The sequence below is a fragment of the Durio zibethinus genome, chromosome 2 (assembly GCF_047325235.1).
Source record: "Durio zibethinus cultivar Kanyao isolate XHJ-2024 chromosome 2, ASM4732523v1, whole genome shotgun sequence".
Classification (NCBI taxonomy): Eukaryota; Viridiplantae; Streptophyta; class Magnoliopsida; order Malvales; family Malvaceae; genus Durio; species Durio zibethinus.
Genome location: NC_143163.1, coordinates 38657825 through 38709166, shown reverse-complemented (window position 1 = coordinate 38709166; position 51342 = coordinate 38657825). Strand labels below are relative to the sequence as shown.

The 51342-nt window shown below is 33.6% G+C and overlaps 8 protein-coding genes and 3 pseudogenes across 27 annotated transcripts; 3 read left to right on the top strand and 8 right to left on the bottom strand.

Moving 5' to 3' along the window:
- Window positions 1–5107: 5107 nt before the first annotated feature.
- Window positions 5108–8061, bottom strand: LOC111318328 (uncharacterized). Of its 2 annotated transcripts, XM_022921102.2 has the most exons (5): window positions 7977–8061; window positions 7013–7522; window positions 6856–6925; window positions 6282–6322; window positions 5108–6191 (listed from the first exon to the last, which is right to left on the bottom strand). In XM_022921102.2, the coding sequence occupies exons 2-5, from the start codon at window positions 7175–7177 to the stop codon at window positions 5340–5342; spliced, it is 1128 nt and encodes a 375-aa protein (XP_022776837.1). In that variant the 5' UTR covers window positions 7178–7522; window positions 7977–8061; the 3' UTR covers window positions 5108–5339. The 2 variants fall into 2 exon arrangements, with proteins under 2 accessions (XP_022776837.1, XP_022776836.1); XM_022921101.2 differs by having other exon boundaries at window positions 6856–7522.
- A 1964-nt stretch (window positions 8062–10025) lies between these two features.
- On the bottom strand, window positions 10026–12039 carry LOC111318326 (uncharacterized). Its single transcript, XM_089756328.1, has 6 exons — window positions 11542–12039; window positions 11363–11458; window positions 11051–11241; window positions 10719–10813; window positions 10545–10616; window positions 10026–10446 (listed from the first exon to the last, which is right to left on the bottom strand). Exons 2-6 carry the CDS (start codon window positions 11393–11395, stop codon window positions 10406–10408), a joined length of 432 nt encoding a protein of 143 aa, XP_089612454.1. The 5' UTR covers window positions 11396–11458; window positions 11542–12039; the 3' UTR covers window positions 10026–10405.
- An 80-nt stretch (window positions 12040–12119) lies between these two features.
- LOC111318324 (RNA-binding KH domain-containing protein RCF3-like) lies at window positions 12120–15927 on the top strand. Of its 12 annotated transcripts, none has more exons than XM_022921098.2 (8): window positions 12120–12314; window positions 12541–13200; window positions 13640–14002; window positions 14101–14355; window positions 14468–14734; window positions 14981–15030; window positions 15130–15197; window positions 15287–15927. In XM_022921098.2, exons 2-7 carry the CDS (start codon window positions 12562–12564, stop codon window positions 15173–15175), a joined length of 1620 nt encoding a protein of 539 aa, XP_022776833.1. In that variant the 5' UTR covers window positions 12120–12314; window positions 12541–12561; the 3' UTR covers window positions 15176–15197; window positions 15287–15927. The 12 variants fall into 12 exon arrangements, 7 of the variants coding, with proteins under 7 accessions (XP_022776833.1, XP_022776830.1, XP_089612417.1 ...); XM_022921095.2 differs by having other exon boundaries at window positions 12156–12334; XR_016334634.1 differs by having other exon boundaries at window positions 12173–12314; window positions 14981–15048; window positions 15279–15927.
- Window positions 15928–16237: 310 nt separating this feature from the next.
- On the bottom strand, window positions 16238–18044 carry LOC111318327 (uncharacterized). 2 transcript variants are annotated; one of them, XM_022921100.2, is made up of 7 exons: window positions 17949–18044; window positions 17416–17611; window positions 17267–17329; window positions 17125–17172; window positions 16939–16992; window positions 16726–16786; window positions 16238–16535 (listed from the first exon to the last, which is right to left on the bottom strand). In XM_022921100.2, exons 2-7 carry the CDS (start codon window positions 17590–17592, stop codon window positions 16438–16440), a joined length of 501 nt encoding a protein of 166 aa, XP_022776835.1. In that variant the 5' UTR covers window positions 17593–17611; window positions 17949–18044; the 3' UTR covers window positions 16238–16437. The 2 variants fall into 2 exon arrangements, with proteins under 2 accessions (XP_022776835.1, XP_089612450.1); XM_089756324.1 differs by lacking the exon at window positions 16939–16992.
- Window positions 18045–18209: 165 nt separating this feature from the next.
- On the bottom strand, window positions 18210–25950 carry LOC149520209 (photosynthetic NDH subunit of lumenal location 2, chloroplastic pseudogene; annotated as a pseudogene). Its single transcript, XR_016334652.1, has 3 exons — window positions 24724–25950; window positions 24559–24638; window positions 18210–21393 (listed from the first exon to the last, which is right to left on the bottom strand). The product of XR_016334652.1 is annotated as a photosynthetic NDH subunit of lumenal location 2, chloroplastic pseudogene (transcript).
- Window positions 21387–24777, top strand: LOC111317754 (casparian strip membrane protein 3 pseudogene; annotated as a pseudogene).
- Window positions 25951–28383: 2433 nt separating the features above from the next.
- Window positions 28384–31667, top strand: LOC111318322 (2-hydroxy-palmitic acid dioxygenase mpo1-like). 3 transcript variants are annotated; one of them, XR_016334646.1, is made up of 5 exons: window positions 28384–28900; window positions 29258–29320; window positions 29456–29527; window positions 29619–29894; window positions 30395–31667. XR_016334646.1 is itself a non-coding variant. In XM_089756318.1 (4 exons), exons 1-4 carry the CDS (start codon window positions 28544–28546, stop codon window positions 29733–29735), a joined length of 609 nt encoding a protein of 202 aa, XP_089612444.1. In that variant the 5' UTR covers window positions 28384–28543; the 3' UTR covers window positions 29736–29942. The 3 variants fall into 3 exon arrangements, 1 of the variants encoding a protein (XP_089612444.1); XR_016334648.1 differs by having other exon boundaries at window positions 30392–31667; XM_089756318.1 differs by lacking the exon at window positions 30395–31667 and having other exon boundaries at window positions 29619–29942.
- On the bottom strand, window positions 30463–32871 carry LOC111317753 (cytochrome P450 704B1-like; annotated as a pseudogene). Its single transcript, XR_016334640.1, has 4 exons — window positions 32545–32871; window positions 32201–32416; window positions 31773–32072; window positions 30463–31668 (listed from the first exon to the last, which is right to left on the bottom strand). The product of XR_016334640.1 is annotated as a cytochrome P450 704B1-like (transcript).
- Window positions 32872–34407: 1536 nt separating this feature from the next.
- Window positions 34408–35680, bottom strand: LOC111318321 (NAC domain-containing protein 2-like). The gene is made up of 3 exons (XM_022921094.2): window positions 35450–35680; window positions 35064–35344; window positions 34408–34962 (listed from the first exon to the last, which is right to left on the bottom strand). Exons 1-3 carry the CDS (start codon window positions 35613–35615, stop codon window positions 34552–34554), a joined length of 858 nt encoding a protein of 285 aa, XP_022776829.2. The 5' UTR covers window positions 35616–35680; the 3' UTR covers window positions 34408–34551.
- Window positions 35681–38268: 2588 nt separating this feature from the next.
- Window positions 38269–40119, bottom strand: LOC111317607 (methyltransferase FGSG_00040-like). Its single transcript, XM_022920043.2, has one exon. The coding sequence runs from the start codon at window positions 40117–40119 to the stop codon at window positions 38479–38481; it is 1641 nt and encodes a 546-aa protein (XP_022775778.2). The 3' UTR covers window positions 38269–38478.
- APC2 (anaphase-promoting complex/cyclosome 2) lies at window positions 38269–46707 on the bottom strand. Of its 3 annotated transcripts, none has more exons than XM_022921091.2 (15): window positions 46348–46707; window positions 45955–46267; window positions 45568–45857; window positions 45297–45368; window positions 44835–45079; window positions 43984–44400; window positions 43671–43872; window positions 43459–43573; window positions 43268–43350; window positions 42556–42675; window positions 42320–42408; window positions 42155–42236; window positions 41520–41711; window positions 41372–41440; window positions 38269–41292 (listed from the first exon to the last, which is right to left on the bottom strand). In XM_022921091.2, exons 1-15 carry the CDS (start codon window positions 46579–46581, stop codon window positions 41170–41172), a joined length of 2646 nt encoding a protein of 881 aa, XP_022776826.1. In that variant the 5' UTR covers window positions 46582–46707; the 3' UTR covers window positions 38269–41169. The 3 variants fall into 3 exon arrangements, with proteins under 3 accessions (XP_022776826.1, XP_089612405.1, XP_022776827.1); XM_022921092.2 differs by having other exon boundaries at window positions 40573–41292; window positions 43268–43344; XM_089756279.1 differs by lacking the exons at window positions 41372–41440; window positions 41520–41711 and having other exon boundaries at window positions 40507–40953.
- Window positions 46708–51342: the final 4635 nt, after the last annotated feature.

The following is a 51342-nucleotide window of genomic DNA, read 5'->3' as shown; positions in this document are numbered from 1 at the left end:
CTATAAAATAATGAATTTGGATGGTGTTTGATATATAAAATTATGATAAAATAAAATAAAATAAAATAAAATTATAAATAGAATTAAATTAAATATTATAATTTTATTTTGTGTATGATATATGCGATAATTATAATAAAATAATTTATTTATTTATTAAAATTATTATTTTTTAAAGTTTATATAATTAAATTATTGATATAATTTTTAAAGATATAATTGAATATTTAAATTTAATTTTATGGATTAAAAATAATTCTCTCCATTTAAAAAATTGAATAATCTTATGCCAAAAAGATATTAATAATCTTTACAATCTCTATTTTTTTATATACATATTAAATATGATATAAAATGATTATCATTTTATTCTATTAATAATTTTATATATCAAATATGAATTTTAATTGTTAAAATTTAAATACTAAATTTATTAAATATCACATTTTAAAAATAATCGTATAAATAAATTAAATTAAACTCTATGTTTGATTTAAGTATTTAGTCATCAATGGAATTTTATTTGTTTTAATTAAACAATATTTAATGAACAATTCTGTCCCTTGAATTCCCTTTAAAGCATCAATCCGGTTTATGATCATCAACAAGTACCTAATAAAACACACAATTGCATCAAGCATTTGTATTGAAAGAGATTCCTTTTTTTTTTTGGCTCGGAGCTCTGCCTGTTTGGTCCATGTGTTCAGGGCCATGGATTGCTAGAGGGCTTAACATGCAAGTTATAGGAATATATATCTGATTTAGGGACTAATAAGGGTTTGGGTTAATTAATTCTTTGTCTCAACGGTAAGAAATTTTAGTTTGAACACTAATGATTCCTTGGAGTTAAAGCAATCTATTTGCGATAATTTTTAAAAATAATATATGTTTATGTACGTATGCATGTAAAGTTTAAAAATTTGATACTGCGACATCCAACATAAACAAGATGTGTTACTAATCGAGCTGATCAAGCATTTCACTTCAATTTGTTTAGGAGAAATAGCATCTTAGCTAGGGGTTGATTAAGGAACAAGTTATATACACTTCAAATCAAATCAAATCATATTCCAAATTATGAACAAGTTAATGATGGGAGTTTTGTATAAAAATAACCCAATGAATTTTGGGGATCTATAAAAGAATTGTTGATTTGAGGATTAAATTTCAAAACTTCATTGATGGAAATATTTTGATTTGAGAATAAAGATGACAACAATCTGTTCTTGAATCTTTGTAAGTTAGTTAATGGTATCCAAAGTTCTTGGTAAAATGGCTTAATTAATCAATGTTTTTAATCACAGTGCAAAATTATGCAACGCTAGGTAGCTAAAATTGATCTTCTTTGTCTTCTACCTAACATGCACAATCCTCTTGTCTGCCATAAATGGCCAATAATTTCGAGTTGTAGCACCCAGTTAATAATATATAGAAATTTTTAATTTTTAATAATTCTAAGTAAAAAAAAAAAAAAAAAAAAAAAAGCTAGTCACCCATCGAATTATTTATTGAATTTATTGAATTCTAAGTAATAATATAATAATATTATATATTATTATATTTTATATTCCCCAAGTAGTGAAAACAGTTGATGTTGAACACCACGTGCAATGTATAGTACTGTAACAGAGAGTGGCCCATAATAATTTGAGGCCCATTTCCCGATGAGTTGGGTTGAATGTTTGGTGCCCATCACACAGTTAATTCAGCCTCGGGTTAGCCAGATTTTTTCACCCACCTCCCCCCATGGCTGGCTGTAGCTAACAAAAATGGTCCAATGTTCTCTCGTCAACACTTAAGTTACAAAGACAAAAGGGCTATATATATATATATATATTTATGTATATATTCTTGCTTTCTTTAATTCCATGGCTAGTTTTCTCCATGAAATTGATGTGATACAATTTGATAATGTTAGAAGATAAGCCATGCAAAATGTTAGTAGTATTATGTTTATAAATGAAAAAAAAAAGATGTTACACAACAAATTTCATATAGAATTTTTTGATTTTGTTTTCTTATTCTTTCTATGACTTTATCCATTGAAAAACCTCTAGAATTTTGGCACAGTCAGCCAGAAATCTGAATCTGATGATAAGAAGAAAAAACGAATTAAGAAAAGGATAAGATCAAAACAAACAAAACAGGGGAAAAAAAGTCTTTTTCTAGGTATATTGAATCCAGCTCTGCATCACAACAAGGTCAACCACTCAAAACAAAAGGGAAAGCTTAGAGGTGCTTTAATGGCAGCTAGAGTCATGATGTTGTAAAGCACTAAAAATTCTTTAAAATAAAGCAAAAACCCACTTCAAAGAGTTCAGTTTTAACAACCCTAATCTGCACTTTCTATGCCCTTAGCTATAAATGCATGCTGGGACTACTTCTCTCATAAAAGAAGCAATAATCTGATCATACTAGTACAGAAAACTTAACTAGGTTGCCTATTAAGAGAACCGGTTTTATTACTTTGCTTGGGAACAGCCTCACATGTTGGGGCCAACATGTTTCTGCTGTTTTGATTTTTTTTTTTTTTTTTTGTTGGTTCTGATTAGGACTTCACTTCCCTTTGTGTGTTTACGGTACACACAGTTCTGATCACGGGAAGCACTCTTATCATATGGACCCTCCATCACATGGTTTAACTTTAGAATCATGGCCTGAAATTGAGTTTTCTTCTACTTTTAATTCCTTCTTTTTTAGACTTTTTATTTTTTATTTTTTTGGAATATGGGGAAGCCAATTTGAATTCAAACTTCATACTAGATATGCATGTGTGAAGCTCATCTGGGTATGCCAAAAGCTGATCCCATTTTTCTTCAACCAATCTGAAGAATCCAAAATTGGTGAATGGGATTCATGAGGTTCAAACAATCCAAAATTTGCCTAACTTGCCAACTTTGTCGACGAATTTTGTCAATTTGACAAGTTTTCTCTTTAAAAAATGAACATGCACCAGCTTTATATTGATACAAAATGCTGGATACTCTAATTAGTTTTTCTTAAATTTTCCTGAAGTTATCAAATGAACATTTTTTTTAATCTAAAAATACTCTACATCACCATATCCATATCACCCTTTTTTCACAGTCAAAAAGTAATTAACGCAGATGGAAAAAAGGTTGGGAATTATTTCTCAATTCTTATGATGAGTTTCCCTACCACATGCAAATTTTCAAATTAATTAAGGTGCAAGTATTTGACATTTGTCATGATGGGTAAGGAGGCTTTGCCACGTAACTGATCCAAACATCACACTAATAAGCGGGTTAAGTTACTTGTGATTTATGCTACGACGTCCAATCCAAAGGACGCTATAATTTAATAAAATTTTCTATCAATCGTCCCAATGAAATATCATTATATCAGTCTCATTAGCTTCATTGACAGATAAAATTTTCAACTACGTTGGTCCCATGAGGATACTCTTTTACTAGCTGTCGGCTCCTTCATAAACCAGGATTTCTCTGCCTTGTATTCACATTATCTGATTGTTGAAGCTAGAAGCATACATGATTTGAAGTGAAGTTTGGAGTCATGGTTAACAGGATGTCTATTATTATCTTAACAAGTACCGATAGGCATTCATCAAAAACTTTTATTAATGGTTTAAGTCTTAACTCTTTTCTTCATTCCTGTTTACAAATGGGTTCGCTTTCAGGAGTAGCATTTTGTTTCATTTTGCCAAATTGAAAGAAAATGACAAGGGTTTTTGAACATGGCTAGTGGGAAGGGAACCCTAGACATGATCTCAACTGGCCCCAATTGCAAAGGATTTGAAAAGGAATGGCAAACATCAAAAACAACCATGAAGGATCCGGGTTGTGTCATTTTGTTCTTAGCAATGTGCAATTGTCCGTGGTAATGCCAGCAGACCACATGAAATATGGTCCCCAAGGATAGGCCTAACTTTACCATAGGGGATAGACCATAGTAAAATTTTCAGTGGCCACGGAAATTGGGCCAGCCGACCAGGAGGCTTTCTCATTTTAAAAAGTGTGGAGCTGTGAGCCTCACCCCACCCACATGGGATCCAATTTGGGTTCATAAATTGGATATGTATCACAATCGACAACTACAGTACTGACGTGAACCCTGCATCCTAATCTTTGCACCAGATTACATGCGTAGGTTATTTGCTTGTACTTTCTACACACGAAACGCAGAGGAGCTATCTTGGTATTGAGCTTTGGCGGTACTATAAGCACATAAAATTTTGAACACGACTCATCACTTTTAAAAAAAATATTTATTTAACCGAACATTTGATAATTTTACGTTTCTTTCAATTAAAAGAGGAGTTGGGTTTTGAATATTGCTTCTTTTAATAACTTGCAAATGGAAAAATCTTAATGATAGTCTCTGAATATAAGGTAAAAAAATGATCAAATTATGATGTGAATATGGGATGAAACCATTGAGGAATATGATGGGAATGTGAAGAATGGAGAAAGAGCCTTAGAGGTGGTAGAAAGAAACCTTTTTCTTTGAGTAGCCAAGTTGGAGGGCATATGGGTGACGAGGTGATGTGTTAAGACTTACTATCACTCACTCTTTTCTGTTATTCTGTGGCAGTGGTGGTGAATTGAGATAAGAATCTTTTCACCAAAGTCCTTTTAATCTTGGATGGGGACTCATCCCCCACTATCCGCCACCAACCCTACATCATCTACGACTACCCTCCTGCGCAAAAGTACATCATCAACATGTCCAGTCGTTCCAAGGACGTCTATCATCAGTACTTGGAAGATATTTCCTCGTTTTTTGTCCTCAACTTCTCTTAATTAGGATCACGATTTCTTGCTTTTTTCTCATAGGACAAGCATTTCAAACCGCAGTCCAGGCAATCTTGGGCGAAGACCGGTAGTAAACCTTGTTTGTGAGGGATCAAGACACCATTTAATAATCCAGATTCAGCCCACGTAGTAATCCAAAGAAGTAAATTAGGAGCTTAAAAGCCAATGAAAACACATTTTTCAGGCCCACCAAGCAGGGTTCATGCATGGCCATTTTACAAAAAACAAGCCCCTAAAAGTGGGCAGACGATGAGCCTTGCATTCGTAGGAAGATTACACTGTCCAGATATCTCAAGACCCACACATACTAAAAATGCAGTCCAACAAAATTCAATTCGATCCACGTAACATAGAAGGAAGAAATTTGGTTTCAAGATTTTACACTTCCACCATCATAAACAAATTGCATAATACAGACGAAATTGACAACTTTCAACCATAGTTTCCACAAATTCACATCTATACAGCATCTAGTTTCCAACCTCATTTACCGTGCAAATTTACTAAATCAATGTCATTCAGCATCTACCCAACACAAATCTAATCTCACCTCTTCACACTAGGACCCGCAATTGTCTTTGAGCACCCAACTGCACCCTGTTCAATAGACTTCGAACCACTTTTCCTCAGCTTACCTGGAAATTCTTTACTCGACTTACCCTTCGTGAAGAGATTTTTCTTCATGAGACTCCGGTTAAGCAATAACATAGTATTACGTGGGGGTGCATGCAAAGCACCATCAACACAATCTCCCACTTGTGCACAGCCCCAAGGCCTTGATGGCCCATCCTCAGAAAATGGTCTAAGCCATGGAAAACCATTCCTAAACCTAGAGAAGACTCGGTTCTCTGGAGAATTTTCCTCTTCCAGTTTGACACACATAGGACAAGGAGGGTCACTTTTACTAGTCTTTGGTGTTGTCTGCTCCAAACATTCAGCATGGAAAACATGTCGACATGAAAGAACCCCAGCAACAGGCATATCACTACTTCTTACAATCCTACGAGAACTCCAAGGTGACCTCTGTGAAAGAAATCTCTCGCACAATCCACATTTAAAACCATCAGACAGGACACATGATCGGCCAAAAATCTCAGATTCAAATGGCTCAGAAACATCCACAAAATCATTGCTGCTGCTAGCACTGCTCCAGCGATGGGCATCTCGCTGTGGTGTGGCAGCATCATCTGAAAACCCAGCAACTGTAGAGTCCGAGGCTTCTGTAGTAGTAGTTCCCATGGGAAAGGACAAGGGATGAATAGGTTTGGACATAAAGTAACGCCGATTTGAAAGGTTGCGATGAGATGAAAAACATAGTGGCTTGACCATGGGCTCAGACTCGCTACTGTCAGAATGGGATGAGTTGAAGACCCCACTATCTGCATTTGTTGAAGTCCTCTGCAAAATTCCATCAAAATAAGGAAGTAAGGAACATAAATTCTATGGAAAAACTTTTTAAACAGCAGTGTGAAGATGAGAATAAGGTACCTCAACAATAGAAGCAAAGGGTAATTGCCCGACAACACAATCTAACAAGGAAAAGAAGGCAATAAGTTGTTTCAGTCAAAGCAAAGAGAAATAATTCAAACTTTTATCAAGTATAAGATGTCTCAGAATTCTATTTTCTCAGTAACATATTAGCTAACCATAGCGTCCAACCTAGATATAGTAGCCAAAAGAACTGCCTTAAGACGTTTTTATGCAGACCACCTAAGATATTATACTGTATCCAGTTGCCATATAGGTTCAATTTTGCCTAGAAATTGGCCAAATACATCTAGAAAGAAAATCGGCAAAGAAAATTCTAGTTCAATAATTCTAACTTCAACACAGACAAGATATATCTATAGTATATTATAGGATCCCAAATGATGACAGACAACCCAAATAAACAACTAGCTATGAGAATCACCCAATTCCCAAGCACTATCAGACAACATTTCGAGCAAAGCAAAATGAAAATAAACACTTTACCAATCAAGGTGGAACTGAGAATAAAGATAAGACAACATCCAAACAGGTTAACAATCAAAGTGACATTCTTAGGCATTAAATGTATTACCTCTTCTCATTGCAGTTTCATAATCATCAAGAGTGATTTCTTGTATTGCTGGAGGTGTCTGCTGTGGACCCTGAGAAAGTTCAGATGGACTACTTAAAAAGGGACCAGCACCATCAGATGTAGAATATTGATGATTGTAAAGAAGGTTTCCTCTCACCCAGGCCCTACTTTCTTTGCTGTTTGAAGATGTAGAAGACCCATACAACTGAATCCCATCATGTGAACAATACGACAGTCCCTCGGGTTGAAAACGGAAATCCCATCTTGAAGGAGGTGGCGAGAAACTTGTATTAGTTCGCCAATAAGGCTCATGATGACCCATGGACCAGTCTCTACTGGCTGTATTTGACCCATGTGGCCTTGCAGCCACACAACAGAGCGACCCCGTCTTAGCTATTTTCTGTACACCTCACAAATACTAACTCAACAAGCTTTCAACTTTTGCAAAGCTTGCCACCAAATAACTCTGCTAATTACAACATCCTCAACATATTCTAAGTTCTCCGCAACTATTTTGACATTAAAATCCAATCTTCAATAAATAAAAAGATCATAGAACACACCAATTTTATAGGTAAAGCATATTAAGAACCGGCTTTTCCTCGTGCCAGCATGATAAATCCCCTTACCATCTCCCTTCAAAAGGCACTAGCATCAAAACAGAAACCTGGCAGGAAAGGTAAAACAAGTCAATCATATGTAAGAATCATCATCTCATTTTTCAAACATTCAATACCCGACTTTCTTACAGCAACTCTAAAACGGAAATGGCAGCAATAAATTTTAATAATTTCACAAAAATTAAGCAAAATTATTATATCCGATAACCAAAATCAAAACTTTTTTTTCCCCAAATGTTAACCTGACATAAAGTCATAGATTTAACAATCAAACAGCCGAAAAATGCAATATTTGTTTTCAAAATTTCTTAGAAAAAGAAAAAAAATATAAATAAGTCACTAAGAACAACTTATAAAAGATAGTTCAAATAACTATAAAGGACAGTTCAGCTGTGATTATGGAAAGTAATTAAAACCAACATTTGAATTAATTGACAATTAATGATAAAATATTAAAATGAGAAAACATAGAGAAAGAAAGAAAGTGAGTGTGAAACTTACGATTTGAAGGAGAAGAATGCAATCGGGAGGAAATGCCGGGGATTTTAGAAAATGGAAACAACCCTAATTTATCGGCGAAACTGAGATCAATTTAATTTTTTTTTGCAAATTAAAACCTTAATTTTTGTGTATTTCTAAAATTAACCCGAGAGTTTTTCTTTTCCTTTAAAGGTCGATATGCATAAGTTTTTTTATAACTTTATTAAAGTTCTATTGTATTCACATACAACAAAGATTTTTGTTATAGGACCATATCTTTTTAAAATTATTATAGATTGTTTTTTTTTTTTAGATAATTATAGATTGATTTATTAGTTCAATACCATTTACTATAAATTAAATGTGCTAGCAATTTATGGTATGGTATTAAAAGGAAAACACAAATTGAGGATAAAATATATAAGATTTGTAAATGTTCATATTTGGATTTCAAACATATTATATACTATATGATTATATGAATTAATTAAATTAAAATTTGAATTTATTGTACATATTTTTGGTGATATGACTCAAATTTTATATCAAGATATTCTGAAAATCTATTATAATATATAAGTTAAAAAATTAAACTAAAATTTATAAATAATTTTTTGTGAGATAAAATTGTAAAATCTTTGAGTCAAAATGAATAATATCTCATAAGTTGATTGTGAATCTTTACAAATAGTATCTTTCTCCTCTAAAATTTTGGTTTTATATGTGTTTTATATTGAATTTAACAATAAAAATTTATGACATTTCAATCTCACATGAAAATATTATGAGGATATGTTATAATAAATAAGTTAAAATTTAAATATAAATTTATGAGATATTTTTTGTGAAATAAAATCGTGAGATTTTCAAATTAAAAGAGATAATATCTTATAAGTTAAGTGTAGGTCTTCATATTTTTTTGGTACAATAATTTCATGCTATAATGTAAAAATAGGTGTATAATTAATGATTAATGCTTATAAAATTAATCATTATAATATTATTAAATAGATAGCTCATATATTAATTCATAGGTAGTTAAAAGAGGGGTTAATATTTGAATGGTGTTAATTTGTCATTGATTATGTTCAAGCCAACAATATTAATTAGAAAGTTGAAGGCGTGACAAAACTCCAATTTTCTTTACCTTAAATGTGATTATAATATCATTATTTATATTATCTTTAGCTTAACTAAAATGTTGTTATGATTTAAAATAATAACAATAATAATACAAATCAATATAATTGAACCTGCCTACATTAAAATATATAATAATCATATTCTTTGCACAGGCTGGTTAGCAATAGCATTATTTTATTTCAATCCCTTTTGCAAAATGCTCCCGCATGCTTTGTCTACTAACTTTGCCCCAAAATTTTCCCTTTGTGAAAATGCCTCCTGCAAGACAAGCATTGGAATTTTTCTTTTTCTATATATTTTGAATACGTGGGATATTGAATTTTTCTTATTAAAATTATAAGTGATAACAGTCTAAATTGGATTTGGTTCTATATTTTTTGAATAATAGATAGTATTATAAATTTTAAAAATTTGATTTGAATTTAAACTTTTTTTTTTTTTTGAAATCGATTTGATCTAAACCGAATTTTGTTAGTTTAATTCGGTTTAATTCATCGATTTTTTATTTTTTTGTTTTTTATATGTTATTTTAATAAAAATTTTAATATATTTAAATAAATTTTTATATATAATAATTATTTTTATTTTATAAAAAATTGAAATATATAAAAAAATAATAAAAATATATATTGCAATTTGGTTTGATTTTTTTTTTTCAGTTTTTCATATATTGATTCAAAATCTGATTTATACTTAATATATACATTTTAATATCCGATCTTAATTCAAATTGAATAAAAAAAAAATCACTCCGAACTGAATCAATTACTACAATTTTGAATCAAGCTTTGATTTTTTTCTCACTCTTAATTAAAATTAAGAATCCAATTATTTACTGTCAGACCGATAACAAATAATGAAATCTTGGATTGATTTTTTTCTCACTCATTATATTTTTGCAGTTTTTATTAAAGGAATACATGAACCCTTTAACAAGTCTCGGCGTTTGTCCTGCTCAAGGACAGAAGGAGGCATAAAGACTTGTAAGAACAGAGGCTAAAAGCTTAAAACAACCCAATCTTTTGAAATTAAAGTTGATAAGCAATTTAGATTAAGACCAATTACATTCTGCAATTTATGTTGAAGTTGCTGATAATTAGCAAGCATAATAACTTGATTGATAAACTTCTGGTTTTAATTGCAAGCTAAGCTACATCATAAACACGTGGACTTCTTAATGAGCATGGAGGAGCATTGTACAAGAAGGCCATGCTTAGTTCCAAACTTGGAAAACCTGCTGTAGATATATGCTTCTCGGTTTCTCTGGTAAGGTGACATATCCATAGGCAACTGCCTATTGAAAAGGATCAAGAACACTCTGCCAGAACTTTAGAAGTGTTCCATCGATCTGCTATTCCATCACGACAACAGCAATTAAAACAAGAATGACAAAGCATGTCCAACTACATATGCTGTATTTGTATGTCAAGAGATTCAGCTTAATACCTTTGGCCGCCACGTGCTCGACAAACAGGAAAAGCCCTCCTGGTTTCAGTGCTCGACAAAAGGATAGAATTCCTGATAGAAATGAGCTAAGTAAATATTTTTCATTGAATACCTGCTAGAGAAATTCATACCGACAAAGCTTAGATGAAGACAAAGCCTGAAGTGCTAAACTACCTAAGTGCCATATTATCATCTTTAACAGAACATAACACAAGTGTTCCAACAACTGCATCAACAGAAGCATCATCAAATGGAACAGCCTATGCAACCTGGATAAGTGTAACAGCCCCAAAATTCAGAAACAGAACAACAGAACAAATTTTTTTTGTTCTTAAACAAAGAAGCATAATAATTGTGAAGAAAGTAAAAACAAACTTGAAATTTTCTTTCAATAGAATATTGATCCAAAATCTGGTATTATAAAAAGGGGTTGAGAAAGGGTTTTTGTCTTCCTAGGCAGCAGATATAGCAATCATCATAAAAAGAATTTCAGGAACAAGTCGGACATGGAACCAACTGCTGCTGTTGCTGCTGCCCGAGCACACTTCTCCATCTTCTTGTTAGGATCCACACCAAAAACTCGGACCTCAATATTATTAGATATAGTATTCAAGATTAGGGCCTGCGCCAATGCCAATCTCCAGCACCTTTTAAGCCTTTCCCCTTTCAGAAAAATCTGTGACTCGTAACCTGCAATCTTGAGTTTTTGACGTATAACAAAAGAAGCCATAACTCATAACACATTCCATTAAAAATTCTAAAGATGAAGACTTACCAATTCAATCTTTAAAACAAAACAGCATCAACTGACTAATTACCTCTGCCTCATAAGATTTCATGCTTGTGTCCATAACAGAGGCATAGAACTCCTCCTACCAATCCGGCATTGGAGGGTGAATCTTGTTCAGCAAATCCTGCACATTAAAATTTTCCCTGTTAAACACCCTAAAACAAAAGTCTCTAGCAGTCCATCATGTTTTATAAATTCTGTACTTACCTACGCAAAGCGAACTAAAGAATTGACCAATTGTATCTGTTTTCGTAGAGATGAAGACAAGTGCCAACTACCAAGTAATCATCAGAGTGTAAGCTGGAGGCATTGGAGGCACAAATTGGAAGAAAAGAAGCTTTGACAGCTTCAATATAGTGCCTTCTTCCACAGGTGCAAAATCTGGGGACGGGTATTAATGGCTGTTTGTTGGGAACTGCAGCAACTGAGCTGTTCTTTTGGGTATTTTCCAAGGATGCAAGAGACTGAAGCTATGCATGGAGGAGAAGAACCATTTTTAACATTTTTTTTAATGTTTTGGTGTCAGTGACAATATTTTCAGTTGGGAGTTACAGTTAAAAAGTTGCTAAGCTTAGCATTTATTTCATCCCCTACTCTACCTCAAAAATTCTTAAGATATTTACATTTGAAACTAAATTTAAATTTTAATATTGAATTGACACAATTTCGTGAACGGATTTTTATATTTACCCTTTGGACGGATCTTTAGTTTGAGTTTGTTTAACCACTTTGCATCGGAATTGGACAATAAAAGTCAACAAACATATTAGTTCTGACGGTACCGTTTTAAAGATTCGGTCGAGAAAAGTATCTGTCGGCACGTGAACGTGTCCAAACCCAAAAAGTAAAAATAAAAAATAAAAAAAATCCACCAACCAAAGATATTTTCCCAAAGAAACCTCGCCGCCGAGTGGCCCGAGTCTGTTACTCTATATCCCGTAACAGAAACAAAAATCCCCAACGTTTCCCCGTTTCAATTCGTCCGTTCCTATCATTCTCCGTATTTTTCCTTTCCTTCTTTAATTTTAAATTATTACTTGTTCGTTGAATTTTTTGATGTCTGATTATTGTTATTATTATTGTTATTACTTATCGTATAATTAAATTTATGGTTTAAGTTTTTAAGACTCTAAGTCGGTGTAGGAAACTGGTCAAATTTTGTTTTTTTTTTAATAATTTTTTTTTTTATTTTTTGATTTGTTGCAGGTAATTTAAGTTGTTGCTGTTATGGCTGGTCAAAGAAATGATTATGGTAAAAGATCTCATTTTCAATCTGATTATGTCGGGAACGGTGGAGGAGGAGGCGGCGGCGGCGGAGGAGGAGGAGGAGGTGGTGGAGGAGGAGGAGGAGGGAAAAGAAGGAATGCCGGTGAGGAAAGTGAACAGCATGGGATTGGCTCCGAAGATACAGTTTACCGTTATTTATGTCATGTCAAAAGGATTGGGAGTATTATAGGGAGAGGTGGTGAGATTGTGAAACATTTAAGGTCAGATAGTAAGTCAAACATTAGGATTAGTGAAGCTATGGCGGGTTGCGAGGAGAGGGTTGTTATGATTTATAGTTCCAGTGAGGAGACCAATCCGTTTGGTGATGATGGTGATGACCTTGTTTCGCCTGCTCAGGATGCTTTGTTCAGGGTACACGATAGGGTTGTTGCTGAAGAGTTGCCGGCTGATGAGGATTTTGATGAGCAAACACAAGTGGTTACTGTGAGGATGCTTGTGGCGTCTGATCAGATTGGTTGTGTTATTGGGAAAGGCGGTCAAGTGATTCAGAATATAAGGAGCGAAACGCATGCTCAGGTTCGGGTTTTAAGTAATGAGCATTTGCCTCCGTGTGCTTTGAGCTCTGATGAGCTTCTTCAGGTAAAATTGTTTTGTTATGTGAAAAGATATGCCATGTATTATGCCCTTGTATTAATACATAGGAGAAAAAATTGAAACTTCTTTATGAGTAAATGAAACATCTGGAAGCTCTTTCGTAGAGTGTTGCAAAGTTGGGAGGAAATTGTATGAATTAGTGTCTTTGGTGACACTTTGCACCCACAATTTCAACTTTTCCTCTCATAAATGGGGAGAATTTTTTATTCCAAAGTTTTAGGGTCTTCTGTTTTACATGGTGGGATTTGAAGATCTATTGATTGATCTCCATGAGGCTTCTAACCAAGTAGTTTTTACATGTGTCCTCATGGTGTATGTTGATGTCATTAAACGTACATGTGTGAGTTGCCTGCATATTAGGGGATTTTCATTCATCTTTTGATTCCTTCTTATGTAGTCATTAATTTCTATGTGAGAATTTCAGATAATTGGAGAGCCCTCGGCAGTGAGGAAGGCTCTTTATCATGTGGCATCCCGTATACATGACAATCCTTCAAGATCCCAGCATCTGCTTCTCTCCTCTCTATCCCACATGAATCAACCTGGCGGGATGTACATGAATGCTCCTGTTATTGGTTCTTATGGAAACTACTCCTCTAGAAGAGATGATGCTTCTGCAAGGGAATTTTCTCTTCGATTGGTATGCCCAGTTGGAAATATTGGAGGTGTGATTGGAAAAGGTGGTGGTATTATCAAACAGATTAGACAGGAGTCTGGGGCATCTATTAAAGTTGATAGCTCTGGAGCTGAAGGAGATGACTGCATTATATTCCTATCAACAAAGGAGGTAAGAATACGTTCATTTTTAAAATTATGCACAGTATCATTGTGGAATTTATGATGGAGAAGCTTAGATGTCATGCCGAATTATTTATATCTCTGTAGTTTTTCGAAGATCCATCCCCTACCATCAATGCTGCTTTGCGCCTGCAATCACGATGCAGTGAAAAAACAGAAAGAGAATCGGGTGATTCTGTGATCACCACCCGTCTACTTGTGCCAAGCTCACAGGTTGGTTGCCTTATTGGTAAAGGTGGGGCAATAATATCTGAGATGAGGAATGCTACTAGGGCTAGTATTCGCATACTTTCAAAGGAAAACCTTCCCAAAGTTGCATATGAAGATGAAGAGATGGTGCAGGTGAATAAGTATATTCTTTGGTGTACGCATGCACACTCCCTTTTATTGTTCACTGAATATCTTGGTCATAACTTTTAATATGATGGAAATTTTATCCTTTAATGCTTTACAGATTACTGGAGGTCTTGATGTTGCTAGCAATGCCTTTTCACAAGTAATGTTGCGGTTGAGAGCCAATATATTTGAAAGAGATGGAGTAGCGGCCGCGTTTTTGCCTGTCCTTCCTTACATTCCTATGTCATTAGACATGTCAGATGGTTCCAAATATGGGAACAAAGATGGTCAACCACGTAATCGTGGATACTCTTCTTACTCAGGGGGATATAGCTCTGGTGATATGTTTGCAAGTGACAGTTATGGAAATTATAGTGGTTCACTTGTAAGGATGCCTTTTCATTCATTTACTCTTTTAACATTTCCTCGCAAAGATGCATACACTGATTATTATTGGGATTCATTTGGTTATTTTGGCTGGGTGCTTTTAAAGTGCAGTATCTACATGTAAGAATGATCCATCCATTGCATATTTCTGATGGCCTGCATGCATAATTTCTATCTAACCTGTTATTGTCCTTCCTCTGAATATTTTATGTTCCTCTGAATATTTTATGTTATCATTTTTCAGAGTGGAGGTGACATCTATGGATCTCATGGTGGTCGCAATTCTGGCCGGGGGTAATGTTTACCTAGCAAGTTAGACATTTTTGGTCACCTTTGATTGTTTGTTAGTATCAGTTGTAACTACCTGGCCTGATTTTTGGCTTCTGTGACCAGGTTATCCAATCAAAACCAAGTTTCGAATAGGAAGCATGGATATTAGTCCCAGATTCTAGATTCTGCAGGTAAATATGTGTCTCATTTCATTTACATTTACATTTGCATACTTTGAGTATTGATAAGCAAATTCTTTTGATACTTTTGAGTGAGGAAGATATGCAGAATGATATCTTAAACCCTGCCAACCATCCTCTGCCAAAGATTCTAATGCACCTTCCCCGCTTGTTGCCTTTTCTCCCCTATCTAATTAGTTGTCATCAACAAATGTAGAAGACAGACCTTTTCCCCTTTCGATGAAGCCAGCCTAGATCAGAAGACCAGACAAGTTGGGTTTGAGAAACTTATGCTCCACTTTGGCCATCCCTTGCGCTTGTCCTGGGTGACCAAGATCATTTGATGATGCAAATCACCATTTAATCTTTTACAGCCTGGAATTCATGATTTTCAGTCTCTGTATCGTGTTCAAATAATTTGCTTTCCCTGTAAACCCTTACATTCGAAGCCTTGAGTTGTGGCACTTTGGCTCGTGAATTGATTTTTATGTTTTATAGTGGAATTAAGGTAACATCTGCTTGCTTAGGCTTTTTCATGTATTCATATAGTTTGAGAGCTGCATCAAGAGGAAAGTTTAGTTTGCCTTAATCCTCAGTGTAATGTAAATGTAGCATTACCTATTCTGGTTTCTTGATAACTTTTACATGTAGCTCAAATGGCTGGTGTATTTTTCTTCTCTTGAAGAAGAGAGGCCATGTGTCCTTTGAATGAATTGCTTTAAAAAATTATTTCTTAGTTGCATGATCTGAGATTTGAGCTTGCATAAAATGAGTTGGAAGTGATATAAGAGTGTTCTGAACTAGCAAACAATTAAAGTTAGAAATATTTGATTATGGTATGTGTTAAGGTTAATCTTTGGAGGCTGTGTTGTAAAGAGAAAGCTAGAGAGGGGGATAAGGTTAAACTGAAATGGAACAAATCGAAGGGGTTGGTTAATTCTTGGTATTGCTTCCTCATTCTCTATTTCGTTTTGCTGTAAGCAACTTTTAGTTCATTGTGTTACATTGGAAGGTGGTTTAGATAATTGACTTCCTCTGGCATTAGGAGCAGGTAAGCAACAGGTAAGTGACTCGTGTAATCAAATTCAATCTGATTGCGCTTGTGATACAACACGAGATAGGCATGCACTTGTACGAATATTTAGTTTACTATTATTGATAACGGAAATAGCCAGTCTTTCTTTTTTTTTTTTTAACTCGAGGTTCATCAAAACGCCACTTAATCTGAAAACTGAACCAAGCTCTTTCTGTTTCATGTCACATGCAAGTCTTGAATCTGATCCTCTGTCGCAGTGTTATTGTTATTGTTGTTCCCATCCAATGTGCAGCTTTGATCCTCGAAAGATGAAACTGTGATAAACAAAAAAGGAAAATACATTAATTGGATCTAGTATGAGAGTTGAAAATTTAAGAATCGAATTGTTTCCCAAACATCGTTGGTAAAGTTTAAAATCTCCATCAAAATGATTAATCACTTAATATGATAACTTCAAAAGCATATGTGATGGTGCTCTTTGAAATTAGAATCGATCCTCTTTACCTTCACTATCATCTGCTGCAGGTGCATAAACTGAGCGTCGCATTTGCTGGTGTGGGGTGGGCTGGAATCACAGAACAAACTATAAGTACCTACTAAAGTCAACAAATACTGAAGCCTAGACACAATCTCAGGTTAATAGTTGTGTATATTGGACATGACAGGTTTTCTATGTGTGGTCTATTAGCTTGAAAGCAGAGAAGATCATATCAAAACCTGTAGCTTTGGGCGCAATGCTTCAAGCGGTCCTTTAGGCTTTTGTGCTCCTTGCTTTTGAAGATGTGATCAACAACACATTAACATTTAAACTAAAATTTTCCATTCAAGATCAAAGGCCAAAACAATTTGGATTCGGAGTTACGGAGAAATTCAAAGAAATTCAAAGCAGGAAAGTACTACTACCTTTCCTAATGCCCAATCCGCAGAATCAAAAAATGCATGTTCATGATCCTAGCAGAGAGGGAATTCAAGTGTTTTTGTCAGCAACCTCCAATTAATAAATACAGGAGAAAAAAAATATGATAGGAGTCAAAGCTTAAAAAACCTTGGATATTAAAGGCGGTTTTTTAGGCAATAGTCCTCCATACTTTTTCTTGATTGCTTCTTCCTGTTAAAGGTCAAAACAAAATGAAAGTTCACTATTTGAAATAATTATGACCATGCAAAAGTCAGCATCATACATAAAAATTTTACCTCCTCGTTGGCTGATGGCATGGGACAATTTTTATTTTCATCTGAATCTTTCACCTCTTCTGCCATAGTACCTTCTTCAACATAAATTTGATTTTTATCATCCTCAACTTGAATCTTTTCACTGTCATCCACCATCTCCTTCTCCTTCACATCCTCACAATTATTTGTTTGTGACATTTTTGCTATTCTTTTGTAGCTGTCACAGTAAAAACAAAGATTCCATATGAGTTAGAGTTGAAGGTCAGACTGAAACCGAAGTCTCACTTCTGATCATCAATCAATACTGGAGCATGAATTAGGAACTGAATTTGGTGAAGGGATCAAAAGATGAACTAAATCCTATTATATTTCAAGCATATCTGACAGCTTTATTATACTTTAAAGCAAACAAGACCCAGGTTATAAATTTTAACAAACAAATAATTGGCTCTGTTTCTTTGCTCAAATATTTAATAGAGAATCGGGAAGAAAACATTGCTGCTAACCAAAAAAAAAAACCCACAAAGATGTCTGGTAAAAGTATAAATGATTACCTGATGAAAGATCTGATAGGAAAGCTTGATGGAGGAGTGAAGGGTTCGATTGAAACTGGCCTTACCGACTTCAGTCTCCTAACTATATCATCAGCGTGAAGCCTGAAAAATACGCATGGAACATTTCTTTCATGGTGGGGTAGGGTCTGTCTTGGGCTAGGTACTTGCCTGGGATTGGGTTAGAATCTGAGCTGTTTTGGAACATGGGCCTAATTTCTGTTGATTGATCAGTAGTTATTACCATTTTAGTTTCTTGGGTATTGTTTTTCTTGTCTGATCTGTGTTTGAGCGTGATTAATTTTATGAAAACTGAAAATTTCTAATCTATGATCGTCAAGCTTGTGGGAAAATCTCTGATCAATATTAGTCATTTTGCACATGTAATGTGTATTTTTCTTTTGGTATGAACTGTCAATGTGAATGTTTTGTACTTGAATTTAAAGTATCAGCTGAAGTGCCCAAGACATTGAATTTGAAAACTTTGGCAAACTGGGGATTACTACTGCAAGTTGAATTTCAAGGGAATTTCAAGGGATGAGGAGATGTATTGCTGGAGGAAATCTTGTAATAGAAATGCAAGTGGGCGTCATGTGCAGGAAAAAAGAGATGGGTGGTGTGGGTGATTTCAGAGAAATATATGTTATCTGTTCCATTAGGATTTTAGGATTGAAATTGGTTGACAAACTCCATCCTCAGCCCATGTCACCCCCATAACCACCATATTCATAGATCACGAGGTCCCCAATAGACCATTGTCCCTTTCCTATTACATCATAACCAGAATCAATCTCTCCCTTCCTTAATAATCTCATCCATCTGCAAATTGTGGATCAGCTCCTAATCCCTTATCCTGAACTCCAACTTGGAAAGTGATAAGGTTTTGTTTCCAAACCAACCTCAAAAAACTAGTTGAGGGTGTGACTAGGATTGCAGGTTGCTGATTGCAAAAAATTCTATCTTGTAAATCAAACAAAATCATCAGAAACATAAATATTTGAACCCCAAAGGTACTCACAAGTCACAAATATAAATAGGCTGTATATGGGGCAAGGGCAACTCGGCAATAAGCTATTCTGAGCTTATTGGGTGATTGAAAGTGACTTTTTAGGGCTTCAGTTTGCTAACTTCAGGACCCATGCAGTTGTCATATTCTCTCCCTCAAGGCCTTCACGTATATATGTTAGCCTCATTCCTGGTTATATGGCACCCAGTACTGTTTTTCAAACTCCCTCTCTGCTAAATACATCATCAAACCTCCATTTGCATAGTCCTCAAATTAACAACAAGCCTTCTTATGGGAACATTACTGTTTTTTTCAGCAGACCAAAGCTAAAACATGCTATGCTACATTCTAGTCCTCCTTTTAGTTCCAAAAGTTCACTCCTAGATTCATTCAATTCTTTGATTTCTCTTTTTACTAGGTATAGTAAAAAAGAGAAGTTGTATATACATTGCTGGATCAGCGTCGGCTTTCTTCATCTAAGGTCTATCATGTGGAAATGAGGTAAAGTAGTGCAGCCAAGGATGACTTGCCGGCTAGGTTTTCCCTTCCATGTATCATATAGCTTATTTTCAGATATTAGATTTATAGACACATGACAATTTTTTCTTTTCTGAGACATCTGGATTGATGTGTCAAATACTCTTTTATCATCAAACTGTTATGTTAATTTTATCATCAAACTGTTCATTGGAAGCTAAGTAATTAACACATAAATGAAGCAAACTTTTGGTGGAGATAACCGGCAAGTTATCTTTGGCTACGATTCTGTCTCATTTTCACATATTAGATCTATGCTGATAATAAAACTGGAAATGCTGAAGATGGAGCACCTCCACATGACAGTAATGGAGGAGGTTTAACCCATATGTGGCAGGATCGAATTGCTTTATGAGGTAAGTTCCCATCCTGGTCTATATCATCTAGATATGTATAACATTTCATTCGTTTAGCAAGTTTAAATGTTAGTATTGTACGAGACAGTTGCCTTGTGATGATATTCAAGAATCCTAGTTAACCAAAAGTTTAAAGAATTAGAAGAAAATAGATTAGAGGTTAGGTTTTGCAATTTGCAAAATGTTTTCTACATATTGCATTCACAGAATCACAGGTTCCAATAATTAAACCTTGAACAGGAATTATGATCTTCATTTCCTCTGTGGAACTGCAGTTTTAGAATTCAAATCAAGGCTCAAGCTGTAGCTTGTAGGGACCTTCACCTTGTTGGGTCCTTAGGAATGAAATGGTTTCCAAGTGGATGGAAGGAAAGAGGCACGTACATAATTCAAAGAGACCAGTATTTTGCTTTAGGTAGTACAAGGACATCATTACATCAACTCAAGCCCACTCCACCTTTTTCATTTAAAGCTAATACAGCTGGGACATATCATTCTCAATCACCTTTTTGTTCTTTGTCAAGGGAACAAAACAATGCAATTAGCTAGGTTAAAGGGGTCACTGGCATGAAACAAACCTAGGATTGACAGATTTTAGCTTGCTGAATTTGGAAGCTTATGCCACAAACAGAAAGAGGTTTGTTAGAAGCATGAATGGCATGACGTTTTCCACTTGGAATGCCCTAATCATCATCTGCCAAAAATGTTTTAAAATGCTTGGGATCTCTGGAAATAATGTTAAATCTCTATGAGTTGCAGTGGCATGTCATAACTGTGATCACAAACGTTTTGGACTTGAAGTCAAAAGATGAACCCAACTAATACAGGAGACAAATGCACCTGGTTTTGAAAATTATTGTCTGACATGTTTCATACGTTGTTGGTCCAAAATTGCCTGAACGAGTTGCAGTATTGATTTTTCCAAGTTGCAGTATTGACTACTTGTACATAGGTTGTGCTGCTAAATTCAACTGGCTAGCTGTAGGCACATCTTAAACGCATAAATTGCAGTCAGATTTTTCTGTCTGATGGTACTGGGAATCAAGACCTGACAGAGGGTCCATCCCCATGTACAACCTACAGAAAATCAACAACATTATTAGGCTAAGATTTAGCCAAGTTTCTCTGTAGATGATTGTAGTCATTCAGTCATATGACATAAAAATTCATCTTCCCCACAAATCTCCTTTAGTTTAGCTTTTTAAGAGATAATAATCACCATAAACGTGAATAAATGGGAAATTTTAGGTCTCCTTGATACAGCAATATCATATCAGAGTAGTTAATAATGATGGGACTGCAAATACTATTAGACAACAACTGCTGGTGTAATCCTATCTTAATAACATTGATTAAACTAATTAAATGTGTACATCTCTCCTCCATTTGTGCAAATCACTTCTCCTTAAGCCTTAGCTAAACGAGAAAACCAGCAACTGTAGCATCCCTATGCTTCCCTTGTAGACTGTAGTTGGTGTTGGGGATCCGCAGATTAAATTGCTTGCTCTACCAAATAGGGCATGGTAGTATATAGGACTTAGAAGGAGACCTTGTTTCATATATCAGTAATGAATTAGCAAAGCGTGCTGCTCATGGTATGCCATTGTCATAATAATTTGCTTTAATCTTTCAATCACGCAAGTTTGAGGCAAGTAGGAGCAGGTGGGAATAGGATTCAAGAATTAATGATTCATCATCCTTGCTAACTTATTAAAGTGAGGATCATGCAACCTATCATAAAAATACATGCGACATGTCACAGAAGCAAATGCCAATTATGTCAAGCTCAGCAAATTAACTAATTCCTACTTTGATTGTTTTTTACTGTTGGAGTCTAACAGAAGATCCAGATTTGTTTTGGCATGGAAATTTGTATAAATGTGCACATCTTTCAGTCTGCTCTATCTGGCATTTAATTTCAGCCAAACTTGTTCTAAACCTTGGAGGTTCAAAGAAGGAAAAAAACTTTATCTGTAGAATGAAGACAGGACCACGTGAGTCTGGTGAAGCATCCAACGATGGAATCCCAGCAAAACTGATGATCAGTGGGGTTGCTATACTAGAATTCATACTGAGAATCCTTGCTGCTGCAGGAACACTAGGGAGTGCTATGGCCATAGGGACTACTAAAGAAACAGTTCCACTATTCTCTCAATCAATCCTATTAAATGCCGAATATAGTGATCTTCCTATGTTGACGTGAGTTAGAACACCATGATGTGCTCTATGTGACTATGATTCTTGAATTTAATTGCAATGTAAAAGAAAGTTACCTAATTTACTTACTTGACATGTCTATTTTTAATAGATTCTTTCTGATTGTCAATTCAGTTGCCTTTGCCTATCTTGTGCTTTCTCTTCCCCTATCTTTCTACCACATTATCAGGAGAGCAGCCAAAAACAGTCGAATCATCATAGCTTTAGTTTGGGGCATCTTGTTTGTATCTGTGCTAAAAATAGGCAAAAGCATGTCAGATGCTTCAACTAAGCTAATTAGTTGATTTGTTTCTCTGATCCTCAGAGTTGAAGATCAACTGAAAATTAGGACAACACTACTAATTTTCATTTCATAGTTTTTTACTGTTCAACTTGAACAACATAATTACTCATCGGAAGCAGCTATTCCTTAAGATGTTCAAAAAGCCGACAAAGTAAATGATCAGAGCATTTTCTTGTTTAATTTGTGAATTCAACATAGAAAGTTTTGAATTTCTACTAGGAGTGTAAAACAAGAAGTAAAATTACCATATGCGTACTTGAGGAACCTAACTGTAAATTGGAACACATGTAATCTACTGTACGGGCAATACTAGCTTTGGTCACTGCTGGAGCTTCTTCTGCTGCAGTCATTGTGTATTTAGCACACAAGGGGAATGCTAATGCCAATTGGTCTGCAATTTGCCAACAATTCAACTCCTTTTGTGAGCGCACTTCTGATCATTGATTGGCTTTTTTGCTGCAGTATTTGTGCTCATTCTGATTGTTAGGAGCATTTGATGGTCAGAAGAGTATAGTGGTATTTTCCTTTTTTAAAGCCTTCAGCAGATAACTAGAGTTATTTTTGACATGATCAGTTTCACCTTAGCTTAGCCTTGTCCTAATTGTCCTCTTATGGTCTCATTCAACTTACCTATAAATATGATGACTCAGACACTATAAAGACAGGTTCATCCTATTCATCTCTCTCTCCATCCTACTTTCTTACTTTTTTGCCGATTTAATCTTTACTGACTTGTATGTCGAAGCACAAACGTACATAACACCCCTTGTCTTTGCCTTTAACTGTCCTCTTCTACATTAACAGGAATACCTTCAGGTCAAAGCTTGGCACCAACATTTGGCGCATCAGGTAAGGGATCTCGTATTAGCCAAGCACAAAACAATGTCACCAAGAAAAAGAATCCTAAAGGAAGGATAGATAGCTCGACTAAAGAGGCTCAGATCTACAAAATGTCTTTATAAAGGTTAAATTCGACAAAACAGTTCGACCAAAAAGCTTGGACTCAGATCGACCAAAAGAGTTCAGATCTACAAAATACTTTCATAAATGCCCAATTCGACAAAACAGCTTAGTCAAAGAGCTCATTTTGGCCACTATGGTTAAAGAGCTCATCTTGGTAAATTGCCTATATAAAAGCTTTGCTAGGCTGCCTCAGTTAAAGTGATTAACTTAGTCAAAAGAGCTAACATCGGTCAAAAAAGCTCATCTCAACCACTTTGGTCAAAAGAGCTCATCTCAATCATCTCGGTCAAAGAGCTTAGCTTGGTAAATTGCTTACATAAAGGCTTGGAGGGGCCACTTCGACCAAAGTGATTCGCTTGGTCAAAAGAGCTCACTTCAATTAAAAGAGCTAATCTCGAATCACTCCCGATAATTATTACTTTGGTAACCTTTAAATTGATTATGCACTTAATCCATAACATATGCACGAGATTAGATAATCACTAGGTCAGACTGTAGCTCAAAGTTAGTCATCATACAAAACTGACTTCCCCTTGCAACGTCGGCCTTCGATGAACCAGGCTGCCAATTTATTCTTCCAGCCAATCTATTCCACACTGGGGATGTCGGTAATAAATTTGACGATACTTAGATTGCTTAATGAGGGGACAAAATGTTAAGGGCATTTGATGGTCAAAAGGGTATGGTGATTTTTTACTTTCTCAAAGCCTTAAGTAGATAGTCAGGGTTATCTTTGTTATTTGTGTCGACTTGACATGATATGATTAGTGCTATCTCAACTTGGCTCTATCCTAATTGTCTCTTATGGCACCCTCAACTTACGTATAAATATAATAACTCAGAGATCATGAAGGCAGGTTCATCCCATTTATCTTTCTTTACTTCCTACTTTCTCACTTTCTTTTTGACTGGATCCTTACTGACTTGCGTATCGGAGTGAAAATGCAGGGAACACCTTTTGCCTTTGGCTCTAATTGTTCTTCCCTTTTACATTTACAGAAATACTCTTAGGTCGAAGCTTAGCACCAACACTGATAATCATTTCATCAGCTATTTCTATCTCTCAATGTTGATTCCGAGCAACAGTCGAAGAGTGCATCTGTATGTATTTGCTAGTTTGAGTCTGTATTTGTCTTGCTCTTCTAGGAGCTAATTTGAGGCTTTTATTTTATTATGGCATTGTCTACTTTTCAAACTAGTTTACAAAAATCTATAAATTTCGGATCATAAGAAATAGCAGAGCAATTCTACCTCATTTTAATGACACAAAAGGACACCACTGATCTCAGTACTCTGTAGCTTCAGCCTTTCTCATATAATTGTATGAGCAACTGCAAAAGAATAAATACATGTCCTAAAAATTGAAGATTTCTTGATCACCATATATGTGTTGATTGAAATTCAACATTTCCAGACCTTACTGTGAATTAGAATTATGGTCACATGGAAGCAACTTGCCAATTGCTCGTATATCTGCATCAGGCACCGGTACCTTATGTAAAAAAATTACACTATAGCACTCACTAATTCAATGCAATAATGAAGACTAGCTATGAACATACCTCAGCCATGTTATCCAACAATTCGTTGGCTGTTTTCACATATACTTCCTTTCGGCCTAGGGGCAATGTACTCATGGCATTTTTCAAATCCTAAGAAAGATAAGCTTGCTTTAGTCGAATGTAAAATATGACATACCTCCATGACATGTTCTCCAACATGTCTCTCATGCTATGCAACGCCTTAGCAGTTTGTTTAATTCTTGCGGCAGCATCTTCCGGTGACAAACCGGGTTCCAAAAAACGTTCCCTAAGAAATGAACGTGTGGCCCAATTCTCTGCTACTGCAACTGGGGTGCCATGCAGTCCTAGTGCTGCTAGTGATGTAACCAGAAATGTTGTTACAAGTTTTTCCAGTTGGTGATCACATTATTTTCTTCGGGTTGGAACGATGCTCGGATTATGGGGAGGGAGAGTTTGTTGCAATGGTGATTTTGGGGTGTGGTGAAGTTGTGGTTGACATGGAAGAGAGCTGCTGAATTAGTGAAGAAACTCATAGTGTTGGGCTAAAGTGAATGAAAGAGTTGAAGATCATTTAGGATATGTGCTGCTATGGAGTGACCAAACATGGACCTTAGCTTTTTGGGACGTGGCACTCCTTATCTTGTAACAAGCGACCAAACCAAAAAAAAAAAAAAAAGATGGGCTTTGATAGTCCTTTGAGTTGGCTGGAATACCTTGACTTGTGATTCTGGTGCCTGAGCTCCATCCAACACATTAACATCTTTAGTCAAAATTTCTGATGTTAATCAGGGGAAAATGTTATTGCAAAGGAAAATAAATAGATTTGAATGATTAATTCTATTATAGAAGTATTAATTTGACAAAATGGCAGAGAGAGAAAAAGAACATCATTGTAACCATCAGTCCCCTATTTTATCTACGGAAGCCTAAAATCAGCTTTTCTTGTGTTTTGCTTTTCGATTTGTATGACATAGAAGAATATTAGTACAAAAAATTCATCAAAATAAAGATACAAAGATAATTTGTTATTAGACTATCTACTTCTTAAAAGTACATAATATACATCTTTCTTTTGATATTAAAAATATTGTTTTTGATAGTTGAAATTATCATAAATTAAAATTTGATCCTCCAATAGAATAATGTTTTAGCATAATGTTTAAGATATTATGATATCTATAGAGTAATAGTTTTTTTTTTTAAGAGATAATTTAGATCTCTTTTATTTTTTATTTTTACAAAATTATTATTTGAACTTAATGTTGCATGAACAAGTTCTTTTTTTTTTTTTTTTGATTTAATTACATGAACATGAGATAATATTATCACGCTTTGAGAATGAAATGTAATATGATCATATTACCTTGAAGTATAATTTTAAAGTAATACGAAACCTTCCTTCTTATTTATTTTAAACTTTTTTAATAAACTGATAATAAATCTTTATATATCCAAATATAAACTAATAAAAATATAAAATTATTTCATAAGATCTCACTAGCCAACAATATATCTAACGCTCAAGTGACTTTGCTAATTTAATCTTTTAACTTCTCACAAGACTAATTAAACTTATCATTATTCATCTGTAAAAAAAAAAAAAAAAAGAATAAGCAAACTACAGCTCAATGAGTATAGCCTCACATACTTGACCGAATCAGGCATTGTTTTTATACATATCATATAGATCATTCAAAAGATTTATTAAAATATAATATCAAAATATTTAAAAAATCATCATTTTGTTGAACATTCGTAAACTCACAAATCAATATCAAACATATTAATTCATAAATCATTTTAAAATATACTATATGTCAAATATCGTAATCAAATCAAATCATGGATCAATCTTTCAAAATATCGTAAATTATAATTATCATTAATTTATCATTAGTTACAGTCACTGTTATAATCTGTGATATTAACCGTATCGACAATTTCATCCTCATGATTATTACTAATTATTATAACCTGTTAGCCAAACCGTATGATCATGATTATGTTAACTATTATAACTCGTTAGCAAAAACTATAAAACTAGTTTTGGTGTTGATGATCCCACTTTTTAGGAATGTAAAAATGCAGTTATCATATAATCGTTTCTTAAACATAAATCATTTTCTCATTTTATTCATAAGCATCATTATCATTTATATAGCAAAAACATAAAATAATCATATGCTTGATCCTATTTTCATATATCAAAAATAAAGAAATAAACTTTCACTCATTTAAAACATTCATATATTACATAGGCTTGAAAACAAGTAAAGTGTGTGAAATTCTATTTACCTCTATTTGATTCTATCAATTAATTTTTCCCCCAAAACAGTTAACATTCTATTCAAGATCATTTTAACATATCAAAAATTAATCAATCATTTTTTCAGACCATTAATACTAAAAACAACCAAGTTATACAAAGGTTAACTTAAATAACTAATACTGATATCTTGAGCTACCTTCACTAAAATGATTATATCTTAAGATATTCAACTCGAAATTAAAATCTTTATAGTGCGTTAGAAACTTGACTCGATAAGTTTTCTAACCATATATGGCCCACCTCATAATTTTTTATAGATTAATTATAATAATTTTTACAATTCATGTCATATGCTGCTGCCAAACAACATTTATAACTTATAATAAAAATTACATATTTATTCATTTGAAACTTTAAATTCAATTCTTTTTGTTTTGTTGAAAAGTACATTCAATAATCTTTTTAAACATATGTGGTTCAATTCTTCATTCCTTGTATCAAACTTTAAGATAATTTTCATAATTCAACCAAGATGCTACTCCTAAACAGCTTGTATATTCTTAAATAAAAATTAGACAACTCTTTATTGAAAACTCGGATTTAACTTTCGTTTGTTTAGTTAGAAAGTATATTCAACATACTTTCCAACAATATATAATAATCATAACAATATCTAATTTCTTGATATAAAATATTATTTTAATTCACTGTTATAAATAATAATATTTTATCCAAAAACAAAAATTTTCCTTTAGCCTTTAAAAATTTAAATCCCCACTTTTAGTCTTTAAAATCTACTCAACAATTATCATTAAATCTTAATAACATGAAGTAAATAAAACCCAATAATATATCCAAATTGATCATAAAGATTAATGAAAGATTTTATAATTTTTTTTTATTTTTCTCTTAGAACTTCAACTACAAATAATAGTAACCAACATGATATATTTCTTAAATAAAAAGATCACATATATTTATCTTTAAAAGATTAAATTAATTTTAGCTTCTAATTTCAAATTTTAACTTAATTTTTTTATATTTTTAACTCTAAAAAAGATAAAAAAGAAGAACTTTAACTTATTTTCTATTTCACGATAACTAAATTTTTTTATTTAATACTTTAATCTTTTCTCTTTGATTAATTAATTTCTTAATAAATTAGTAAATTAATAAATTTTAATATTAATGATTATTATTTGAACTAGGATATTACAAATACGTGGTTGACATTCTATTTAGATTAATTTAAATAGTTGTTTTATGTCATTATCAAAGTGGTGGTGGTGAATTGTTCAATGGCCAATTGGCCAGTGACAAACCAACGAACTAAAAAAAAAAGGAAGTTTCCTTCCCCTGTTTTCCAAAGCAAATCAGTTTCCAAGTCCTCCCCTCTAACAATAAACCCTGTAATTTTCTCAGGCAAATTTGCAAAGAAAGGAATATGGTGAAGATTGAATTATTTGATCTAGAAAAACACTTTGCTTTTTACGGTGCATACCATAGCAACCCAATAAACATAGCAATCCACATGTTATTCGTTTGGCCAATCTTCTTCACTGCTATTCTCATTCTTTGCTTTACTCCTCCTCTGTTTAGCCTCCCTCATATCGATTTCTCTCTGTTTGGAAGCCATGTGACGTTGATTTTCAACTTTGGGTTTTTGTTTGCTTTGATCTATGCTGTGTTTTACGTGTGTTTGGATGTCAAAGCTGGAACCTTGGCTGCTTTGCTTTGTGGGGTTTGTTGGATTGGTAGCAGCTTTCTTGCAACTCGACTTGGCTTTTCTCTTGCTTGGAAGGTACAAAATTTTGTTCTTTTTTTGTGTTCTTTTTATGTTGAAATTATACAAAATTGTCTTTATTGGCCTGTCTGCTTGACTTGGTAGAGTATACAAGAAAGATGAAAACACAAACAGTTATATCACTGTAAGATTATCTAAATCCATTTACAGGTATGTGTGTGAGAGGGAGAGATCATTGTGCAAATCATCTATGGCTGTGGATGCATGTTCTTGCTTCTTGGCACTTGCTTCTCGGCTGCTCCTTGTTTCAATCTATTTGTTGCTTAGATCAGTCCTAGCTTGATAGCTGAAATTTTGGAATTTGCAGTTTGATTTCATCTTTCTTTACTCTGATTGGATTTAAATTGATTTTAGGTCGTTCTGGTGGTTCAATTATTCTGTTGGATTGGACAGTTCATCGGCCATGGGGTCTTTGAGGTAATGAGTTCTCCTAATTGCATCTATAGACATACATATATAGACATGCATGTGAGCATATACATTCATACATACACAAAAAGTCAATGGTTTCCAATGTATTCATACTCCTAAAATTCAATTAATATGCTACAGAAACGAGCACCAGCCTTATTGGACAATCTTGTTCAAGCCTTTATAATGGCTCCTTTCTTTGTGCTGTTCGAGGTAATTTCATATTTTTTTTCCTTTACACAGCAGAAAAGAAAAATGATTGTTCTTCAGAAATGTTCATAAGTTTCTATCTTTTGTTCCTCAGGCTCTTCAAACCTTCTTTGGTTACGAACCATACCCAGGGTTTCATGCAATTGTTCAAGCAAAGATTGAGGCTGAAATCAATGAATGGCAAGAAAAGAAGATGAATTTGATTTCTTAGATTCTGCTTCCATTGACACTAGCATGCAGGGGATTTCTATGAGTAGAAAACACAAACGAACTCATGATGTATGCATTTTATGTGTCATCATACAAAATGTGACTCAAAGCACTTGAAGTGAATATGCGTAAGCTTGTAGCAAGGACTGGAAAGCAAATGGTAATAATCTCAATTTTCTAGCCGAAAGAAACTGTTTCTTGATTTTCATGGATTAAGCCCCAACAGGAGAATGCATTAACTAAATGGTGCACCGTCTGTGGAATTTAATAGTCCAACTCTATATTTAACCAAGAAAGAAACGGAATGTTTGAGCAGTTAATCCCCAATCTGCTTAATGCAAAACATATTAGGGTATTCTTTTAGTTGTTTGTAAAACATTAGGATTTAGTAGCTTCATTTTCATATCATTTTCTTTCCTTTCACGCATTGATTTTTCCTTCGATTGATCTCTGATTTGCCTGAGTTGGAAGGACTGGCATGTTAAACAATTATTTTATGTTTCACATGCTCTTTTGGCTTTGAAATATATCAGTACATGGAGCTTGTCCTTTATAGACCATTATTGCAACAAATGTTCTCTATCTCTTCATAAGTTATTCGGCAGTTTAATAATGCATTTGCTCTCAAAAAGGATAATAGACTACTGCCCTTGTCAGCAGGTTTGGTGGAGTTCACTTGCTAGGAGTCTAGGAGTACATATGCCATGTTTGATCTTTGGAACAAAATCTGAGTGTTAACTGTCTGAATTGAGTGCTGTGAAATCAAAGTAATTTTTGTGTATTATCATTTGGACAACATCTGGTATAGTTAACTTTTGACCAGAAGTAAACTTTAGCCACCTCAAGGTTATCTGGCTATTTTGAGCTTCAAACCCTTCTCCATTGATAGAATAGTTATCATCCTGTACTTTGCTGGATGATTTGGCACCAAACTGAATTTGAAAAATCTACACAAAATGGCCAATGCCATCTTCATTTAGGCAGAATCCTTTCCGAGGCATATTCTTGGTCCAGCCTGCGTGTCACCAGAAAACAATAACCAATGGGCCACTATGTTGCAGCCTAGAATTACAGCACTCCTGATAGATTTGATGAATTCTATGTAAAGAAACTACAAGTTCTCACAGTATAAGTTCAATCTGCTATTTCCCAGTTGGGTGCATGAGGGTTTATCCAAAGATGAAGATCTTTTTCACCATACCTGAAATGCAGTGAACTTGAATGAAGACGCATTCTAGAAGTAACTCTCTTTGAGCCATCTCTCAGGCCTGAATGAAGCTACATCAGGGCCCCAATCATACTTCATCCGGCCCATTGAGTATGGAACATAAGTAAGCAAGCCTCCTGCTTTTACCTTGGTTCCATCTGGCAAGATATCATCCCCCAATATGCCCTTGGGGTCCCGTAATCATCCAACTATGTTAACTTAGTTACAAAACCAGAAACAAACAGATCATCTGTTTTCTTTTGGGCACAATTTTAAAGCCTGTTTGGGAGTTGAGATGGAAGAAGAACTACCCTAATTTAGAATAGATCATCATGGCACCATTAAAAGCCTTTACAACTTTTATCGTTTACCCGAGGAACTGCTGGATATAAACGGAGTGTCTCCCTAGTAAATCATAATTCAACAGATCTGCAAATTGTGCTGCTCTTCGATTGAATGATTCAGGGTCTTCCAAGTCAAATGTTAGCAATGAAATCTTCTCCTCTCTTGCGTGTCTTTCTTCAAAAGCTTTTAGCTCTGAGTAAAGCTTTTCAGCTACATGAGCGTGGCTCATTATCATGTATTTAGCCCATGTCAGAGTTGTAGCTGTGGTGTCACGGCCAGCAATGGCAAAATTCAGGACAATATCTCTATGACTTTTTTCAGTTAAATTTCCTTCTGGATCTTCACTTAGCTCAATAAATCTTGAAAATATGTCATGCTTTATCTGATTTTTTCCATCATTTACAAAGTTGAATGAATAAAAATACTGGGAAAAAAAGGAAAGAAAAGAAACCTAGACGCAACCTTTTTATTAAAATATAAGTTCACCTTGGTAGTTTTGCAAGATTTCCGAGTTTCTTTTATCTCTTACTTTTGTTCTCCTTATGACATTGTATGTGAACTCATCAATGGATCTAATGCTTTTGCCAAGTATAGATTCGGAGCCCACATTGAGAAATCTTTTCAGTTTCCACAGTGGGTCAATAAACCTAAGTGTCACAAATGATATTGGCTGTATCAAATGCCTGAGCAAAGTGGCTATCAGGTAAATTGGGAGCCAGAGTTCCAATTTCTACACCAAACCCCACCTTGCAAATGGAGTCTAAAGTCATCCTCATCAATTAAGTCCTGAGTCAAATTTTCAGCTTCATCAAAAGGTGTCATTTGTAAAGTATATGAAAAGAAAACCATGTCATTCCTTGTTCATACTTTCGGAGAATTCTCTAAAATTTTGACAAAAGCATTGTGGAAGTTACCTGCATATTTACTTCTTGGTTGTGGAAAGAAGCGCGACATAAAATAGAATGAAGCTTTAGACTATACTCCCTGAAGACAACAATGCTGAAATCCCTTAAATTCTTGGATGCAAACTCAAAGCTAGCGGTCTTCCTTTGCTTTTTCAATAGCTTACCATCTACATTGAAAATCCCATCTCCAAGCAGCCCTTCCATATAGGAATGATACGTTTCACCCTTTCAATTTATGAAAACAGGACATGGACATCAACTTTTATATCTATCTATTTACCAATATAGAGAGAATATTGCAGTCCAACAACCATGGAAAATGAATCATTTGTTGAATAATGGGAGCTTTCTACCTTGGGGTAATTGGCAAAATTGGTCTTCAGGACATGTTCAACATTAGCAGGATCGGCAATGTAAGTGTAAGCAGTGAATGGCATTGGAACTACCACGGTTTTTAATTTAGACAGGTATTTCACAAGCCACTCGTGCATTCGATCATAGTTCATTAATTGTTCGATCGCTGCTCCAATGAGTGGCCATGGTTTCGGTCCCTTTTTGTTCCTCTGATTCCATCTGTAGATGAAGATCCATGAAATAACCATGCAAGCTAGCATCACCATTCCCGTGTTGCATCCATCTGGCAAAACAAAAACTGAGAAAAGATTGTTTTTTACTTCCATTTTAGATTAAAATTAATAGAAATTGAGTGTAATTTGTTGATGGAATTACTTGTGGAAATGCTGTTTTCTTTTAAGGAGTTTAGCAAACAGGCGCCAGGGTTACTAAAATGTAGTGGGTTGTGAAGCTCATGAATTAGCTGCTACTTTGTCAACATTCTTTGCATGCCATAGCTTTAAAATTATGTTTCACATCTTTTGCATCCTTAGTCTTAATCTAACCAAATTGATTGATTCTTCATTTTTAAATACTAGGAGTCTCATTTGATTGGGTAAATCCCGAGAACTTTAAGATATTTTCTAATCAAAGAAATTAAATGCGTTTGAAGATTCAAAACCAAGATGTCAACAGCATAAGAAGTATATGCTCGCTTTCCTATTACACCAATCTCATGAGGCTAAAATTAGAAGATTTTTATGTACGTCTAGCATTTGAGCATTTAGTTTCATGATAAATATTTATATATGTGTTTCTTTAGTTCAAACAATACGTTTGATTTAATCTTATAAAATTAAAAAAATTCATGTTATAAATAATCATTTAATTATCGTAAAATATTTACTATGATTCTTAAATTTTAAAAAATTTCATATAAATTATAAATCTGTTAATTAATATAATATTTAAAAAATTATTTATTTATTACATATTATCATTTAAAATTAATTAAAAATAAATATTATATTAATTAATGAATTTATAATTTATATATCATATTAAAAATTTTTAAAATTTAATTATCACATTAAACATTAAAAAAAATAAATTCAAACGAGGATAGCAATGCAAATGCAATAAATATGTTATTTTTAAGATTCAAGAGAAGGTTAAACCTCATCTTACCTAATTGGGCATTAGAGGGCGTCCGTAAATCCCAACTCTGCTTTCTAACCGCCCTTTGCTTTTTCAAGTCCGAACCTTCTCCCTACATCAACCTCTTTATAGCCCGTATCCATTAACCTCGAAACACGTTAACAAAATGCTAGTCCTACAAAAACGACTCATTCAAAAAATCCAGCAGCGGATTAAGCTTGTTCCAACAGAATTCTTTTAGTTTCCAGGTGCCACAGTGTGATGACCGCAGAATCTAAAGTCTTTGGAAATATCAGCATCATGTGCGACGACAAAATTAGCCACGTGCATGCAGCAATTCTAGACGCATCATCCACAAGATTGCTTTCCGCAAGGTCCTTTTGACCATCCCCACCAACTTTCTAAATCGTAGTATATGTTTTCTATTGGATAAGTGATGCACAGCTAGCCAGGCGGCAGCCCGCCAGAGAAAGTCTGCCAATAGGTTCAGAGAATGGCTATGCCACGTCTTTCAAATTTTGTCGTCTGGCGTCTATGACACAAATATCAAAGTTTTTATGTTGAAAAATATCTTCTGTGATCTCATTATCATCTATGCCATAATCGTCTGATTTGCATGTTTGACAGTCTTAGATTTTGATCAGAATATTCATTAATATTCATTCAATACAAATAGAATTGGCTTTCAATATGGTCGTGATCATATTTTCTTTTTCAAAAGTTAATGGGACAAATTAATCATCTTAAATATAAAAACTATCGGCACACAGTTTTTACAAGTTTTTTTTAATGGATAAGGCTGCTGCATTTTTTTGTGTCTAGCCAATCCAATATTTTGGTTAAGTTGAAAACAATCAAATGCACATCTATTACTGAAACTGATACACTATGGGATTCATATGTTGTTGCTGGTTTAGAATCCCCCACTGATTCATCACTTGAAACTTCCCTGAATCAGTGTATTGGTAAGGTATTTCTCCTAGCTGAAGTTTCTCGACATGTTCAATCCCGGTATTGCCTATGGTGTTAGGGAAATCAAAGCTTGAATTGTATGGATTTTCACTCAAAAGTTGGGAAATTGGCCCGGTGTAATTATCCAATTCCAATAGATGAGACAGTGAACATGTCCTTGCGAATTTCAACATTTGTTGGCTTTCACTAGCATCATTTGAGTACTCTATCATGTCAATTGGGGTATTAGATTCTTCCACGTTTTGATGCAAAACTTTCACAGCTGAGTGCTTCTTTTTGTAGATTCTGCACAGGACCCAATCATCCAGCTGAAAACACACAAAAACAAGCCATCTGGTCAGTTCACACAACAATACATATGATCAAAACAATTCTTCAAATCATGTCGAAGAAACAAAAGAAAACATACTCTCATGGATCCATTTTGCCTGGTGATTTGTTTTCGCGAGTCACTTAACCGATATTCATGCATAATCCAATCAGTCTTGATTCCCTTTGGTGGCCTGCCCTCATAAAAAACAAGAGCTTTCTTCACCCCAACGTTTTTAAAGCCACTATATATGGCTTTGTCTGTCCCGGTAGCCTTCCAGTACCCAGAGACTGTTGCCCTATTAGGACGAACCCCATTAGGATACTTCCTGTCTCGAGGGCTGAAGAAGTACCATTCACTTTCACCAAATTCTGCTTTGTCTAACAAAATCATGAATCAAACAAGGAAACAGCAAACAAGTCAGCATAGCATTTTATATATAGGAGAACATAAGTAATCTTTTGTCTGACAATAAATAAACTAACCAGGCAATTGCCATGGATCAAATTTGTATATATCAACTTCTGAGATTATTGAAACAGGGCATGGCCTTGATTTGGCCTGGTTTTTGAGGTAATACACGATCAGTTCTTCATCTGTGGGGTGGAACCTGAAACCAGGAGGAAGCTCAAAGGTGGTTTTCCTTTCCATCCTATTCCTTCTCGTCCAAACAAGGATAGGAAAGGGAGGGAGGGCAGAGGAAAAGGAAGGTGTTTGAAATGTTTGCAAGGCGAGGGCTAGGCCTTTTATCTTTGGATTTGTCTTCTTGTCGTGGGCCAAAACCAAGTCTTATTGGCTGAGGACTTGACTTTTTCAGTCTTAGAACATCAACCTCGTATCACAATCAACTGCCACACTCGCGGGAACGTGGCCAGCACGTTCCACTCTCCGTATTCCTTCAATTGACTTCTTGAGCTTGGTTCTTTGAACTTGTACCTCCCAGAAAAAAAAAAAAAAAAAAAAAGACTTTTATTCTCTTGGGTATCTAAATTGGAATGAGATTTTTTATAATTTTATTAATGATTGTGTTAAGGATTTTTTTGTAATTATTAAATAATTTATTTAATGATATTATTATCAACTACCCTATTTAATATTATAAATTACGTCAAAATTGGGTCATGAAATCAAATTTATATTCTAAATAGTAGTGTTTAATTAACAATTAAAAAAAATACTCTTTGAACACTCATTAATAAGAAAATTATTTCTTTTTTCTTTTTCCTGTTTTTAGTCTCTATCTTTCATGTGACCCTGCCAAAAAGAGAAAGGTCTCCTTCAAGCACAATAATCAATATATTATATGGAATAATTAAAAAAAAGTTGACAAAAAATGTTAGGTATATGATATGACTGGTTAAACAAACTTTTTCTACCACAAGTGCACCATAATTTCTTAAAATAAATTTTAAGTTTTTATTATATTTTTATTATTATTTAAATTTTGTAAAAAAAAAAATATTTGATGAATTTATTATCCATCCAAACACTATGATTATTTTTATTTGAATATTTAGATAAAGAAAGAAAATGTAAACTTATGAGATTAATTTTGGATTTAGTAATATTAGGAGATATTTATTAAAGAAATGAAATGGGATAGAATTCAAGTTAAAAAATACAAAAATTTAAAAGTAGATTCGATCATTCGTATATTTATTCATATAAAATATTAATAATTTATATATTTTTATTATATTTTATTAAAAATTATATATTATAATTTAAATTGATATAAAAATTTGAAATATAATTTTTTAATTTTATTATAATTTTTATTAAAATTTTAAATTATATTATTTTTATATCTATGATTTGTATATTATACCATCGTATTTTTAGTCATCGCTTAAAAGCAAAGCAAGTTTTTATCTCACAAAAAGGCCAAAGCAAGTATAATTTCTTTATTTACTCGAGCGAATGGAGTTTAGCCAAGAACATAAAAACACTTGGTGAATGAGTCATCGAAAGGTTCTATAACAGAACTTAGCAAAGCTACACGTGTCCCTTTCCTAGCCAAAAGTAGTTGACTACGGATAAGCATGTAGAATTCTTAGAGGAAACGTAGGCCAAAAAACCATACATATATATAATTTAATTAACTTGTGGATCTTATCTTAGTCACGTCATTAATGGCCCTAATTTGACTCTAATTTTTTTAAAGATGATACTTATTTTTTATTTAAAATTTAGGCAGCAAAATTATCTTATTTTTAAAATAAAAATATAATAAAAATTTAAAATTATATTAAAAAATTATTAATAATGAAAATCGAATTTAAATTTATAAACAAAATCGTGCTTTACCAAATCAGTCGACTTTGGCTTACGTATCAAGCCCTTTTTCTGATTATAATAATTAATTTGTAAGGTGAATTTAATGTCACGTGGTGAATTCTTTATCCTTCAGTTTTAAATATGAAATCATACGTGGCAAGTTGACTTTCATCCTGTATGAGAACTTGGAGGAATATTCTATGTTTCTCGGCCGTTGATTGGGGAGTTGAAGTTTTCTTGGTTAGCTCTTAGGCATTATAGCATGCTGCATGCGTTGCAGTTGGATTGTTTTTGGCCTTTGCTTGTTTTGTCTTTATCAATGTGGATAATTTAGAATAATCTTTGGAGAAACCTTTTTTTTATTTTTTTAAATAATAATAATTATTAAATATATGAGAGATAAGAATGAAAATTCGAATCTTGAATTGTATTATTTTAATAGAATGCATGGGTTACCTATAGAAAAGTTAAAAAAAAAAAAAAAAAAACAACCGTGGGCGATCGATAACGTTATTTTGTTATTATTTTACATTATATTTGGATATATTTAAAATATAAAATTATAATAAATAAAATATAATAATATTATGAATAAAATTAAATGATAAATATTTTCAAAAAAATTTATGAAGTAGGGTTTCCTCCTTTTTAAATTGGGAAGCTGAAATGGTTTTTGTCGAGCATTATTTTCACTCATGGGTTTTTGGATGCATCCTTAATTTTTATGCAGTAGATTTTGTTACCGGCTTGAATTTCAATCATGGTGTTCTATACTATTAATATTTATGTTATTTTATATTATTATTGACTGCCATTTTTACACGTGGATTACTTTATGGTGATTTGATTTGGCAAATTCATTTTCGTATGGTCAGTGCTGTTATTTATCCTTGTTTATGAAAGATTGTAACTTCATATTTGACAGAAAAATGATGAGAAGGCAGACACAAATGCTAAGCCTGGAAAGGAGGCTGAGAAGGATGAAGCAGGGGAATCCACCAAAGAGGTTGATAGTTAAGTACCCAAATAACAAAATTAAAGTTTTCTATTCCTCACTAGTCCGTAGTTTATTGCAACAAGATTTGTCAGTAACATCAACCTTGAGGATTGTTGATCATGGCAACATCAAGGCAGTAATGCAAGTTATGTGAGTAAAAAGATGAAAATAAGGAACCAAAAAGGTAGAACTGTTGAAAGCAGAAAAATGAAAAAGAATTATTTTCCGGTAGCTATTTAGCTAATAGCTTTGATCGTTAATGCCAAGCTCAATAAGAGTCCTCATTGCTTGTTTTTTGACCACTTTGCCATAAATCCCTCTTCCCACTTTCATTGCTCTCTCAAATTCTACCACACCAACGCCACCATTCTGCTTCAAGCGTTCCACAACAACCTTCAATACTCTCTCATCACTTCCCACAACTTCAACCACACTGTCTACGACAGCCTCCATTGCCGGAATCCGCCTGCCCCATCGTTTCATCAACCTATCTGAACCATATACCTCAGAATATGCAGTCCAAAACGACGCCCTCAAATAGCCCTTATCTTTTCCCCTCATCGCCCATCTCCTCATACCTTCCTCCAACCTATAAACTGCACCACCTACATCTACCCCTTTTTCAAGGCCTATCTCAATCTCTCTTAACTCTTGCTTGGAACACACTGCCTCTTCAAACTTGCATCTCCTACATTTGCAGTTAAAACCCCATGATTTCGACATTTCCTCACGCTTGTCCAACGGAGAAAATGTATCAAAGTATATGAACGTGATCTCTTCTCCAGCCTTGATATCTCTAGAGGCATGAACTATGACATAGTCGCCTACATGCAAACGCCTTGCATTAGGAATACATGAATGGTTGATGAAGGAAGCCAGTATCCATAACCCAACACCATAAAAATCACTGTTTTTCCCCAATACTTTAGCTGAAACCGCCTCTTCCACAAGAGAATTCACATCCAATATGCTCAACATTTTATCCATATCAAGCTTCTCCCTTGAACAGCCATTTTTCTCAATCTCAGGCCTAAAGAAATTCATATCAGGAACTTCAAGCCCTTCTTCATTGTCACCTGCGGATAGCATGTCAATCAAAAGCTGTGTTCTTTGACATTTTGTGACAGTTTCCGTAACTTTATCGATAAAATTCTTCCACATAACAAGCTGTGCATTTTCTCCTGTATCTTGACCTCCCAATATGCCTCTTTCAATTGCAATTGCCTTAGTGACCAAAACCAAAGTTCCAGCATCAATATTCTTTGTTGCAAACAAGCCACGCCCACTAATCTCAGACCTCTTAACCTGCACTGGACCAATATATTCAGCAAGTTCTGGAGGCTTTCCTCGAAACCCATTAAGAACCCAATCAGAAAGATCAAAACTTCCTGTCCTTGATTGAAACTCAAATTTTTTACATTTCTCTAAATACCCATTAAGAATCTCGAGGTTCCCATTACCCTGAGGATCAAAAAGAGCTGCTTTGAAGCAGTCCAAAGCATTGGAATATCTGTTCAAACTAAGCAAGATCTTACCTTTGCAAAGTAAAGTCTTGAAATGGGTAGCTTCAATTTGAAGTGCTTGGTCACAGTCTTTAAGTGCTTCAGTGAAATCTTGTAGCCTTGACTGTGCCTCGGCTCGATTTGAGAAGGCTACACAGAGAGATTTGTGGAGCTTAGAGAGGTGATATGGGTTTGGGTTGGAATCTTGTTGGGTCTTTGAAATTTGGTCTTGGCAAAGATCGATTAACTGAGAGTAAAGTTGTATAGATTCTTTCCATTCTTCTCTGAGGAGAAGCTCTGTGGCTTTTGATCTGAGCAGCTGCATTTGCTCTTCAGCGGGGTACATTTCTGACTCTTGTTGCAGCCCTTCTTCTCTCATTTGGTTTTTAGGGTTCTCTTTTTTTTCTTTTTCTTTGATTGGTAGTGCATTTTCTGGTCGTCGGTTTTAAATTTGGGAGGGGGGGGGGGGGGGGGTGGGTGTTACGTAACGGTCATTTTGGTCCTTTTGTCTTTGGTCTGGTCTCTTATCCTCTATTTTGAACTTTTTTTTTTACAATGGATCTTGTTTGATAACAGCAACGGCTATTTCAGGATCAATTAACTTAATGACTGCTGAGCTGAACAACCTGGCTTCCTATGATTTATTTAGCTCATCAAGCTAGGACTGATTTGTGAGTCTGAGATAAACCAAGCAAGTTGACGGTGCATATAAGCCTTACGGTTCAGTCGCAATGAGGTTCTTCCGTGCTCAAAGCGTGCCACACCATTCAGAAGAAAGTATCAATGCGCTTAAGGAACCGCTGTTGGTCACAAGATCTGAATATACCGACTATTTACATTACAAAAAATTTGCTTCCATTGGGAGTCAATGAACTAATAAAGGGATATGTTGATAATAAACATTAGCCTCTCAGCCTCAATCCTTCCTCTTAAACACAGTAGTTTGTAGCCCCCAAACAAGGTTCCAACCTTGAGAACACCATTCAGACTATCATCCGTATAGAGATATGACCAATCTTCTTGCAAACAACCCAAAATTACTTCCTGCTTTTCTTCAGAAATCTTGTCAGAACTCGGAAATACGGTGATTACAGAACAGGACGAGCTTGAAGAGTTTTAAATGATAAGAAGATGCCCTTGTCTCACATATCTCCTTAAAAAGATAACTCAAGTCATGAATGCAGATGACTCTGCAAATTGTAGCAATCTTTTCCTGTTCACAATCAACAGGAAAGTATGATAGCCCTAGCATTTTTTTAATATAAAGTATAAACATTGAACAAAGATACAAATCAAAAAAGCATCTCATTACATATGCAATATCTAATACAATTCAGACGGGGGGCACTCTTCAACTTTCTAAGATTAACCTCACCGGTGTTGCTTGTTAAATGCTTTATAGTTGATGGCCAATGACTATATCTGCTAATTACTTCTTCAAAAAGTACATTCCATCTCTGAGCTCTAATTTCTCTTCAGAAACTAGACCTGATAAGAAGCTTTGCAGCTGTTGGAGTGATTTATCATAAGGAGGGTCGGCTACACAGAACATCTAAAAGCAACATGTTGTCTTAGGTTAGCAATTACTTGTACTCAATTTAAAACTGTGGGGCATCTCAAAACCATCTTACCTTAAGAGTATTATGAATTCGATCTAATGCCATGCTACCAAAATTTGTAAGCATACCCATGATGAATTTCTACAATGACCCAAATTCTGGTTAGAGTGCATCAGTAAGCAAAATGACAAGTGAACAGCTATTCACACGCATGACATACCTCGTACACAGTCATTTCCTTACGTAGTTGGTCCTCTACAGAAGCAACAGACCTCTCCACTTCCTCATCACCAGCTAGAAGCTCCTCACAATTTACAGTATTAGCATTGTTCTTACTATTATCAACCATGCCTTCCACTAGGGTAAATACATGGTCACCAGGATCTGTTCCTAGTGATTCAGTGAGAACTCCCTGGGTAATGAGGATAACAATTTTGTAAATGAATTTCTATAATATCCAATGATTCTCATTTTGATTACCAAACCATACCAAATTAGACCTACTTGAAACTTTTAGCTTCTACTTGCAAAGAAAAATAACAAGAGATATGTACTGACAATGAATCAAAACAATGCAGAATATGTACTTGAACTTCAGAACAAATAACTAAAAACCTTGCAACTGAGAGAAGGAAGATTTGCATCAACTTCTCAATAATGTAGCAAACCACAACTACAGAGGGAAATTTATAACTATAACCTATACCTTGAGTGGCAAAGACATTTTTGCTTTACAATAGAATAATGCATTGAAGATCAGGGGGCTGCATCAAGCTATTAAGTGGCAAAAGACAATTTCAAAATTTTGAACAGGGACTATTATTTGATATGGAAGACAACATAAGTTAAACATACCTTACTTATCCAAAAGCTTATCCTTCGATTCAGCACATCAACAGGGATCCCAGTAGCAGCAGCAAGATTCTTAGAGGTCCAACTGAAAGCAGATAAAAATTATACCATCATTATATGAACAGTAAGATGCAAAGTGTTCAAACAATTTCTGAACGCTTGAACAACCTTGTTTGGTCTTGAAATTGTATTATTATTGCTGCATGTATAGGTGCAACTGTAAATTGCATTGCCTTATCCTCAAATTGCAATTCCAACTAAAACAGTTTCCATGTTAAGAGCATAACTGTTAGTTATGTGATAAAAAAAGGAGGAAAAGCAAATGGGATAATACAATAAGAATAATTGATACGAAGAAAAGAGCATTCAAATATATACATAAATTACACTTTAAAAGACCTAACCTTGACTGTTCCAAGATTTTTCTTCCACAGTAGCTTTCGAGGAGTCTTGATTTCATGAAACCTTCTTGCATAATCAGAGAGCAGCTGGTCAACAGGTTCAGGAATGATAAGGGCCTCATCCTGAAAATTTCCCAACATTAATGAAAGAGTGACAAGATAATGAGAAACACTAAACTATTTTAGCAAAAATGTATATCAATCAGTAACAAAAGCATGGCAACAAGGACGTTACAATTTTGTTGGACACCAACCATTTTCTAAATCTGCTTTGCCTTCTTTGAACAAACACTGTCCTGAACAAATTTCTCTTGTACATTTTTATACATTGACTCATTAAATTATTTCCCATTTCAGGCATCTTGTCAAGTAATGAACTCTTCATAGGTATGATCAATAAGAAAATGAAAGTTGAAATGAAAACTAAAAGAGAAAATGATTAGTTACATGTTAAGAAAAAAGAATAAAGTTATTAAATTCTCGCATCAGAAAATTTCTTTTGGTATAGTTGATTCCCTAATTATCAATATATTAGCTCCTCCTCTGATCAAATAATTTGTTCACCTAACCAACTCTTTGGCTTTGACAAATAATAGACTTAAAGCCGAAAGGTAAAAAAAGAATAGCTAACCTTTTCCTACCATCAATAACAATGAACAAAGTAAATTTTAATAAGTCAAAGCAAAAAAAGAACTGATATCAGTGAAGCCCATGCCTGGATTGGAGGCCAGAAATTCGAAGATATGATTGTAGCATCAAGATTATCCAAAGAAATCCCAGTCTCTGCTGACTCTGCATCTTAGTGTTTCAAAAGAATTTAAACAGATTAGGTTAGAAGAAGATAGAATAGCTAAGGTAGTTCCTCAAGCTATCCACATCTAGAAGTTCTACAAAGCCAGGGAATACCTATTTGAGATGTCTTATTAATGGTTGCCTTAATGTTGGTATTTGTCCTCTTGGAATCAATCAAATCATTAAGCATAATTTCACACTTCTGCATGCTACTTTCCCCAAAATGTATCTGGAAAATGAGAACATGCAAAAAAAGGGAGTAAATTTTGGAGACATTTGAGGAAAACAAACGGAATGAATACAATAACAAAATAAAGGCAACTCACTTTGAGGAGTTCTAGAGTACGTATCTCTGAGTCAATGTCATAATCAGATTTGTTCAGAAGTTTTTCAGCAAGCATAACACGATATTCATTGACAAGTTGGTCTTTTGAACCAATTATGCCAACAATCATTCCAAGTATGTCAACCTTCCGTCTATTTCGGCTACCTTTTGATGGGTCTGCCTCAACAGGGTCGGGCTCCCAGCTGAACAAGAAAGAACTCACAGGGACACAGGTTAGCAATATGGCAATTTTTACCGCATAGCTTATTTACATGGAAATTACTGTTGTAAAAAAAGTGATAGCAGTATAATACCGTTGTGCATCAATCCATGCTTGCTTGTCATCTGTGTTAAAATCATCATCAACTCCAATATTTTCTTGATTTTCTTCATCTCTATTTAATTCCTCAAGAAGGCTATCCCCACTGTTTCCAGATCCATTTGGATTACCACTAGTGCCATCTGTCAGCATGGTCACAATGCACTTTATGGTATCTTTTCTTCCCCTCAAGTAGTCCCTTATTGGCTCACCAACAGCTTCAAGAAAAACACCAGCTGGATCTATCGTCCGGAGTGCTTTGATAGTTGAAACATATTGATGTAATATGTCATTGGTTGAGGCACCCGCTGTAAGTAAGCGGTATCTTAGTGCAGAGATAAAGGATTCAACCAGCTTAGAATGCTGTCCAGTATATTCAAGACACTGTTTTAAGTCTTCAATCGCAAGAGAGCTGTAGCAGTCGCCAATAATTTAAATAGTGAGGCAATTTCCAGGATTACTTTCTATTAGCACCAACAACTTCCATTCACACAATGAACAGAAAAGACAACAGCAATACCATAGATAACTCCATCTGTCTTCTTCTTTTGGACCAAAGTCAGAAGGAGCAGAAGGGGTGGGGGAGATAACCCCTCTAGTAGGCAAATTCTTTTCAGAATCTCACAAATTAAAGCAGCAAACCTGTTTTTTTCTTTTGTACATAAGGATTTTGAGCTACATAATGGGAGGTAACCCTCTATGTCCTATAAATCCCACCCAGCCACCAGCCCTCAAAACTGTAACTTTCTTGGAAAGAGAATTTATTCAAATTCACCAAGTTTCATCTAGAATGAAAAACAAAAAAATGCACGTATTGAACTGGAGCAACAATGAAAAAATAATTACCTCTCAGGATAGTCCACAATTATCTCAAATAGTTTGGCTATCCTTAAATCTTGTAATGTTTCATAAGCAAAATACTCTAGCCGCAATTTCCATCTAATGAGTCCTTCTGATGGAGTATTTGTTCCAGAATAGCATGAAGATGGTTGTGAAGCCAGAGGTGACTTGAGACCAGATGAATGCTGGTCAAAACTAATAGAATCCCCAAGATAGGCAAGCAATGCATTCAAGAACTGAAGAGGTACAGCCTGTGAAATATTCCTCCAAATGTAAGAAATCTCAGTAACTTAACCATAGGAGAACTAATAGCAAGTTAATAAAACTTGAAATAAATGAAACCTGGAAAAAACGATATGTTTATATTTGACCAAAATTACCAGAAAAATTAAAAAGTCATCCATGATTCTTCAGTTCTTTTAAATAAAATGGGAAAAATGTAAAGGATTCACAAATGCAAAAAACAACCTCTATCCACCCCTTAATGGAATCCAAAACAGAACTTCGGTAATCGTCACCAGCCAAATTATGTACTTTAGCCTGTATGCAATCAAAGAAAGCATACCATTTATAAGATGTAAATTTAATAAGCTTGAAACATGACAAGTAACATAAGCCAGAGATAACCTACCATTTTCTAAGGAAGAATAATTAAATAAAAAAAAAAAAATCAGATAAAACATTGTATACCCAAAGATCAGATTATTATGTTGAGTTTTCGGTTAAATAACAAGTCCACCTTTAGAAGTAAGAAGATAGCAGAAGCATAAGCATCTTCGGTCATGGATGTGAAACCAAGGTTTCTAAGATCCCGAACAACCTTCCCTATGTTCCTCACCAACCTATTGGTCTCTGAAAACTTGTCTTGAGAATAACACTCATCAATATCCATTTCGCCAGTTCCGTACTTACTCTTTTCATCCAAATCCATCTCATCTCTACCTCCGCACTCATTTTCTTCATTAAATTCTCCACCCATTATTGTACTTAACTCCTCCAGCCTTCCCTTAAAATACCAGTGGAGTACCTCTAACAACATCAATAAAATTATTAGCTAATACGAAAAAAACCAGTCATGCATAACAAAATAACTGACTTTTACTCTAAAAAATATGTAGTTTTATACCTGGAAAATGACGAGGAAGATTGGCCATAAGAATGGAGGAAACAATTAATTGATACTTTGAAAAAAGATAGACTTTTTCTGAATCAAAATTGTGCTTTCCATCAGATAAATTCTCCATATAAGATTGTAAAGCATGAACCAATATTAACAAGCATTTCTCTTGATTTTCTTTTACTAAACATAATTCTTCCAAAGCTTTACAAAGCACTCTTTGAATCTCATCCTCATCAATCTTCTCTAAATCTTCTTCAATTTTACTATAATCCTCAAAATGGAGCCAAAATCTTGACGCTCCGTTGTTCTCAAAAGCTTCCTATTAATTCAAAAGAAAAAGAGAAAGAAATTAAGAAAATTGATATTGAAAGAGTATTCAATGGCTTAATTGATTATTACCTCAAGTGATCTAAGGAAGTAGTCTCGAACGAGAGAGTGGAGGCCGTGTTTGCAGAGAGTGTGAACGTGTGAGACGAAGTCGTGTCGGACGGAGAGATCGACGGAGCCATGGAGGAGAGATTTAGCGGCGGCGCAGAAACCGTCGTAGCTTTGGAGGATTTCTTGGACTGTATCGTCGTCGAGACTCATAAAAATCCCTAAATTGCAAACTGGAGAAGAAGTTAATGACTCCATTGACGATAAACAAAGAGAAAAAAAAAAATCCAAACTTTATCCTTTCTTTGAAAAACCCTAGCTACTGCTTCAGCTTAGAAGTGGAGTTTCCATTTTTAGGACTATTTTCTTTGCCGCCACTGCCATGAATGATGAAACGCTTTGCTCCAATTAAAACGACATCTCATTTGTCGTTTGTATATCTCAAAAACGAATCTTTTTTTTTTTCACTTTTATTATTAGTGAAGGCAAGTATCCATGGACCAGATGAAACCCGAACCCGGATCAAGAACTTGCTGACGTCACTCTCGGCTATGGTGGCGGAGACTTCCACCTAGACTTAACCAAGACAAGGCTCCAGCTCCACGGCGAGTCTCAATCCCTCTCTTCCCGCTCCTCCACGCCCTGCCCCACCAACGCGTTCCAAAGCGCTCCTGAAATTATCCGTGAACAAGGCGTTTTGGAGCTGCATAAAGCCCTTCCTCCGGATATTCTTAGGTATATAGTCAAACACTCTTTGATTTAATTGGGATATTAATTTTCTTAAAATTCATCAAAAAACTTCGCTCCTTTTACATCAATAAAGCAGGGCTTCTCTCTTTATCCCCATTTATTTATTTCCTTCATTCAATTTCTTCTTAAATATTAGTTGTAGTGGCCTGACATTGCCTTCTTAATCAAGGAGGCCTTAGTCCTCAGGGTAGATATAATAATATTAAATACGGTAATGATAATGATATAAAAATAATATTATTTAAAATTTTAATAAAAATTATAAATTTATATTTTATATTTTTATATTAATATAAATTATGATACATAAATTTTATATATAAAATATGATATAAATATATAAATTATTAATATTTTATATTATATAGATACATAAATTATTAGATTTAATTGAGGACAATGCTAAATGGGTTTTTCTTTCACGAGCCTATTGACTCTCTTGTTACTAAATGTGTCCATCTGATAGTCTATCCAAGTTTGAAAGGAACCCAGACAAAAACCATGAGATTTGAGCCCAATTTGGGCTTTGGGTGATTTTGGTATTTGGACAATCTGTCCTAGGTTTTGACAACCCAAGATTAACCCACAAGTGTCTTCGGATTTCACACGATTGTTATAAGTGGAATACCAAACATTAGTATTATTATTATTGTTATTGTATAAAAGAGGCTGTGGAGGATAGGAGATGGGGAATTACAAGTATTGGAGATTGAACTTCAAGTATTATAGGAATCTATTTTTTAAAAAAGATTAATGAGAAGACAATTGTTCCTAAACTAAATTATACGCTTTATTTATTATATCTTGTGAATTTTCAGTGTTTTCCATTGTTTGATGAAAGGAAAAAAAAAAAGTTGAATGAAAAAACCTGAGTGAGGACCCTGTTTGTTACTACTAATAGTTAAAACATTTTTCCAAAAAAAAAAATTGACAATGAAAGATCTTGCTCGAATTCATTGTACTTGAACCCCACAGCAATAAAGAAAAAGGTGAAATAATAAAAGGAAAAGGACTTGGCAAAAAAAAAACTCATGTGATTGTGTCAAAGATTATAACTTGATTTGAATAGAGATAAAATTAATTTTGATTAAATTAAAAATAAGAATAATTATTAAAATTTAATAAAAAAGTTTTATTAAAATTAATATTTAAATTTAATTATATCACATTAAAAAACGATTGAATCCAAATAAGCGTCACCTAAATATAGATATCCGCTCACTGTTTAAAAGCTCTGTTACTAACTTATTAACCTTTGGGTAGAGGCGGAACCATGCACGCTTTCATTCAATCGGCCGGCCACCAAGAAAGCAGGAAAAATTTCGATCCGGTCGTTCAAAATCACTTGTGTTAAGCATCGGACATTGCCCTTTTCAATGCTTACAAACCAGTGCCTAAAAGTCACAAAAGGTGACTGTCACCCTGCAAGGCTGCAACTGCTGGTAAAACCTTTTTCATTTTTCCTCACACCAGACAACATATATTTTACATTTATAACAGCACCACCACCTTGCAAGTTCCAACATTTCAGGCACCCATAAAAATAAAATTGTGGTGACTGAATGGCGCATTTAATTTGCCAAGCCATTGTAAAAGGGGTGAACAAAAACGGAGCCCCAAGTTGCCAGTGGTCATGACAGAATCTAGAGGTGAAAAAAAAAATTAAGAAGATCAAATTAATCTGAACTATAGTGTTTGATTTGATTTTGATCAATATTTTCATTTAATTTGTATCAAGATCATATATTAAATGTATATATTATATTTAAATCGAATTTCGAATTAAGATATAAAAAATTGAAAGAAGTTGAATCGAATTTATTTATATATTTTTATTAATTTATATGTATTTTAAAATTTTATAAAATAAAAGTAATTATTTTACATATAAATTTATTTAAATATATTAAAAATATTATTAAAATAATATATAAAAAATAAAAAATTAAATTTAAAATATCGATTAAATAAGTAAAATTTGATTCGTATCATATTAATTTTTTAAAAAAATTATTTTAATTTAAATCAAAATTTAAAAATTTATAATATTATGTGTTATTCAAAAAAAATCAAATCAATTTTGATCCGAATATTATTTCTTTTAACAAAATTTTATTTTTAATTAATTATTTTTACATTGAAAAAAACAATATTCAATTATAATAACTATAATATTTTAATTCGATTTCAATGTGAATAAATTTTTTTAATTAGATATGATTTGAATCAAAATTAAATCAAATATAATAATATCTAATCAAAACCAAACTAGCATGTAAACTAGTACTTAGTTGAAGTATTTTGTATGCAGTGAAGCAGAGGGAAGATCTGAGACTAAATGAAAATGGGACATTGGCCAATAAATTTAGCTACAGAGAGAACTAAATTCGACTGGAAGAGATGAAGTATAGTCAGCCCGACTATCCTTATCGAACTGGACCAATTCTTAAATGGGGTTTTAGTGGTTATAAAATTGGGTCCGCACGTCAAGGTATAAATAATTATATTTTTTTTCTTAAATATTGGATAAAATTTATATGAAAATTTTAGATGAAATTTATAAAATTATTTTTAATTGATTTAATAAAAATTTTAATAAAATTTTCAAATCAATAAATGATGAAATTTAATGTGAAAATTAATAATATATAAAATAAATATTAAATTTTATATTTATAATTTAAATTTGATCGGTACTAATTTAATGATAAAAATGTTATTAATATTTTTACTAATAATATTTATCTAAAAATTATATCTAAATTTATTAAAAAAATTTTAAATTTTAGACTCTTTATCTATATATATACTGAAACTTTTTAATTTATCATTTTAATATTCTATTTTAATTTTTTAATCTTTCATAATTGAAAATTTAATGAATTTCACTTAAAAATTTTATCTAAATCTTTCCAAACACTTACTTCCATTTCTCTCTCTCTCTCTCTCTCTCTCTCTCTCTCTCTCTATATATATATATATATATATGTCATATCTCTAGTTTGTTTTCAAACCTTTGATTTAGTGATTAAAGGCGTTTGAAATGACATTAAGATATTGATTTCGAGCTAGACCTCCCATTTCCCCTTTACTTGTACTAAAATTTTATCCTCGTGATGTAACAAAAAAAAAGTAAATTCGATTATTCAAATTTATTGGTAGAGACCATTAATAATAAAAAAAGTAAATATGATTATTTAAATTTGTCGATTAATAATAATAATGTACATTCATATGTGCAACCCTACATCTGCTTTTTTTTTTTTTTCAGAACTTCTTCAAAATACCTATGTTTTGTATTTTTGTATTTCTTTTTATCAGAATTAATTAATTATTTGATTTGTTGATAAATATTAAAATTTTAATTTTAACAATCAAATTTCAATTTCTATCATATTTAAGTACTAAATAAATTATAATCAAATGTTCAATCTATATTTAAAATTTTACTTCTTTAGTCTCATTTTATTTATCTATGGTTCATTTTGAAATATTTCAAAATTACACATATATTTTGAATATTTAAAATTTTATATTTTAAGATTATATTTTAATATTTTTTTTATTTTTTAACATTAAAAATCATAAAATTTTAATTTTATAAAAAATTAAAATTTAATATTAAATACTTTAAATTTAAAATTTTTTAAAAATTTCATAAAAATCAATAACTCAAATAATTTGAAACGTAAAGGGTAAAATATGTGTATAATTTATAAAATACTTAAACTTTATTTTTGTTAACCATATTGCACTATTCAATTACCTAAAGTTTCCTTCTTCATCAGTGAAAAACATGTTGGTAGAAGTGCAATAACATTGTTGTAATCAATCATAACCTAGCTATGGTAATTTTGGATACATTCGATGAAGCAAATCTTCCAACAGTCAAACTCGACACCTCTACGTCTTGTTGTCCACAACAATCAAATTATGTTGCTATTTAAATTCTTGGCGTCCGAACTGCTGCTTCGACTATTGCCTATCAATCGACTATAAAATCAAAGAATTTGGATTTGATAATTTATGTAATTATATTACATAAAATATTAAAATTTATATATTTATATTATATTTTATATAAAAATTATGTATTTTAATTTATTTTGATATAAAAATATAAAATATATTTTTTATTTTATTAAATTTATATATAATTATTATAATTTTAAATTAAATTATTTTTATATTTTATTTTAACATATCATATTTTAAATTATTAAATCTAAAAAAAAAACCCTGCAAAGAGGAATCTTATGTGTAGTAAGA

Bases quoted from the DNA above. Each gene is read 5' to 3' on its own strand.
- LOC111318328 (XM_022921101.2), bottom strand. From the start codon at position 7,177: ATGGGTCATCATGAGCCTTATTGGCGAACTAATACAAGTTTCTCGCCA. The intron at 6,323-6,855 runs GTAATACATTTA...TTTCCTTGTTAG, and splicing joins TGAAACTGCAATGAGAAGAG to ATTGTGTTGTCGGGCAATTA. The intron at 6,192-6,281 runs GTACCTTATTCT...GGAATTTTGCAG, and splicing joins CCTTTGCTTCTATTGTTGAG to AGGACTTCAACAAATGCAGA.
- LOC111318326 (XM_089756328.1), bottom strand. From the start codon at position 11,395: ATGGACACAAGCATGAAATCTTATGAGGCAGAG. The intron at 10,617-10,718 runs GTAGTTTAGCAC...CATTTCTATCAG, and splicing joins GATGATAATATGGCACTTAG to GAATTCTATCCTTTTGTCGA. The intron at 10,447-10,544 runs GTATTAAGCTGA...ATGGAATAGCAG, and splicing joins CGAGCACGTGGCGGCCAAAG to ATCGATGGAACACTTCTAAA.
- LOC111318324 (XM_022921098.2), top strand. From the start codon at position 12,562: ATGGCTGGTCAAAGAAATGATTATGGTAAAAGATCTCATTTTCAATCT. The intron at 13,201-13,639 runs GTAAAATTGTTT...TGAGAATTTCAG, and splicing joins GCTCTGATGAGCTTCTTCAG to ATAATTGGAGAGCCCTCGGC. The intron at 14,356-14,467 runs GTGAATAAGTAT...AATGCTTTACAG, and splicing joins AAGATGAAGAGATGGTGCAG to ATTACTGGAGGTCTTGATGT.
- LOC111318327 (XM_022921100.2), bottom strand. From the start codon at position 17,592: ATGTCACAAACAAATAATTGTGAGGATGTGAAGGAGAAGGAGATGGTG. The intron at 17,330-17,415 runs GTAAAATTTTTA...GACCTTTAACAG, and splicing joins TGCCATCAGCCAACGAGGAG to GAAGAAGCAATCAAGAAAAA. The intron at 16,993-17,124 runs GTAGTAGTACTT...CATCTTCAAAAG, and splicing joins CGGATTGGGCATTAGGAAAG to CAAGGAGCACAAAAGCCTAA.
- LOC111318322 (XM_089756318.1), top strand. From the start codon at position 28,544: ATGGTGAAGATTGAATTATTTGATCTAGAAAAACACTTTGCTTTTTAC. The intron at 28,901-29,257 runs GTACAAAATTTT...AATTGATTTTAG, and splicing joins GCTTTTCTCTTGCTTGGAAG to GTCGTTCTGGTGGTTCAATT. The intron at 29,321-29,455 runs GTAATGAGTTCT...AATATGCTACAG, and splicing joins TCGGCCATGGGGTCTTTGAG to AAACGAGCACCAGCCTTATT.
- LOC111318321 (XM_022921094.2), bottom strand. From the start codon at position 35,615: ATGGAAAGGAAAACCACCTTTGAGCTTCCTCCTGGTTTCAGGTTCCAC. The intron at 35,345-35,449 runs GTTAGTTTATTT...TGATTTTGTTAG, and splicing joins TGATCCATGGCAATTGCCTG to ACAAAGCAGAATTTGGTGAA. The intron at 34,963-35,063 runs GTATGTTTTCTT...GTGTGTTTTCAG, and splicing joins GGCAAAATGGATCCATGAGA to CTGGATGATTGGGTCCTGTG.
- LOC111317607 (XM_022920043.2), bottom strand. From the start codon at position 40,119: ATGAGAGAAGAAGGGCTGCAACAAGAGTCAGAAATGTACCCCGCTGAA.
- APC2 (XM_022921091.2), bottom strand. From the start codon at position 46,581: ATGGAGTCATTAACTTCTTCTCCAGTTTGCAATTTAGGGATTTTTATG. The intron at 43,351-43,458 runs GTATTCCCTGGC...TGAAACACTAAG, and splicing joins TAATAAGACATCTCAAATAG to ATGCAGAGTCAGCAGAGACT. The intron at 41,293-41,371 runs GTAAGATGGTTT...TGTTGCTTTTAG, and splicing joins GAATTCATAATACTCTTAAG to ATGTTCTGTGTAGCCGACCC.